The sequence below is a fragment of the Benincasa hispida genome, chromosome 10 (genome assembly GCF_027475165.1).
Source record: "Benincasa hispida cultivar pf3 chromosome 10, pf3_genome.v1.1, whole genome shotgun sequence".
Classification (NCBI taxonomy): Eukaryota; Viridiplantae; Streptophyta; class Magnoliopsida; order Cucurbitales; family Cucurbitaceae; genus Benincasa; species Benincasa hispida.
The window spans coordinates 59,766,694-59,838,069 of record NC_143487.1 but is presented as its reverse complement, the minus strand read 5'-3'; the positions used below and the strand labels follow the sequence as shown (position 1 = coordinate 59,838,069).

Here is a 71,376-nt window from a genome sequence, read left to right as displayed (position 1 = left end):
ATTTGAGTATCCTTTGCTCGTCGGTACATTTGCATTTTTATTATAGATTTAGAAGTGGTCCCTACATATCGGTACGGTTTCAGAACACAAGTAAACTATACATAACGTTATCAAATGCGCCCACTTTTCAAATTATCATTGATTTATTAAGTTTTTACTAAGGTAAAAGTGACCTTAATTTATTTTGGTCTTTGTGTTTTTAAAATATTAAGAAAAATATATTTTTAGTTTATGTTTGGATATTCCTGAAGTTCTAGACGTTACAATTTTAAACTTAAGGCTAGAATTTTATTTCAATTGCATCATTAGATTTCAAGATCTACACTTATTTAAAATAGTGACACTTAATTAATTATTAGAATTTTTTTTATACATTAACACGAAAGACTGAAATGAATATTTATGAAAACTCGAAATTAAAATGTAAATCTTGAAACATATTAACCAAATTGAAAAGACCCAAACTTTAAAGATAAAATTGTAACATTTTGGAACTTAGAGATCAAAAAATATTTTTCCTTACTTTGACGTTTATAGTTTCAACTTTAGTTCGTCTGGTCCATATTCTTCAAAATACAGAGTTTGGTATATGTAATTAAAAAAAAAGACTATTTTGGTCCCTCACTTTCGTTTTTATTTCATTTTTCCAAATGTCAAAAATGGTCATTTTAAAATCTACAATGATCAAAATAAACTAAAAGTTAGAAGTACGATGACTAAAATAAATCACCAAAGTTTAAGATAAAAGAGACGAAGATAAACATGATAAAAGTACATTATTAAAAAGTGGACCTTTTTAAATATAAAAAAAAATATCTAAAAATATTTATCCTGGTAAAAAATTTCAAAAGTATAAAATGGTTTTGTATTTTTTTTATACTATAAAATATAAATATTTTTGTAATTTTTCTATTTATAAGAATTTTTCTTAAAAAAATAATTAAATTATAAATTGTGTACCCTTTGAATTTATTTCAATTTTGTTGGGGCAATTTTCAATAGCCAAACGGTTTCAAGAATTCTAATACATTTAATCCTTTTAGTTGTTAGAAGTAAAACATCATTAAAGAAGCGTTAAGAGTTAGGTTTAAAGTAACTGCTTCTCGTAAATTGGATAAAAGTGAGAGAAGTTTAAATCAAAAGTGCACACAAACTGAGGTTGAAGATATAATTCATTACTAGTTGAAAAGCTACAACAACTAATTCTTTATGAATAAATTAAATTAAATTAAAAATAAATAAATAAATAATTACACTGCTAAAGATCAAGAGATTTGGAATTATATCGTAAGTTTCTAAAAAAATTTATGAAAATGTGTTACTTTTAAAAATATTTTTAAAAAATATTGTAGTTTTACAATAATTATATTCTCTCTTCTCTTCTCTTCCAATTTCTAATAATCTCCACTCATGATTCACATTTTTTTCACTTTCTTCTTTCTTAAACCAATAAGTTAATTCAAAAAATTCAAATTGAATCATTTCATTTATATATCTTTTCTTAGATAAAGATAATTTATATATCTTTAAACATAATGTGAACACAATTAAAAATTATAGTAAAATCTAAAATTAATCAAATGTTGTAAATAAAACAAACTTTATGGTTTGATGCAATTAGAAATAAAAGCTAATATATAATTCAATAATTACTAACTACTAAATTATAAAGCTCAAATTAGTAATATTATAATTTTACACTTAAGATTTGATTTTTGTTTCAATTTGGTCCCTAGACTAAATGATTTACATTTTTAATCACAATCGATTTAAAATAACTATGAGGTGAAATTTTAAATTGAATTTTAAAAGTGATGAAAAATAGTGAAACTTAATTAATTATAATTCGTTTATTTAATTTAAATTTATTAACATACATTAACACTAAAGATGAAAAAATGTAAAGAGTAAAATTGTAATATTGTGAAACCTCGATTGCAAGTTTCTTAGCACGTAGTGCCAATAGTCTCCTTTTTTGTCCTACCGAATAAAGATTGAAGCATCCATGAGTTGTATCTGTCCTTGGTCAGTACGATGAAACTGGTAGGATAAAACAAAGTATCATTATTTGTAATGATAAAACAAAGTATTTAATATGGTATTTTTTAAAAAAAAATTATTTAATAGTTTAAATGTGAAATTACCTACGATCTCCCTATATCTACCGTCAATTAAAAGGGGTAAGAGGGGAAATCAAACTAATGGTAACCCTATAATCAATCACTAAAATAGGATAAAATTCATCCAAATTAGATGTCAAATTTTATTAATTTATTATGTAGATAATTTAATATATAAAAACATTGAGTCTCTAATTTGTTCATCGGTTTATTTATGCAAAAAAAATATTAACACTAATTTCTACGATAGAGACTAAATTATTATAAAATTTAATATACAAGAAACTAAATTTGTTACATAGTAAAGTTTAGGACCTAAATCGTTACATTTATCTCTCTTTTTTCTTTCCCTTTCTCTTTCTATCATTTCTTAATCTTTTTCTTCTTCATTCCCTCATTTCTCTTCTTCATCTCTCTTTCATTTTTCATCAAGTCAATTTAATTAATTATAAAACTCAAATATTATAGGTCAATCGGCCTAAATGATAAAGTAAATGTTTAACGGATTTTGATAGAGTTTTGATGAAAAAAAGTCAAATAAAAACCTAATTTGAAACCAAATCCACCTAGATGATAAATTAAATTATTTAATATGAGAACTTTTTCAAAAAAATTATTTCATAATTTAAATGTGATATTACCTTATTAAACACAAAAGGGAAATTGTATAATTTTTTAGATACTTTATAAAAGGTTAGGAAACTATGTCAAATACGCTAAATTTTAAAAACGAAACAAAACAAAAATAAAAGCTACATCCCATGAGAGGAACCAAGGACTAAAAGAGAGACACTACAACTTTAAATTTAAGACCAAACCAACCAACCATTGGCCTATTTTAATTTTTAAAGGCAAACATTATATATAAAAAAATACTAGCGTGGAAGAGGTCAAAAAAAAAAAAAAAAAAGGGCTTAGTTGAGAGTTGAACTTTCGACCTACTTTGGTCGAGAGTCCAAATCTCGAGCTACCCATCTCAATTTTCTAAATGCCTGCCATACTATCATATTTTTCTAAATACTTCTAAAATTACTATATTTTTCTAATAATTTTTTCAAAGAACAATATTAAAATAAAAAATCCGCTAACGATCCATACAGCAGAGTTTTTTTTTTTAATTATTATTTTCAATACAGCAGACTTTCAATAATTGGCTAAAAATTAACAAATATATTAGACTTTGGAGAGAAATACAGTATACAAAAAATTGGGCGTACGCCAAATTGTTTGGAATTAGTACAAACTTAATTTATAAATAATTAAATGGGACTGTTGCAAATATAGCAATCAGACTTAACGTATTGATAGATATAGTATAATACAAAAATATTTATAAATATAACAAAATTTATATCAAACTCTCATAATCTATTAGTGATAAACTAATAAAGTCTATTAGTAATAGTCTATAGTGATAGAGACTATCACTAATAGAAGTCTATCAGCAATAGTGTCTATCACCAACAAATTTTGCCACATTTGTTATTATTTAAAAATGTTGTTATACATTTAATTATTAGCCCTCAAAGTGTTATTCGTTGCAATTACTCTAATAAAATTAGTTTTGGTTGAGGATTATCTTAGGGAATGATCAAAGCCTATAGGCGAGCCCAAAGCTAAAAAAAATTGGCAGGTTGCATGACAGATCGTGTGTCCCAAAAAGGGAAAAGTTAAACCCCTCTGGGATCCAAGTCGACCGCTCGAGCTCATGGAATTTCACCAAATGAGAAATAACAACTGACTCGAGCTTAGCACCAACGCTCTATAACCTTGAGGGCTACATTCATCTTGACACCCCAGCGTTACATGGAACTCTAAGCAGGTGTCAGAAGAAATGCCTTATAAATAGCCTCATTTTGACAATCCAAATAAAGAGATAAGTAAGTAAGTCCAAATGAGAAAACATTAACACTCTATGTGCTTAGTTAAACTAAATGCTCCATGTACCAATTAAGGCACCAGAGTGTACTCGGCTCGGCACCACACCGATGCTAGTAATTTCACGCAAGTCAACTCTAACGAAAAATCCAAACCAAAGGAATCGGCTAGCAATGCACTCAAGACTTGTGTGTGAGTTTTTTTGTGCCAATAATTTATTATTTTTAACTTATGTTTACAAGTTTAATTTAGGGTAGTGTCTCCTAAATTGAAGGGAATTGGCCAAACAACTCAGTGGGAATGATGATGAAGAATTTCAATGTTAGACTGTTGGTGGTAGAAGTTAGTGCATTAGTAATTGTTTTTATTTTTCTTATAAATACTCGTAATCTTTCCATTTCAATGAACAAATAACTCAATCGAAACCCTGGATCCTCTCTTGCAATATTCTTTTTTCTTATTTCTATCTTTCGTTGTCTTCATCTGTTAGTTTTTATTACATGGTACAAGAGTGTTTAGGTTCTTTGTTTTGTGTTTGAGTTTACATATTCGATAAAGATGAACAATGAAAACAATATTAATGTAGATAAATTTTATCTGTGATAATTATAACTATTAAAATCTATAGAAGCTTTTCCTAAAGATTTAAGGAAAACTTTGCATTTAGCATTTTTTTTAACTCATAATTACTCCATCAAAAATAGGCTGCAACATCCTTAAGCATGGCTAGACAGACCAATATGAGCTATTCCTTTTTAATGATAAATACAATTTTTAAGTGATAAATACTTACTCTTGTCCATGTGCACTTGGTTTATCTTTAGCACAATCACCTGACTTTGTATCGTGAAAATAAACATAAAAAAAAAAAAGTCTTAACTTTACGTGATAGTAATAATAAACTTGATTTGATAAGGAAAAAAAATATGAACGACAAAATATATAGAAGTTTTGCACAACAGTGTGATACTTTTCACACATCCTCTATTGCTAAGTCAACAAGTGGATAAGTATAACAAATTTAGAATTTGTGCGTGAAAAATGAACTTATTTTCCCTCAAGTTATAATGATATATTTCTAGAAGCATATAACCTAGGTTGTTTTACCAGTTTCGGAGCTGCTCTTAGGATGAATCCTTCATATATCATTAGGTTGCGCATGTAGGAGCATGCTTCATTAATTATTTTACTAGGATCGGTCTTGGCCTTGACCTGAGTCAACTCTTCCTTTTAAGCCTATTGTGTCTTTGGTTGCTATCTTTGACCCAAATTTTATTATTTTCTTGACAACGTTGCTTATCGATTTCAAATCGAGTAATGTTTACTTTCATATATTTAAGACATCATTGTATTTATTAAAAATACAACGCTATATGTATAAACTAAAGCTAATTTGTGAGAAATTCATGCATCTTTTCTATTTATGCACAATGTTTTTTTTTATAATGATATAATTGCCTTTAATTTTATATTTTAAACTTAAGCTAATCTTTAGCTAGAGAAAAAAATCTGAAAACCACCAACTTATTAGACATTAAAAAATTATTTGACAATTTTTAAAGAATGTACTCCATTATATTTCAACCTTTCTTATGTAAAATAAAATAAATCAAGAACAATTTCAACTACACATAGTAGGGTAGTAACAAATTAGTTGTAACGGCCGAAATTTTAGTCTTGGATTATAAATCCCCAATTATTTGGATTGAGGTTAATTTAAATATTTATGGAGAATTTATAAATTTTGGTTAAATTTGGAAGAGTCTCGGTCAAATAGGGTCTGAAAAGAATGGGATTTGGAATGATCAAAGTTAGGGTTTGGTAACTTGCACTTAAAAAATAAAAAACTAAAAAATAAATCATCAATTTATTTTTTCTTTAGGTGCGGCCCCCAGGAACCTGCTTTCCAGCCATCGTACGCCGCCGTCTCCACCGTAGGATGTCGACTACTGCACGCTACCAACCGCCACACCACTTGCCGTCGTGCCCTCTTCTGTTCGCCACCGTGTACCGTTGGGTTGTGGGTTTCATTCTCTATCTTGGAGTCATGTGAAAGCTATGCCGATCATCTCCGTCATCGGGTTCTCTTGAAAGTTAAACATGTTTTATTGAACTAGATAAGTTACAGATGAATTTAAGGATGTGGATTGATTAAGCATATTAATTTATGAGATGTTATAGATGAATTAATTTATGAGAGTTTAAAAAATTAAAAGATGAGTGTTAATTATGTTAACGAAAGAGTTAATTTAGTAGAGTTTCACATCAATTAAGTGTAGGATTTTAATTTATAAATAGGATGTCAAGTGTAGAGAAGAACACACAAAGAGAGTTCAATCAAAAGTGTGAACAAGTTTGAAGAGTCTTTCAATTAAAAGTATTTTTGTTTCCTCTCAAATAATCGTTTGTTGTTATTTATTTGTGAGTGTCCATCACACGCTTTCAATAGAGTGGTATCAGAGCTTGAATTTGAAAAACAATGATCATTTTGCAATGACAAATAATAATTTGGTTCCCTTCCAAGTGTCTCGACTTATGAAAGAAAATTATAGCAGTTGGTGTATTCATATGAAAGTTCTACTTAGTTCACAAGATGTATAGGACATTGTCAATAATGGTTATGAAGAACTAGAAAGTAGTGTGACTTTAAATCAAGCTCAACGAAAAGCTTTGCAAAATACAAGAAAGAAAGACCAAAAAGCTCTCACCATCATTCATCAAGCCATCGATGATCCAAATTTTGGGAAAATTTCTAGAGCAACTACTGCACATCAAGCATGAAAAATTTTGGAGAATACATATAAAGGAGTAGATCGAGTCAAGAAGGTTCACCTCAAAAAATTGTGAGGTGAGATTATGAATCACTACATATGAAGGAATCTGAATTGATTTCAGATTATACTTTAAGATTGCTAGCAGTAGTAAATGAAATGAAAAGAAATAGTGAGACGATAGATGATGAGCAAGTGGTAGAAAAGATATTTTGCTCATTGGATGAAAAATTCAATTTCATCATTGTAGCTATTGAAGAATCAAAGGATTTGAGTACAATGTCCATTGATCAACTTATGGGTTCCTTACAAGCCCATAAAGAGTAGCTTCTCAAGAAGAACAAACAAACAACATAGCAACTTTTTAGTCAAAGTTGTAGTTGGGAGATAAAGTAGATAGCCAAGAAAAAGGCAATCGAGGTCAAGGATGTGGTAACAACTGTGGACGTGGTGACTTCAGAGGTTGAGGTTAAGGAAATTATGGTCAAAGAAAATTTGATGAGAGTAATTCAAACTCTAATTCATCAAGAGGTCGTGGAAGACAAAATTATTCGAGGTCAAATGGATAAAGATCAAATAATGGACAAAGATATGATAAAAGACAGGTTGGATGTTATAACTGCCATAACTTTGGCCATTATTCCTGGGAATATAGGAATAAAGTAGAAGAAAATGCAAATTATCTGAGAAAGATGAAGAAAGCGGTGAGTCATCTTTGCTTCTAGCATGCAAAAGTGAAGAAACATGTGAAAATAATGCATGGTATCTTAATAGCAATTCAAGCAATCACATGTGTAGATGTAAGTCAATATTTGTGGAACTTGATGAATTTGTTGGTGGTAATATCATATTTGTGATGCCACAAAAATTCCTGTCAAAGGAAAATGTAAGATTTTGATCAACTTGAAGAATGGGAAGCATGAGAATCTCTGATGTTTATTATGTGCCTGATATGAAGAACAATATTTTGAGTTTGGGAAAAGTCTTATAGAAAGGCTATAATATTTTGGTGAAGAATTATAGTCTCTCGATAAGGGATAATCGTGATAATATGATTGCTAAAGTGCAAATGACGAAGAATAGAATATTTTTATTAAACATTCAAACTGATGTTACTAAATGTTTGAAGTCATTGTTTGAAAGATCCATCTTGGATTTGGCATTTGAGACTTGGGCATTTAAACTTTGATGGCTTAAGACTATTAGCAAGGAAGAACATGGTGAAAGGACTGCCATATGTCAAACATCCAGATCAATTTTGTGAAGGTTGTTTTAATGGCAAGCAAGCAAGGAAGAGTTTTTCACAAGAATCTTCTTCAAGAGCAAGGAGACCACTAGAGTTAGTTCACACTGATCTTTGTGGACGAATTAAACCAAGTTCTTTTGGTAAGAATAATTATTTCTTATTATTTATGATGATTTCAATCGAAAAACTTGGATTTATTTTGTCAAGGAGAAATCATAAGTATTTGGCATGTTCAAGAGATTTAAAGCTCTTGTTGAAAAAGAAAGTGGTTAGTACCTAAAAGCCTTGAAATCAGACAGGGGAGGAGAATTCACTTCAAATGAATTCAAAGATTTTTGCGCAGAACATGGAATTCATCGGCCTATGACAGTTCCATAGACTCCTTAACAAAATAGTGTTGTTGAGAGGAAGAATAGAACGATACTCAATATGGCTCGAAGCATGTTGAAAAGTAAGAAGATGCCAAAAGAATTTTGGGCACAAGCTGTTGAATGTGCTGTATACTGGTCCAATCATTCTCCTACTAAAAGTTTGTTGAACAAAATTCCTCAACAAGCATAGACAGGAAGAACACCATTCATTGCTCATTTGAGAGTATTTGGAAGTATCGCTTATGCATATATACCTTATCAAAAGCGTAGGAAGCTCGATGATAAAAGTGAGAAGCTTATTTTTGTTGGCTATGATACAAGCTCAAAAGGCTACAAACTTTATAATTTTGCAACAGAGAAGACAGTGGCAAGTAGAGATGTTGTGTTTGATGAGAAACAATGTGGAATTGGAATGATGAACCAAAATACTATAAGTTTTTACTTTTTTCTAATGATGATGATGAGTCTAGTGACATTACTTCTTCATCAACATCACCAATGTCGCCAATCACTCCACAACAAAGCACACACCTTCATCATCTACAAGTTTAAGTGAAGGACCTCGTGGCATGAGAAGCTTACGATACATATATGATGAGATGGAAGGGTTAAGTCAAAGTATTAATAATCTCACTCTTTTTTGTCTATTTGGTGACAGTGAGCCTTTGAATTTTGAAGAAGCTTTGCAAAATGAAAAATGGAAGACTGCCATGGATGAAGAGATAAAGGCCATAAAGAAGAATGATACATGGGAACTTTCTACTCTTCCAAGTGGAAAGAAAGCAATCGGTGTCAAATGAGTATTCGAGCAAAATGAAATGAAAAAGGGAGAAGTGGAGAAGCATAAGGCAAAATTAGTTGCAAAAAGCTACTCGCAAAGAAAAAGGTATGAACTATGATGATGTATTTGCTCCCGTTGCTCGCTTAGAAACCATAAGGTTGTTAATTGCAATTACTGCTCAAAGTAAATGGAATATCTTTTAATTGGATGTTAAATTAGCATTCTTGAATGAATATTTGGAAGAAGAAGTATACTTAGAACAACTTTTTGGCTATGTTGTGAAAGGACAAGACAATAAAGTCTTGAAATTAAAGAATGTGTTATATGAAATGAAACAAGCGCCTAGAATGTGGAATGGCATAATCAACAGATATTTCCTTGACAATGGATATTTGAGATGCCCTTATGAAAATTCTCAATATATTAAGACTAATGATCGTGGAGATATTTGTTGGTTTGTCTGCATGTGGATGACTTAATTTTTACCAGAAATTGTGCAAGTATGTTTGAAGATCTCAAAAAGGAAATGATCCAAAAATTTGAAATGATAGATATTAGAATAATGTCATATTATTTTGGCATTGAAGTGAAGCAGTCAGAGGAAGGTATTTTTATCACTTAAGAACGATATCCTAGAAAAATTCTAGAGAAGTTCAAGATTGATCTAATCTTGTCACAACTCCAATTGAAGTTGGGATAAAACTGTCCAAATATGAAGAGGAGATGTTGTCGATCCTTCATATTTCAAAAGCTTAATTGGAAGTTTGAGATATTTGACTTGCACACGACCAAATATTCTTTTTAGCGTTGGATTGGTGAGTCAATTTATGGAATCTCCTACAATTACTCATTCGAAAGTGGCAAAGAGAATTCTTCGTTGCCTCAAAGGTACGCTTAATTAATTACTTTATTCTCCACCTAAAGAATTCAAGCTTGAAGGTTATTGTGATAATGACTGGGCTGAAGATGTTAATGACCGAAAAAGTACAAGTGGATGTGTTCTTTGTTGGTAATACTGCATTTACTTGGAGTTCTAAGAAGCAACCTATTGTGACATTATCTACCTGTGAGGTAGAATATGTTGTTGCAGCCTCATGTATTCGTCATGTAATTTGGTTAAGGAATTTGCTGAAGACAATTGGAGTTTTGCAAGACGATGCAATTGTGATCCATGTAGATAATAAATGAACAATTACTCTAGCAAAGAATCTAGTGTTTCATGATCGTAGCAAGCACATTGATACAAGAATTCATTTTATCAGAGATTGCCTTTCAAGAAAGGAGGTTTAAGTTGAATATGTAAAGATTGAAGATCAAATTGCAGATATTTTCACAAAGCCACTCAAAGTTGATGTGTTTAATAAGTTAAGAACTTTGCTTGGTGTTTTCAGAAAACATGTTTAAGGAGGATGTTGAAAGTTAAACATGTTTTATTTAACTAGATAAGTTACAGATGAATTTAAGGATGTGGGTTAATTAAGAATATTAATTTATGAGAGGTTATAGATGAATTAATTTATGAGAGTTGAAAAAATTAAAAAAGAGTTAATTATGTATGTTAATGTAGGAATGTTAATTAAGTATGTTAATGTAAGAATTAATTTAGTAGAGTTTCACATAAATTAAGTGTAGGATTTTAATAGTTCCATGTATATTTAATTAGGGTATGAGTTATGTATTTAAATTTACCCATGACAATCCTATAAATAAGATTGACATTGGCATTGTTGATATATCCAAGTGTGTAGAGAAGAACACACAAAAAGAGTTCAATCAAAAGTGTGAACTAAGTTTGAAGAGTCTTTCAATTAAAAGTGTTTTTGTTTCCTCTCAAATAATCGTTTGTTGATTATTTATTTGTGATTGTCTATCACACGCTTCCAACAGGTTTTTCCATAACCGTTGCTAGTTTCTGATCACTCTTTACCAATCTCAATTGTTCCGACATCGCCGTTCGCACAGTCACCGCTAGGGGTTGTCTAAGGCACCAACCATCAACCATTAAAGTAAGTTTTGTAAAAATTGTGAGTTTTTCGTTATGTTTTAGACTTTTCTTGGTATGGTTGGCCTAAGACGAATTACTCATGGTATTTACAGGTTAGGATCAGAGATTATTGAAGGTTTCAACAAATGTCTAGCGGTTCAAAGATGTTTGTGTGACGTTTTGGTGAGGGATAAGATTGTTTGTCTCTTTAAATATTATTGTGGTTGCTGGGTTTTCGTTGGATTTACCTTTATATTTCACATTCTTATTTAAATTCGATTTAGGATCGGTGGAGCTTAGAAGTTTTGGATCAAGAGACATTTGTGTGAGTGTTTTAAGTTTCTAAAGTGAATTTGTTTCATTAGATTCGAGTTTTAATCATGGAGTTTCATAGTTTGTGGATGTTGGAGTTCAAGTTTAATATTGACATTTTTGGTAAAGTCTTGAAACGTGGTTTCTACAAGTAAGAATGGAGATTGCCTCATTAGTCTTGGTTTTGATTGGAGGTAAGGGGTTTTCTAACGATAAATTTAGAGTGGCTTGTTATGCTTTACTCGTAACTGAGTTCAACTTAGTGTCAATAAATTGATTTGTTGCCATATTGTAATTTGTGTGATATTTGTTTAAAGTGTGTTGTGCACATTGTTAGTCTGTGTGACGCAAATGTGCATGACACAAGCCTGAAGCAATGGGATTTGTAAACCAATCTGTGTGATATGTCTGTGTGACTTCGTGTCATATCTATTGAGCTGCAGTGTTATGTGTACCAATTTGTGTGATAAGTCTATGTGACTTCGTGCTATAATCCATGGACTGCATGGCGAGTCTCGTGATGCGAGTGCCCCAACACCTAAGTTTGTGCTTTGTTTTCTTGTGTGAGCACCATAAACATCTGTTCAACTGTGTGACGTGTTTGTATTTGGTGGACCATACACATATGTTCGACTATGTGATGCAATTGTTGTTCGTTGAATTCGTGATGCGAGCTTAGAAATGTATTGTATAAAGTAATTGGAAAATGTATAAATGTAAATGATGCATTGATGCGTTAGTGATGCGTTAGTAATGTGCAATAGGACGTATGACACTCTGTAGACGTTCAAGTTTTCTTGAATCAGATCCAAGTATAAATCCAACTCAGGTTCCTAGTAAGTCCAGGGTCGAACTCAGGGATTCAGATTAAAGCTAACGTAGACCTTGTGTTGTAGCTGTTGTAGAAACATCCTAAGTGAATACAGAAATGAGTTATTTACACTAAGCTGTTGTGTGTGTGCAAAAAGATATAAAAGGGTCAAGTAGAAAATAAGGGGTCGTGGAAAATGGAGTTTAATGCAGGGGATATGTGTCGATCTAAGTTAGATGTACACGAATAAGAATATGATGCAAATGAGATGACTTGTTTATCTCTGTTTATGCGTTAGACTTCTATTTGACACTTCTCAATGCGAATGTCATACAATACCCTATCTCTAGAATGTATGCGTTAGTCACAGGATGCAATAAAACACTAGTGCGTCTATCTCTAGATGTACCAAGCATTTCTAACTTAATGCTAACTTGCTTATTCTCTCGAATAATTCAAGCTAAAGCGGCTTTTACCAAGTGATTTAGTTGGCTTAAGCGTTTAGAATTGGATTTTGCATGAAGTTATAGATACATCTAACATAAAGCAAGAAATAAATAGTGGCGAAGTGAGATAGATCAAATATGTGAATTTATAAAGAAACTGATTGTCTTTACAAAACCAATACTCAATAAAATGAGATGATGAAAATGATAAGTCAGATGAAATGAATGGAGTCAATCCGTAGAGTACAATCTCTTGTCCTCTTTGGCTAAATTCTAATTTGTGTACAACCACTTGTAGAGGAAATGGAAGAAATTTCTCTCTCAAGCTCAGCTTTCTCCACTCCTTGATCGGTGGTGGTGGTGGTTATCTTCCATCTCGTGTTCTTCTCGTCACCACAACACAACTCTAAAGTCTCAAAATTTCAGAATTATACAATGAGTTAAGATCTCTTCATCTGGTGGGATTTCTTCTATTTATAGGCATTAGTCTTCTCCAACTTGATGATGGGGCAACATTAAATTTCATACCCTGGTCAGCCGCCTAACACTTAGATGCTTTTTAGACGCTGTCAGCTACAGATGCCCATGCTTACAAGCGGTGATTTGATACAAACAGCCTGAATCAATGAATCTTCCTTACGTTGAATCCCTCCGACACATGCCCATGCATTTGACATTACCTGCGACACTTAGAATCTTTGTTGAAATCCTACAATATCATGCGTTAGCGCCGCAGTATTTTAGCAATAAACATTCTTTTGTATGAGTTTGATAGTGTTTGAGTAATTCCATGTGTTTTCTCTAAAAATGATGAGATTTTATTATTAAAGACCCTAATTGTTCCAACTTTTGAGTCACAATAACTTGTATTTCTACAAGTTATCACACCCCCAAATTTGAACAATGCTTGTCCTCGAGCATTCCATAAATAATTCTTCGTTATCTCCATTGTCTTAAGTGTGCAGGGTTCACCTCTCATCATATTCACTTATAAGCTTGAGACTGAAGTTTAGAAAATGTAACGCAGGTTGATTCTTTTCTAAAAGGAAGAATGTTTTATTTCAGGTCCAGCAAGTCTTTTGTCAACAACTCCTTTCGTTTCTCAAAACATTCTCGTTTTTTTCTAAACCAGCAATGCGTTAGATGCTTTTCCTTTTAAAATAGTATGCCGGTAAAAAAAGTATGAATTCTGGGTTACCCATGCGTTGTTCCAGGTATCCCACTTTCATTTTGGCTTGTCCTCATGGGTGTCATGCGAGCATCCAACTACGGGTGAGAGCCCTTCACAACTAAACTCATATCTAGCATGTATGCGTTTCAAGATACAACTTCTTTAAACTAGATAACGGAGTTTTGGGACACATTGGTCTAGGAGACTTAATTTCGTTTTGGCTTGCCTCACCAGGTGTCATGCGAGCATCCAACTACAGCTAAGTGCCTGTTCCAATTTTTTTTTTTTTTTTTTTGCTCATGCCAATTTGAGGTTTCTTTTATAGAGTATTGATAGAGGAGTTTGCGTTTAACATCTTTCTATTTTGTTTCCTCTCTTTTTGATGAACTTACTCAATAAATGCGTCTTAACTTGGATTTCCCTCACCCCCCAAATTTTGGAGATTAGCTAAATCCTCATTGCTAAAAGAGAAACAAAATTTCGAAAAGGCTTTGAGAATTTCAAAAGGAGTTTTGATTTAGGGCTTGCATGCGTTAGAAAGAAAACATGTAGACTCTTTAGAAAAGTTCAGGTTTTGTTGATTTTCTTAACGCCTACACTGTATTTAGTTTCGTATTACTAATATCCTTGAGGTAAAACAACGCACAAGACAAGAAAAATAGCCAAAGAACAAAAAAGGTATGCTAAGGACAAACACAAAGATGAAAAATGATGGAAATTTCATTCATTTCATTGATAACTCAGTAATGGAATAAAACAAACACAATAAACAAATATAAAACATCAATAAATAAAACAAAGTAACCAACACCCCTAAATTTATTGTGTTGGCATGTCATCCCCGCGTTCTTCTGCAGTGTATTCATTCATGAAGCGCATAGGGTTCCTTAGGTGGGCAGGTAGCGATGGCAAGGCAAACATCCCAACCAGGACCTGGTTGATATATTGCGTTGTATAGACGAACTGCTCCTGCATTCTTCTTGTTTTCTACCGTATGTAGTCCCTTAGAACCCTATTTTGCTGTTAAAGTGTTTCAATGGACGCAACCAGTGGTCTGAGTTGATCGCTAATGAAAGTTTTCAACTCATCAAGATCAGTGCTTGGTTGCGGCGGTGCTGGTTCTTCAGCTCTTTCAACTGGGTCTTCAGAATTTCCTGCGTTGCTTATCCCTAACCCAGTTGGTTCAAAAATAATGTGAGGAGGGATAAAAGTTGGAATTGAAAATGGTAAGGAGAGAGGAAGGGGACTAGGGATTTCTTGATCTAGGTTGGTATTATCGTGCTGCATTAGATCAAGAATATCTTCTTACGGGGCCAAAGGTGAGTTTGGAAAAGGGATGTTTAATTCTAGCCGTGCTTCTTCATCATTAAATGCATGCTCCGCTTCGTAATCTTGTTCATTTTCTGAAGCATCATCGCTATGTTCAATTATCCGAACGCGTCTTCTTTTGGGGACGCGTTGGGAGGATCGAGGTCTTGCTGCCGCATTTTTACGAGGTAGGGCAGGCTGGTGTGGCGAACCACAAAGTAGACGCTTGATTAACTTGATGTCCATCAGACCATCGATCTCCTCATAATCATCTTCCAAAGGGATGCCCCACGTTCACACAGCGCACAAATCAGCCAAGGAAATTAAAGTTGTCCTCATGGTTTTGCTTTGATGGCTTTTATCTGGTCCATGATTATCCTCCCTATGTCTAGAGGAATGCGCTACATGATGCAATAAGTCGCCAGGACGCGTTCTCTCGAGAATGTTTCATCATGTGTTGTAGGCATGATACTTTTCTTAATCAAGTATAACCACAAGTTTGCATCCAGTTTCAGATTCCTGGAAGCTAAGGTCATTACTCCACTTCTTGATGTTTGCCATGTGCTTCCAGGTTTGGCCACCACTCTTAACGCATCTTCTAACTGACTTGGCATTGGATGTTCCAAGATGTAATTTCCTTCTGCGTCCGGGTTGTTTTCAATATTGAACACTTCATTGATTTTGTTGGCTGAGAAGCACACCAAGACGTCATCAACAAGTGTCGTATTTCTCTCCTTATCAAACTCACTGCTATAGAATTAGCGGACAAGATTGGGCCAAATCTTCATGTGCCCAACGCATAGCTGACTCTAGCCCATTGCGTTCATAGTTTCGGTTATATATGGAGGCAATGAGTTACGTTCGGAGAAGAAGCCCTTCTCGGTAAGGATGTCACTGAATTGGCACTTCCTCCCTTTGGTCTTTCTAGGTAATGCGGCAGTCACCTTGCGTTTTCCCACCTTATGCACTTTGGCTTCCCGTGCAAGTGCCCTTAATTCATTTTCCAATTCCTTTTAGAGGGTAGACTTCTTTCGCCCCTATCGTGCAGGCTTGTACCTCTCCAATTCCTTTTCCAACACTCTTGACTCTGAGCAGCTCTCATGTATCGCACCTGTTAGCTTTAGGGCTTCAATCAAACCAAATATTTTGATGATAACAAACTCAGATTTTTTGTACTAACATTTTCAGTGTTTCACACTATCTTGTAGAGCTCGGAAAGACGATTCCAACGCAATTTGAATTGCTCAAATCGAAGTTCAAACGAGAAAGGTATAAGCAAAAGAAGATTGGAGCGAAAATCCAATGTGGCAGTGACATGTGGCATCCGATGTGGCGGCTGACGTGGCACACAAACAGTCAATGTTGATGATGTGGCGGATTACATGACGCTCCAACTGGTCACTTTTTGCTGACATGGCGATGACGTGGCACATGATGTGGCAGTGACGTGGCGACCGTGGACGAATGAGATAATGACAAGTGGCGGTCACCCAACTTCACGCGCATGAGCCGTACGTTCCTGCGATTTCTTCCCAGAATGTGGCGTGTGACGCTCAATCTCCTCCCCTGTGCGCATGGTGCTCATATCATCCAGCTATTTTTTATTTTCATTTTTATTCTCTTATTTTCCTTTAATTTCCTAATCAAATTTTCTCCAAATTCTCACCAAATTTCAGCCGTTTCAAATTTGATTTCCTAAATTTTCATCCTTCAAATCCTTTTTATTCTCCAAATCTCAATAATTCCAATCTTTCAAAATTCCTTTTCAAATCCTTTCCTTTTCTATTTTTATTCAATCTCCACCCTTCATTTGCAATCATATCCAATGGCCAAAATTTATCCCCCTCGCCTATAAATTCGACTTGATTTTACTCTTCATCGACACACCAAAAGCTATCAAGTCTTAAGCTCTCAATTCTCTCTACTCTCAAATTCGTCCTCTTTGCTCCTAAATTGGCCTAGAGTTTTTTTTGTGAGTTTTTTTTCTGAGTGCTCAACTTGTGTATTTAGCCTTCAAGAGGTAATATTGTGAGGTTTTCTTTTAATTTTTAGGAATTATATTAAGGTGTGAGTACACCTTGGGTTGTGAGAAAAAGAGTTTAATCCTGAACCAGTAAAAAGGATCTTGGGTTTCTCTTTAGCCTAGGAAAAAGAGGGTCATGTATCGGTTTGGTCCTCACCTGCAAGAGGATCACTTAATGAAATACCCAAGAAGGAGTCTTGGAGAGTGGAGTAGGCAATTTGTCGAACCACTATAATTCCCGATGTTTTCTTTTCCTCTCTCTCTTTTATTTCTTGTTTTCCAATTTTTTACTTCTTATCTTAGTTAATTTTTTTAATCTTCCCAAATTGCATGATTTAATTTTTAGTGTGTTATTTAAATTTATCCTTGATTAAATTGTCTTTAAATTTGAAGTTATCATAGCTTGCATGATTTAAGTTTTGTTTTGCATAAATTTTCTTTAATCAAATTAGTGGGTTAACTTATTGAGCATTGTTTGAAGATAAAATTATTTTAAATAAAAAAAAAATTGGTAGTCAACCCTATTCACCCCCCTCTAGTGTTGCCTTTAGATCCTACAGCACCCTTAGGACCAGATGTAAACTGCTCTTCCTCATCCTCCAAAATTAACTTTCTTTTTCTCATCACTCTCTTTCCTTTTGATGGCCCTTCATCCGCATCAGATTGGCGAGGTTGCTATTCGTCCAGGCCAACTTCCCTTTCTCTTTCTTCGTCTTCCAATTCAGCTTCAAGCATCATCGCATAACGCTCCGCTTCATCAATTTCAAGTGATGCATCAATTGGGTTGGGACGCATCACTTGTTCCTCTTCGATTTTTCCTTGATTCAAGCTTGCCAAAATTGCTCCAAAAACTCCTTGCTCGTCTTTTCGAGCTAACTTCGCACTATTTTTCTCTGACGCAGGATTATCAGAGGTGGGTTTAGGGGGGTGATTGGTGGGGTGCCAGATGGGGTATGCGACGACCCGGGGATAAGATGATGATAGGAGAGGGCAGTTGGATGGATTAGTTGGCTTCTTCCGCTTCAATGGGGAAGATTGTGGCTAAGGGTTGGATGGTAGAGGGGTATGTGGCCGCACGGCAGGTGATGGTGCAGTGTAGAGATGGGCTGGAATGGGGTCATTCGTTGCACCCACCAGTCTGATATTCGGAATAAACGGTGGTGGAGCGAGCTGTTTGTAGGGCTTTTTGGCAACTGTGGAGGTAGAAGGGCACTGCCGCCTTGGTTTGTGGGGGGTTTTGGGCTTAGGTTTTGTGGTGGTTTCGTGGGGCTTCGACTGAGATGGTCGCTGGGAGATGGAGGAAGATCTGTCGTGTGAAGGCTTGGTCGGAAGGTTTAACGAGGGGATGAGGGGGGCGACATTGAAGTGGAAGAAGAGGAAAAGGAGCTTATTGGCAAGCCACCTCTGTAGCTCTATGATTGGTTTTGGCTGTCAAAAGCTGAAGACATTGTTGTTGAAGGGCTGACCGAGGTATCGGCTATGTTCGAAGGGATGACGAAGGTTCGGAAACAAGGACTTTGCAAGGTAGGGTTGAAAGAGATGAAAGAAGAGAGAATTTCGAGAGGGAGCCTTTTATAGACCTATTAGAGAGGGCGAGGTGACGTCAGGCGGCACCTGACATCGTTATTAATTACGCAGATGAAAGGACGTGCCTAGGGTCTCTAGGCAATCGAGTGCTTTTCATTTCTTAGGCGCGTCTTTTTGGTTTGGGCCATGCGTTGGCTTAAGTCCAATGCATTAGTCTTATTCCCATCCTAAGCTTCTTTCGGTTGTACACATTTTTTTTATTAATTAATTTTCTTAAATAAGAAAAGCAATAACAATCATCAATCAGCTTAAAACGTAATGTAAAGACAAACAAACAATCAGAGTAAACACAAATGCAGACATAAAATACAGAATGCAAAAAAAAAAAAAAAAAGGTAAAAGAAGCATCCCTAGAGTATGTGTCGATTTGAACGCAGGGAGGCTTCGACGCAAGCCTCAGTTGGCTTCACGTAATACGAGGGATGACTTTTGTCGTTCTACACCATCTTCAAAGTAGGGCTTCACTCTTTGCCCATTTACCTTGAATGTATTTGTGCCATCTTCTCGCGTCAACTCTACTGCTCTGTGAGGAAAGATTGTTTTTATGATGAATGGTCCTGACAATCTTGACTTTAATTTTCCTAGGAACAAATGCGATCGTGAATTGAATAATAAAACTTTTTCCTCAACAACAAACTCTTTCTTACTGATGTGTTAGTCGTGCCAACGTTTGGTTTTCTCCCTGTAGAGTTTGTTGTTCTCGTATGTGTTCAACCGCTATTCCTCAAGCTCATTGAGCTGAAGCTTGCGTTGATCACCCGCGGCTTCCAAGTTTAAATTCAACTTCTTTACTGCCCAGAAAGCTTTGTACTTCAACTCCAGGGGTAAGTGACAGGTTTTTCAGAATACCAAGAAGTATAGAGGCATACCTATGGAGTATTGTAGGTAGTTCTATAGGCCCAAAGTGCTTTGTCCAGCCTCTGCACCCAATCTTTCCATGATGCGTTGATGAATTTTTCCAATATTGATTTTATTTCCCGATTAGATACCTCAGCTTGACCATTGGTTTGCGGGTGGTATGCGGTAGCAATCTTGTGCTTGACATTGTATTTGCAAGAAATTTTGAAATGATGCGTTTAATGAAATGCGTACCTTTGTCACTCATCAGTGCTCTTGGTGTTCCAAATCTTGTGAAAATGTTCCTGGTGAGAAATTTAGAAACAGTCGCTGCATCATTTTTGTCACAGGCCACAACTTCCACCCATTTTGATATGTAATTTACTACCAGCAGGATATATTGTTGACCGCATGACAGGGGAAAAGGTCCCATAAAATCGATGCCCCATATGTTAAATAATTCGACTTCAAGAATATTGTTTAGAGGCATTACATCCCTTGATGATATATTTCCTATGCATTGGCAAGGGTCACACTTGAAAGCATACTCCCTTGCATCCTTGAAGAGGTTAGGCCAGATATATCCACTTTGAAGAACCTTTGCAGCGGTTCTTTGCCCTCGAAAATGCCCTCTATAAGAAGAGTCATGATACTCAACCAGGATGCGTTGTGTCTCTCCCTCTGAAATGCACCGACACATGATGGACTTGAGGCCTTGTTTGTAAAGAAACGGTTCATCCCAAAATAGAATTTTCTATCGTGAACCAGTCGTTTCTTTTGTTGAGAATTGAAGTGTCCAGGGAATTGTTTGGTAGTTAAGTAGTTAACTATGTCTGCTTACCAAGGTTCCCTGTCTTCAACTTTGAATAAGCTTTCATCAAGAAATGCATCTCTGATTTCATCTTCTTGGTCTTGTATCTCCTGATTCTCTAATCTAGATAGGTGATCAGCCACCTGATTTTCAGTTCCCTTTCTGTCCTTAATATCAATGTCGAATTCTTGTAACAGCAGCACCCATCTGATTAATCTTGGTTTTGTGTCCTTCTTACTCATCAGGAACTTAATGGCTGAGTGGTTTGTAAAGATGGTTGCTGACGTAAATAAATAAGATCGAAATTTTTTTATTCTGAACACTATAGCCAACATTTCTTTCTCCGTAGTTGTGTAATGTTCCTAAGAATCGTTCAGAGTCTTCGACGCATAAAAGATGGGGTGTATCAAATTCCCTTTTTTCTGCCCTAACATGGTTCCCACAGTAACGTTACTTGCATTGCACATCAGAATAAAATGTTGCGTCTAGTCTGGTGCTATTAATGTCGGAGCTGTAGACAATGAATACTTCAGTGTTTCAAATGCGTTACGGCAGTCGTCATTGAATTCGTAGGGCCGGTTCGCTTCTAATAATGGGCTTAGCGGTCACCCAATTTGAGAAAATCCTTTTACGAACCTTCGATAGAAGCCTGCATGTCCTAGAAAACTTTGTAGAGCTTTTACATTTGATGGCGGAGGAAGTTTAGCTATTACATCTACTTTGGCATCATCAACTTCCAATCCTGCTTTAGATACCTTGTGGCCCAAAACAATAACTTTAGTCACCATAAAGTGACATTTTTCCCAATTTAACACAAGATTTGTTTCTTGCATCGAGCGAAGACGGCCTCCAGGTTGTCTAAGCACAATTGAAAATTGCCATCAAAACTTTAACGGTCTTTTCCAAAAAGTCAGAGAAAATTGCCATCATGCATCTTTGGAATGTTCCAGGTGCGTTGCATAGTCCAAAGGGCATGTGTCTGAACGTGAACATTCCAAAGGGGCAAGTAAATGTAGTCTTTTTCTGATCTTCTGGGTCGATTAAAATTTGGTTATAGCCAGAGTATCCATCTAGAAAACAATAAAATTCTTTTCCAGCCAATCGATCAAGCATCTGGTCAATGAAGGGAAGTGGGAAGTGGTCCTTCTTGGTTGTTGCATTGAGTTTCCTATAGTCCATGCAGATGTACCAATCCGTGACAGTCCTTGAAGGGATGAGCTCGTTGCTACTATTGACTATCACTGTTGTTCCTCCCTTTTTAGGGACGCATTGAACTAGGCTTACCCAGCTGTTATCAGATATAGGGTAGATTACTCCTGTGTCCAACCACTTTATGATTTCTTTCTTGACTACTTCCTTCATTATGTGATTTAGCCTTCGTTGAGGCTCAATTGATCCAATCTTCCCTGCTTCTAGCCTAATTTTGTGCATGCAGTAAGATGGGTTGATGCCACGGATGTCAGCCAGTGTCCATCCTATTGCCCGCATGTGTTTTTGCAACATCTGCAAAAGAGAATATTCGTTAGGCTCGGAAAAATTTGCTGAAATAATTACAGGTAAGGTGTTGTTTGATCCAAGAAAAGCATATTTAAGGTGGTTAGGTAAAGGTTTTAGTTCTAGTTCTAGTGGTTCTTCCAATGATGGACGCGTTGGCTTTGTTTGTCGCTCACTCAGACTTGGCGGCTCGAGTTTCTTCACGTTGTCTTCCAACGCAAGGACCTCATAAACTTGGGCCGCTTCTTCTTCAGGCAACTCTATTTTGTTAAGTTGACATTTTTCATTATCTGGGAACTTTAATGCGTTTAACACATTAAATTTCACTTCTTGATTGTCTACGTGCATGGTCAATTCTCTCTTGGGTCATCCAAGAATGATTGGTACATCCCTGTCTGCTTCATAATCATGGATGATGAAGTCCGTTGGGAATATGAATTTGTCAACTTTCACTAGAACATCCTCAATCTTTCCTTTAGGATATGTGATCGTCTTATCAGCGAGTTGAAGCATTACATAAGTGGGCTGAGCTTCACCAATTCCCAATTTCTTGAAAATTGATAGTGGCAAGAGGTTAATGCTTGCTCCCAGATCACACAATGCATGTCCTACGACCAGCCCTCTGATTGAGCACGAGACTGTGAAGCTTCCCGGGTTCTTCTATTTCTTGGGTAATTTGTTGCTGACTAACGCATTGCAACGTTAGAACAATTGCTTCTGTCTCGCTGATTCTCCTATTCTTTGTAAGAATATCCTTCAAGAATCTGATGTACTTCGACATTTGTTCTAAAACTTCTACAAGTGGAATATTAATGTGCAGTTGCCTCAGAAGTTCATGAAAACGCTTAAATTGCTGCTCATCATTCTTCTTCATCAATCGTCTAGGAAATGGTGCGTTCAGCTGAACCGCGGGTTATCTCGCATTAGACGTGCTTGGCTTCGAATGGATTATGGATTCAGGCGTCCGTTCTTGATCTTCCAATGCGTCAGGCGTGTGTTTAGCTCTTTTGAAGGATTGCTGGTTCTTAGGTTCAAGGTTCTTTCTACAAGAGGTTTGCCAGCTCGCAATGTCACCGCATGACATTGCTCTTTTCTATTGTTATTTCCTGGGGGTTCCGTATTGCTGGGCAAGACTCCTGGCTACCGATTCTTCAACTCACTAGCAATCTACCCCACATGTATCTCCAGATTTCTTATGGATGACGCTTGGCTTTTTAGCAATGTGTCGTTTCTGAGTGACATATTCCTTTAAGAGGTTTTCAAGTGCAGACGTTGAACTCGACGCATGACTTCCTCTATTAAAGGATTGTTAGTGCGGCTGTTGTGACGGCAGGAATCTAGGCAACGGTCCTTGCTTTTACTGCCGATTTACCCCTGGTTGGTGTTGCTCCTATTGTTGACTTGCCCAAGAGAAATTTGGATGGTTCCTCCATCCAGGATTATATAGGTTATTTTTAATAAAGCATACCGATTGCAGATTGTTTGGGTAATCAGTGTAGGAACGAGGGTCTCCACAGCCCACACATCTGACCATGGGTTGTACGAATGTTTCCACCTGATTTACCTTTTGTGAGTGTGATGCGTTCCCGAGTGACATATTCTGCAAAAGGTTTGTCATGGTAGCCACTTGTGCAGAGAGCATGGCTATTGCGTTAGAATCAATAGAGTTCACATTTTGAGATCGTCTCATCTTATCTGTTCTTGCATTGCAAGTGTCATCTACCCATAACATATTATGCTTGACTATGCGGTCTAGTATTTCCTTAGCTTCATTATAAGATTTGTCCATGATACAGCCAGCTGCAGCTGCGTCAGCTACCACTTGAGATGCTCTATTTAATCTGCCATAAAAGGTTTCCATCTGGATGGTTAACGATAATCCGTGATTGGGCCAATTCTTGACTAATCCTTTAAAGCGCTCCCATGCAGCACTCAAGGTTTCGAATTCTTCTTGCTCAAAGTTCATTATCTCTCTCTGCCTCCTTGCGTTTGTGGTGGGTGGCAAATATTTCTACATGAATTTCTCCACCAACTTTTCCTAGGTCGTGATCTCCCTAGGCTCCAAAGAACTCACCCATTGCTTTGCGTCGTCACGCGAAGAATATGGGAATAAAGATAGCTTGATAGCTTCTAGAGTGATCCCAGGAATCACAAACGAGTTGCATGTCTCTAGAAAACGTTTCATGTGGGCGTGAGGGTCTTCTTCCCGAGCACCCCCAAATTGTCCAGTTGTTTGAAGCATTTGTAGCATCACAGATTTCATCTCAAATCTTGTCCCATATGGCATTGGATATATGATCCTTAGTAAGAAATCATACAACACAGAAGATACATACTCCCGCATGGGACGCATACTACTGTTTGCCATTATGATAGGATTTTGCACAGTGTGGGCTAGCTGTTGAGCTAAGTTATGATTCACTTGTAAAAATACAAGTTATTGTGACTCAAAAGTTGGAACAATTAGGGTCTTTAATGATAAAATCTCATCATTTTTAGAGAAAATGCATGGAATTACTCGAACACTATCAAACTCATACAAAAGAATGTTTATTGCTAAAATACTGCGGCACTAACTGATAATTTGTAAAAATAAAAATTATCATTGCTCTTAAGTTAGAATAATTAGGGTTTTTAATGATAAAATCTCCTCATTTTTCATAGAAACGCATGAATTTACTTAAACAATAGCAATTTCACGTAAAAGAAGTTTATCACTAAAAATCGCGGTGCTAACGCACTATTTTGCAAGATTTCAACGCAAGAACTGACAATAACGCATTAGACAAGTGCCGCAGGAAACGTGCTAACGTATGAGCCATGCGTCGGAGGGAATTCAACACATAGAAGATTCGTTACTCCGGGCTGATTGTGTCACATCACCACTTGCAAGCATGGGCACCTGCAATAGGCGGCGTCTGAAAAGCTTCCAGAGGTCAGGCAGCCAACCAGGACATGGAATTTAATACTGACCAGGGCATGGATTTAAATGCAGCCCATCCTCCAAGTGGAGGAGACCAGCGCCTATAAATACTTGAAGACCCTCCAAAATTAAGAGTTCAGACAATTAGAAGCTCCATACTCTCTGTAAATTTTTAGACTTAGTTTTAGTTTGTACAAGTTGTGCCGAGGTGTAAGATGATCGAAGGAACTGAGAACCACCACCACTGCCGGCTAGGGAGTGGAGAAAGTTATTCTTGAGAAAGATACTCTGTTCTTGGCTCTTTAAAGTGATTGTACACAACAAGATTGAGCCAAAGAACTACAAGAGATTGTATTCTTTAGCTTCACTCAGTCTCTCTCTTAATATCATTTTCATTTCATTTTGATTGAATATAGTTCTTTGTAAAGACTCATTAATCCTTTAAAAAATTCATATATTTGATAATCACTTTTGCTATTGTTTGTCTTCTATTTATGTTGAAAGCATTAGTACTTCATGCATAATTCTGTTCCAACGCCTAAACCAACTTGACAACTTGGTGAAAGCTTCTTTACTTAGTTGTTCGAAAGAATAGCTAAGCCACATTAAGTAGAACGCCTAGTATAGCTAGAGATAGACTTACTGGTGTTTCTTGCAATCTAGGTTCGACGCATGCACCCTAGAGATAGGCTTGTATGTTATTCACATTGAAAAGTGTTGAATGATGTCTAACGCATGAACAGAAAGATAAGCAACCCATCCCATTTCATCCACACTACATCAGTTGTATGCAATTATCTTTAACCGGCGCATCCACCTACTTAAATTCCATTTTCACATGAACCTTCATTTTTCACTCAGCTCTTTTGTATTGTCTTACATAGGCATAGCATGTTAGTGTAAATAATACATCTTTCACATTTATTTAGGAAAAACCTCCTACTGCAAGTACAACGCATAATCTGTGTTAGTAAAAACTGAATCCCTGTGATTGACCCTGGACTTGCTAGAAACCTAGATTGGATTTATACTTGGGTTTAATCTAGGAAAACTTGAACGTTATTATAAGGAGCTGTGTGTCTTCTGTGCATAATACTAACGCCCCAACGCATTGCATTCATTTAAATTCATCAAGGCAGAACACAACACTTAGACTTTATTCTTCCAATCAGTTTTACTCTATAAATTCCTAGTGCATCTCACGATAGCAAGCGAACAAGTTTTTGGCGCCGTTGCCTAGGATTTCAGTAACAAGAACTAACCAGAAATTCCGTTTGTATTTGTTGTAGGGACACTTCAATTAAGGGAAGTATTACAAGCTATGCTTAGGCTTATGAATGTGTATGAACAGGGAGAACACTCTTGAGTTCAGATACGACCCCGTGATTGAACGGACCTTCCAGCATAGGAATCGATCCAACCGTCGTCGAAGGTTGAGGCAACAGTTACTCAGACTGCAAGAAAGGGAAAGAGCAATGGCGGAAGAACAACAAAATCAACAACTGGCTCACACTGCACAGAACCCAATCCTGATGGCAAACAACAGCACGCATCCTATGAGAGAATTCGCATCCCCTGTGCTATATGATTTCTCTCCAAGAATCATATATCTGATGCCTGATGGAACCAGGTTTCAAATGAAATCTGTTATGCTCCAAATGCTCCAGACTGCTGGGCAATTTGGGGGTAGCCGTGGCTAAGATCCTCATGCCCATATGAAGTGTTTCCTGGAAACATGCAATTCCTTTGTGATTCCTAGAATCACACCAGAGGCAATCAAGCTCTCCTTGTTTCCCTATTCTTTGCGAGACGACGCAAAGCAATGGGTAAGTTCATTAGAGCCTGGGGAAATCACCACATGGGAAAAGTTGGTGGAAAAGTTTATGCAGAAATACTTCTCACCTACCACCAATGCGAGGAGGCGTCGGGAAATCATGAACTTTGAACAGGAAGACACTGAGACTTTGAGCATTGCATAGGAGTGTTTCAAGGGCTTGGTCAAGAACTGTCCAAACCACAGACTACCTTTGACTATTCAGATGGACACGTTTTATGGCGAACTAAACAGGGTGTCATAGATGGCAGTAGATGCAGTAGCAACCGGAGGACTGATGGACAAATCCTATACTGAAGCTAAAGAAATATTAGATCGTATTGCCAAACATAACATGAGTGGGTAGATGACACATACGATGGAAGAAATGACAGAAGAAGAAGATCTCAGAACATTAACTCCGTTGATGCCAACGCGATAGCCACGCTCTTGGCTACCATGACCAGCCTTCTACATAACATAATGCTAGGTAACGCACCAAACCAGTAGAAGGTGAATCAAGTGGAGGCGTTAGGGCAACCCATGGTAACCTGTGTGGGATGTGGAGATTTTCATTCATATGCTGAGTGTCCTCAGAACCCTCAGTCAGTATGTTTCATCAAGAATAACCCATTTTCTAATACTTATAACCCTAGATGGAGAAACCATCCGAATTTTTCTTAGACAGGAGGAAATCAGCAAGAGCACAACCCAGGCGCGAGCCATAAGCAAAGGAATGGACCGCTACTTGTCTTTCAACAAACGCATCAACAACCCTTCAATAGAGGTGGCCACGCATCAAGTTTTGGAACTCCGCTGGAAAACCTATTGAAGGAGTACATAGCCCAAAACGATGCAATGCTGAAGAGCCAGGTGTCATCAATCAGAAACCTGGAACTCCAGGTAGGGTAGATTGCAAGCGAGATGAAAAGCAGGTAGCCAGGCGTTCTACCCAGCAATACAGAGATACTTGGGAATAATAACGGGAAAGAGCAATGTCACGCAGTGACGTTATGGAGTGGAAGAGCCCTTACAGAAAGAAAGATGAATCCAAGAAGCAATAGTCCTTCGAAAGAACACATTACATGTACAACGAATCAGGAAGAGAGAATGCCAGAAAATACCAGCCTTTCGAAAACTGGCACGTCTAACGTGGGAAAGTAGGAGGTGCCTCTGAACGCACCATTCCCTAGGCGTCTGATGAGGAAGAATGATGAACATCAGTTCAAGCGCTTTCTCAAGCTTCTAAAGCAGCTGCACATCAACATTCCACTCATAGAAGCTTTGAAGCAGATGCCAACATACGTGAAGTTTGTGAAGGACATTTTGACGAAAAAGAGAAAATTCAGTGAGAAAGAAGTAATAGCATTAACGCAGGAATGCAACGCGTTAGTAAGCAACAAGCTACCACAGAAGCAGAAGGACCCAGGGAGCTTCACAGTTCATTGTTCAATTGGAGGATTAGATGTGGGTCATGCGTTGTGCGACCTAGAAGCAAGCATCAATCTCATGCCCCTTTCAGTTTTTAAGAAATTGAGGATTGACGAGGCATAACCTACTTCTGTCACCCTTCAACTCGCTGACAGGACAATTAAGTACCCGAAAGGAAAGATTAAAGATATTTTGGTGAAGGTTGACAATCTCATATTCCCAGCAGACTTCATTATTCTGGATTATGAAGCAGATAGGGAGGTTCCAATCATCCTTGGACACCCTTTATTGGCTACTGGGAAAGTTCTGATTGATGTGCATAAAGGTGAGCTAACCATGCGCGTGGATAATGAAGAGGTGAAATTTAATGTGCTCAACGCATTAAAATTCCCAGACAGTGATGATTGTCAGCTAAACAATATTGAATTGACTGAAGAAGAGACTCGAGTATGTGAAGTTCTCGCGCAAGAGGGAACCCTGAAGGAATCCGAGCTGCTAAGTCTAAGTGAGCGGCAGACAAAACCAACCCACCTGAACTCGAATTAAACAGTTACCCGAACATTTGAAATACGTTTTTCTTGGAACTAATAATACATTGCCTGTTATCATTTCCACTAATCTCACAAAGCCTAATGAAGATTCACTTTTGCAGATGTTGAAGAAACATACACGCGTAATAGGGTGGACGCTTGCAGATATTCGTGGAATAAGTCCATCCTATTGTATGCACAAAATTAGGCTGGAGGAAGGGAAGACGGGGTCAATCGAGCCTTAAAGAAGGCTTAACCCCATTATGAAAGAAGTGGTAAAAAAGGAGATTCTGAAATGGCTGGACGCGGGAGTTATTTATCCGATATCCGACAGCAGTTGGGTTAGTCCAGTTCAATGCGTTCCCAAGAAAGGTGGAACGACCGTGATAGAACAGCAACAATGAACTCATTCCTTCAAGAACTTTCACAGGCTGGCAAATTTGTATGGATTCTTGGAAACTCAACGCAGCAACTAAAAAGGACCACTTTCCTCTTCCCTTCATTGATCAGATGCTTGATAGACTTGCAGGTAAAGAGTTTTATTGTTTTCTCGATGATTATTCTGGTTACAACCAGATTTTAATAGATCCAGAAGATCAAGAGAAGACCACGTTCACTTGTCCCTTTGGCACTTTCGCATTCAGACGCATGCCCTTTGGGCTATGCAACACACCAACGACATTTCAACGCTGTATGATGGCCATTTTCTCTGACATTCTGGAGAAGACCGTGGAAGTCTTCATGGACGACTTTTCAGTCTTTGGAGACTCATTCCAGTCATGTCTGGATAACTTAGAAGTCGTTCTCGCTAGGTGCGAGGAAATAAACTTAGTACTGAATTAGGAAAAATGTCACTTCATGGTGACAGAAGGAATTATTTTGGGGCATAAAGTATCCAAGGCTGGCTTGGAAGTGGATAGAGCTTGGATTGATGTAATAGCAAAACTTCCACCACCACCAAATGTCAAAACGTTAAGAAATTTTCTAGGACATGTCGGCTTCTATAAACGGTTCGTCAGAAGTTTTTCTCAGATTGCGTTACCTCTGAGCGCATTATTGGAGGCGAACCGACCCTATGTTTTTAACGAAGACTGCACTGACGCGTTCAAAACCTTGAAGTATGCGTTGACAACAGCCCATCTGGACGCATCATTTCATTCTTATGTGTGACGCAAGTAATGTCGCATTGGGAACTATGTTAGGGCAGAAGAGGGGAAACTTGATACATCCCATCTCTTACGCATCCAAAACATTAAACGACTCTCAGGAACACTATACAACTACTGAGAAAGAGATGTTGGCTGTAGTATTTGGTATTGAAAATTTTCGTTCTTACTTAATTAGTGCATCAGCCACTATATATACCGACCGCTCAGCCATCAAGTTTCTAATGAGCAAGAAGGACGCAAAGCCGAGACTGATAAGATGGGTTCTACTTCTACAGGAATTTAACATTGACATCCAAGATAGAAAGGGAATAGAAAATCAGGTGGCTGACGACCTATCCAGGCTTGAAAATCAAGAAATGCAAGTCCAGAAAAACGACATAAAGGACGCATTCCCCGATGAGAGCTTGTTTAGAATTGAAGGCAGGGAACCTTGGTATGCTGATATAGTTAATTACTTGACCACCAAGCAGTTCCCTAAAAACTTTAATTCCCAGCTGAAGAAACGGCTAGTCCATGACAGTAAGTTTTTTTCTGGGACGAACCGTTTCTATACAGACAAGGCCCTACTCTATACTACGTCGATGTGTCCCAGAGGAGAAGACACAACGCATCTTGGCCGAGTGTCATAATTCTCCTTATGGTGGGCATTTTGGTGGGCAAAGGACCACGATGAAAGTTCTTCAATGCGGTTACTTTTGGCCCACCATTTTTAAGGACGCATGAGAGTTTGTTCAAAATTGTGACCTCTGCCAATGCACAGGGAATATTTCTTCAAAGGACGCAATGTCCTTGAATAATATTCTTGAAGTGGAGTTGTTTGACGTTTAGGACATAGATTTTATGGGCCCATTCCCTCTGTCTTGTGGTCAGCAATATATCCTGTTGGCTGTAGACTATGTATCTAAGTGGGTAGAGGCAGTAGCCTGTGCCAGAAATGACACGTCTACTATATCTAAATTTCTTATCAGGAATATTTTCACACACTATGGAACGCCGAGAGCTCTAATAAGCGATGAAGGTACGCATTTTATCAATTGCATCGTTTCAAAATTACTTGCAAAATATAATGTCAGGCAGAAGATTGCTACCGCCTACCACCCTCAGACAAACGGTTAGGCAGAAATTTCAAATCGAGAAATCAAATCAATTCTGGAAAAAGTCGTCAGCACAACGTGGAAAGATTGGGCGCAGAGGCTGGATGAAGCACTCTGGGCCTACAGGACTACATACAAAACGCCTATAGGTATGTCTCCTTACTCACTTGTATTTGGTAAAGCATGTCATCTTCCTGTAGAGTTGGGGCATAAGGCATTTTGGATAGTAAAGAAGTTGATCATGAATCCGGATGCGACGGGCGTTCAACACAAGCTTCAGCTCAACGAGCTCGAAGAATGGCAAATGAACGCATATGAAAACAACAAGATCTACAAGGAAAAGATAAAGCGTTGGCACGACTAACGCATCAGCAAGAAGGTACTTGTTGTTGATAAAAAAGTTTTATTGTTCAACTCACTCTTGCGTCTGTTTCCAAGGAAATTGAAATCTAGATGGTCCGGGCCCTTCATAATTAAAATGATCTTTCCCTACGGTACTGTGGAACTAACGCGAGAAGATGGCACTGATGTGTTAAAAGTAAACGGCCAATGGGTTAAGCCGTACTTTAAAGACGAAGTGGAATGCCAAAAGTCGTCTCTTGCGCTACGCGAGACAAGTTGAAGCTCGCGTCGAGGCATCTCTGCGATTGTAACGCCACATCCTCCAGGGATGCCTCTCAACCTTATTATTTTGCATTCTGTATTTTAAGTTATGTTTGAATTTTTTAGTTTAGTTATTTGAAAGTTTTAAGTTGATTGTTTTGCCTTTACAAAATTAGAAAAGTGTATAATTAAAACTAAAACATTGGACACGTTAGACACAAGTCTAACGCAGGGGGCAGTTAAGGGACGCGTCTCGAAAACACAAAACACTCGAGTGTTTTGGCTAAACAAGGCGACCCTTCCACTTTGCATTAATTGCAGACGTTAGGCGCTGCCTGACGTCGGCCGCGATCATCCTCTCCCCCTACAAAAACCTCACTTGAACCAAACCGTTTCTTCTTCTCCTTCACTGCGCCTACGAACCTCCATTTCTTTAGAAACCACTAGAACCTCAGATTCACCAAACCTTCATTTTCCTTTCTCGTTCAGCATCTCTGGTGAACAATGTCGTCCGGCTCAAATTCTCAGAACCAAAGCTACAGCCTAGGCAATGATTTGCCGGTAAGTTCCTTCTCCTCCTCTTCATTTTCAAGTTCACCACCACTTATCCCTAGGAAATCAACCTCCGTCCCTACCCAATCGAAAGCCTCTTACGATGACGCTACCTCTACTCAGCGTCTGGCCGTCCCTACACCTTCTTCCACCTCCATGAAAGCTTTGGCCAAAAGCTCCAAGAAACCTGTAAACCCTTTCGGCCAAAACTTCTCTGCCTAGGGCTAAAACCCCACAAAAACCCAAGTCTGCCCCTAAACCAAGGGTAAAGACACCAGCCAAGACCAGGACGCGCCCGTCATCTATAGCCACATCCAAACCTTATAAAAAGCCTGCCCCACCACCATTTATCCCAAACATAACCTTGGTGGGTGCAACGCATGAACCTCTTCCTACATATACCCATACCGCACCATCTCCAGCGGTGCATCCACCTCCCCTTCTATCCATTGAACTCTTAGCCATAATTTACCCAGTGGAATCAGACACGTCTAACTAGCCATCACCTTCACCCATCCTAATATCCTCTCCAGGGACGCCTCACACCCCTGTTGGCACCTCGCCATTCACTCCACCCATCCCAGCCTCTGACAATCCTGTGTCAAAGCATAACCTTGAAGACTTGGCAGAGTTAGCAAGACGTGATGAAGAAGAAGTATTTGGAGTTATTCTAGCATCGCTCAACCAAAAGCAAGAAGCAACTCAAGTGATGCGTTCAGATCCACCAAACGCATCACTCGAGTTGGATGAAACATAAAGATATGCAGCGATGCTAAAGAAGAGATGGAAAATGAAGAAAGGGAAGAGAATGAAAAAAGAGAAGAAGAAAGTAGAGAAAGGAGAGTTGGCCCTGATGCGTCGTAGCCACGCCCATCTGACACGGATGAAGGGCTTATAAAATCAAATAGAGTATCAAGGAAGAGAACGTTGATACTGGAGGAAGAAGAAGAAGAAGAAGTTGCACCCAGACCTGAGGGTGCAACGCGTAAAAAAGGGCACAACGCATTGGAAAATAAATTGGAAGAATATGCGCCCGCGAGACAAGGGTGAAGGAAAACCAATCTCCAAAAGGAGTTGGAGAATGAGTTAAGAGAGTTGGCTAAAGAGGCAAGAGAACATGGCAGGGAAACGCAAGGTAACGGAGGCGTTACCTATGAGAACCATGGGAAGGAAGCGTCAGTTTAATGACATATTAGTAGAAAAAGGCTTCTTCCCTGAATGCCACCCATTGCTAGTCTATATCATAGAAACCATCAACGCACTAGGGTGGAATCAATTCTACGTTGGGCACGATCGCATCTGGCCCAACCTTGTCTGCCGTTCTACAACAGCGAATCGACATGGAAAAGAACATTGCCTTCGTGGAAGGGGTGTTAGTGTACTTCTCGGCAGACAAGATAAATGAAGTGTTCAACTTGAATAGTAATCCTCGCAGAAGGAAACCACATATTAGAGCAACCAACGCCTGGTCAATTGGAAGATGCGTTGAAGATAGTGGCTAAACCTGGAAGTAAATGGCAGACATCAAGGAATGGATCAAAGATGCTTGCTTCCAGGAATCTGAACCCAGACGCTAACATGTGGTATTATTTAATCAAACGCAGCATCATGCCTACAACGCATGATGAAACATTATCCAGAGAACACGTCCTGGCCACTTACTGCATAATACAATGCATCCCGTTGGATATTGGGAGGATTATACGAAACCCGATCAAGACCATCAAGAGCAAGTCTCGAGGGCAACTATATATTTCTGGCTGATTTGCGCGTTATGCGAACACGGGGGCATCCCTCTGGGGGATGATTATGAAGAAGTCGATGGTCTGATAGACATCAAGGCAGTAAGGCATATTCTTCGAGGATCACAGCATCAACCAACCTTACCTACCAAAGAAGTGGCACGTAGACCTCAACCAACAAAATGCACCCCCAAGAAAAGACGCGTCATGGTAGTTGAACACAGCGATGAAGCTTTAGAGAATGAAGAATGTGAAGCTGAGCCAGAAGCTTTGGCTGAAGAAGCACAACCTGCACTTGAATTTTTCCTTGACTCACCAATAGCCCAGCTAAAAGGGAGTCCTGAGTAGATTCATCAAGAACCCATATTCATAGATCAGGACCTTCCTCACTCCATTCCTTCGCCCCAATAAAGTCCAATCCAAAATTTTGTGCCACCTTCAGTGATCTTTGAGCCAACTTGGTTAGGGTCCAGTAACGCAGTAGCATTTGAGACTTAGTTGGACGAGAAGAACCAGTACCCCAACACAGCATAGACTTGGAGGAGTGGTTTTTCCTAAATAAATGTGAAAGATGTATTATTTACACTAACATGCTATGCTTATGCAAGACAATACAAAAGAGTTGAGTGGAAAATGAAGGTTCATGTGAAAATGGAATTTAAGTAGGTGGACGCGTCGGTTAAAGATAATTGCATACAACTGATGTAGTGTGGATGAAATAGGATGGGTTGCTTATCTTTCTGTTCGTGCGTTAGACATCATTCAACACTTCTCAATGCGAAAAACATACAAGCCTATCTCTAGGGTGCATGCGTCTAACCTAGAATGCAAGAAACACTAGTAAGTCTATCTCTAGCTGTACTAGGTGTTCTACTTAATGTGGTTTAGCTATTCTTTCGAACAACTAAGTAAAGAAGCTTTCACCAAGTTGTCAAGTTGGTTTAGGCGTTGAAACAGAATTATGCATGAAGTACTAATGCTTTCAACATAAACAGAAGATGAACAATAGAAAAAGTGATGATCAAATATATGAATTTTTTAAAGGATCAATGAGTCTTTACAAAGAACTATATTCAATCAAAATGAAATGAAAATGATAATAAGAGAGAGACTGAGTCAAGCCAAAGAATACAATCTCTTGTAGTTCTTTGGCTCGATCTTGTTGTATACAATCACTTTAAAGAGCTGAGGACAGAGTATCTTTCTCAAGAATAACTTTCTCCACTCCCTGGTCGGCAATGGTGGTGGTTCTCAGCTCCTTCGATCATCTTACACCTCGGCACAGCTTGTACAAACTAAAACTAAGTCTAAAAATTTACAGAGAGTATGGAGCTTCTAATTGTCTGGAACTCTTAATTCTTGACGGTCTTCAAGTATTTATAGGCGCTGGTCTCGTCCACTTGGAGGATGGGCTGCATTTAAATCCATGCCCTGGTCAGCATTAAATTCCATGTCCTGGTTGGCCGCCTGACCTCTGAAAGCTTTTCAGACGCCGCCTGTTGCAGGTGCCCATGCTTGCAAGTGGTGATGTGACACAATCAGCCCGAAGTAACGAATCTTCTATGTGTTGAATTCCCTCTGACGCATGGCTCATGCGTTAGCGCGTTTCCTGCGGCACTTGTCTAATGCGTTATTGTCAGTTTTTGAATTGAAATCCTGCAAAGTAGTGCGTTAACGCCGCGATTTTTAGTGATAAACTTCTTTTACATGAAATTTCTATTGTTTAAGTAAATCCATGCGTTTCTATGAAAAATGTGGAGATTTTATCATTAAAAACCCTAATTGTTCTAATTTAAGAGCAAGGATAATTTTTATTTTTACAAGTTATCAACCACCCTCAAATTTGAACAATGCTTGTCCTCAAGCATTCTAAAATAATTCTTCGCTATCTCCTCTGCCTTAAATGTGCAAATTTCACCTCTCATCATATTCGTCTCAAAGCTGAAATAAGAGTTGGGAAAATATAACTTAGATTGACGCTTTTCTTAAAAGGACTAATATTTAGTTTCCGATGCGGCAGGCTTCTCATCGCAACTCCTTTCATTTCTCAAAACATTTCAATCTTTTCTCAACCAGCAATGCGTTAGATGCTATTTCTTTTGAAAAACAAATGTTGGATAAAAAGTGATTGTGTACTTGTTTACCCATGCATTTCTCTAGGTATCCCACTTTCGTTTTGGCTTGCCCCCATGGGTGTCATACGAGCATCCAAGTACGGGTGAGAACCCTTTACAACTAAACTCATATCTAATAATCATTCCTTTTTCAAAGTATAATGTTTTTTTTTTAGACTAGATAGAGGAGTTTTATGGGACGCGTTGGTCTAGGATACTTAACTTCATTTTGGCTTACCCCCACGGGTGTTATGCGGGCATCCAACTACGGCTAAGTGCCTGTTCTAATTAAGCTCATGTCATTTGAAATTTCTTTCTTTTGAAGTAATGACAGAGGAGCTGCATTCAAAATTCTTCTTATTTTGTTTCCCTTTTTCTTTATGATGTATACATTGATGCGTCTACGCTCGGATTTCCTTCATCCCTAAATTTGGAGATGAGTTATATCCTCATTGCTAAAAGAGAAACAAAGTTTTAAAAAGCTTTGAGAAATTGAAAGGAGTTTAAGACTTCAAGCTTGCATGCGTTAGAAAGTAAACTTAATCTTTTTAAGATAAGTTCAAGCCTTGTCTATTTTCCCAACGCATATCTTATGCTTATGAGTTCATATAGTTGATATCATTGAGGTTAAGTTAAGCACAAGACTTAGAAAATAATCAAAGAACAAAAATAAAGTATACTAAGGACAAACGCATAATCTATGTTAGTAAAAACTGAATCCCTGTGATCGACCCTAGACTTGCCAGGAACCTAGATTGGATTTATACTTGGGTTTAACCAAGGAAAACTTGAACGTTATTATAAGGAGCTGTGTGTCTTCTGTGCATAATACTAACGCCCCAATGCGTTGCATTCATTTAAACGCATCAAGGCAGAATACAGCACTTAGACTTTATTCTTCCAATCTGTTTTACTCTATACACTCCTAAAGCATCTCACGATAGCAAGTGAACACTAACACATGATATTGCAGGATTTCAACAAAGATTCTAAGTGTCGCAGGCAAGAAAGATTCATTGATTAGGTTGTTCGTGTCAAATCACCACTTACAAGCATGGGCATCTGCAGCTGGCGGCGTCTGAAAAGCATCTGAGTGTCAGGCGGCTGACTAGGGTATGAAATTTAATGCTGCCCAATCATCAAGTTGGAGAAGACCAACGCCTATAAATAGAAGAAATCCCACCAGATGAAGAGATCTGAGCTCATTGTATAATTCTAAAATTTGAGACTTTAGAGCTGTGTTGTGGACGAAAAGAACACGAGAGGGAAGAGAACCACCACCACCGCCGATCAAGGAGTGGGGAAAGCTGGGCTCGAGAGAGAATTTTCTTCCATTTCTTCTACAAGTGGTTGTACACGAATTAGAATTAAGCTAAAGAGGACAAGAGATTGTACTTTGCGGCTTGACTCCTTCATTTCATCTGACTTATCATTTTCATCATCTCATTTCTTAGTTATTTTTGACATTTGACAAGAGATTGTACTCCACAGCTTGACTCTACAGATTCAGCATGGCGCCAAAAACTTGTTCGTCCGCCATTTGTTGTTGTCTAGTTTGCTGTTTGAGTAGTTGTTGCCTTAACCTGTGGCGACAATTAGATCACTTTCTTCGTTGGAAGGTCCTTTCAACTTGAGGTCGTATACGAGTTCAGGAGTGCTTTCCCTGCTCATAAACGTTTACAAGCTTCGGCTTAGCTCGTAATACTCCCTCAACTGTAGTTTTCCTATAAAAGATACAAACAAAATTTCTAGTTAGTTTTGTTGTTGAATCCCTGACAACGGCGCTAAAAACTTGTTCGTTGAATTTGTGATGTGAGCTTAGGAGTGTATTGTATAAAGTAATTGGAAAAATGTGTAAATGTGAATGATGCGTTGATGCGTTTGTGATGCGTTAGTGATGTGCAATAGGATGCATGACACTCTGTAGGCATTCAAGTTTTCTTGAATCAAATCCAAGTATAAATCTAACTCAGGTTCCTAGTAAGTCCAGGGTCAAACTCAGGGATTCAGATTAAAGCTAACACAGACCTCGCGTTGTAGCTGTTATAGAAATATCCTAAGTGAATACAGAAATGAGTTATTTACACTAAGCTGTTGTGTGTGTGCAAGAGGATACAAAAGGGACAAGTAGAAAATAAGGGGTTGTGTGAAAATGGAGTTTAATGTAGGGGATATGCATCGATCTAAGTTAGATGTACATAAATAAGAATATGATGCAAATGAGATGACTTTCTTATCTCCATTTATGCGTTAGACTTCTATTCGGCACTTCTCAATGCGAATGTCATACAATACCCTATCTCTAGGATGTATGCGTTAGTCATAGGATGCAATAAAACACTAGTGCGTCTATCTCTAGATGTACCAAGCGTTTCTAACTTAATGCTGGCTTGCTTATTCTCTCGAATAATTCAAGCTAAAGCGGATTTTACCAAGTGATTTAGTTGGCTTAAGCATTTAGAATTGGATTTTAGATGCATCTAACATAAAGTAAGAAATAAACAGTGGCGAAGTGAGATAGATCAAATATGTAAATTTATAAAGAAACTGATCGACTTTACAAAACCAATACTCAATCAAATGAGATGATGAAAATGATAAGTCAGATGAAATGAAAGATGTCAAGCCGCAGAGTACAATCTTGTGTCCACTTTGAATTTAGATTTAAATATTAAAAAAATCAATCAAAAAACAAAATCCACCAAATTCATGGATCAAGCACCGCGGGCGTAAGTTGCAACAAAAAAAAAAACACGAAATCCATCGACTCTACGGATGATGCACCCACCGTTGGCCTCAACAAAAACCGTTGAAACTTATAGCCGGCAACACCTGCAATGTCGAGAACGTCCGACTGCACTTCTGCCGGCGAGACCAGCAACGCTTTGTTCGCAACTTCATGTCGTAGTTCTCGTATGCTGCCGGTGTGAACGGATTCCATGCGCAACAAGGGTTTTAGCCCCCTCTTTTTCTAATTAATTTATTTAAATCTTTTAATAATCTTTAATTATTTAACCAAAACCAAAATTGAATCAAAATCTCACTAGAAAACAAACTTAAACCAACAATTTAACAAAAAAAATTCACTCTCTGATACCCTTGTTAGCATAAATATTTAAAATAGATTTAACTTTGGGATCATGTCAAATTGTAAAGAATAATAACATATCAGATTTCATTGAGAAACTAATGATAACTTCAAGATGATGATAGATGACTAGTCATCCTCAACTAAAACTCCGAATGCCCTTGGGATCTCTCCCGATGGGATTCAAGAAAGATTGAGTGATTATTGTTTTGGTATATTGGGATATAGCCCTAACTCTCTTTATATACTAGTTCAATTGGAGTTACAATTAGACCCTAATTAACTAGAATAAGCTTTTACCCAAAGTCCACACTCAATTAATTAGGAATCTAAGGCCTTAATTAATTAGATCAAATAATAGGGTCTAATCTAATAAAATAACCCAATATAATAAATTATTAATCCACCTAGCCCAAACTTTAATTAAATATATTATTATTTAAATATGTCTAACACCATATACAACCTAGCTAAATATAATATCAAACCCATATAGGGATAAAAGCTTAGTATGAATCTCTTCAAAGCAGAAGAAGGAGAAGAAGAACAGAATAACAGAAGAGAAGAAGAGAAGAAAAAAGGGTGGGGGTGTTGGGGGAAGGAAAGCTTAATATGAAAAAAGTGCAAAATCTGTTATCGATTTTTTCATAAAAAATCTGACCTCACCTTAAGTTACAATTAAATTAAAAAAGTGCCTATCTCATAACAAAATTTCACTCAAATAGCACTAAACAAATTTTCAAAAATAATCTAAAACTCAATAAATTATAAATCATCCAATCATCTAAATTTTGAAAGAGATAACTAGAAAAAAAGAAAAAAATCGAATCAACAAATTCGTGAAGAAAAAAAAACAAAAAGAAGATAATTTTGAAAAAAGTTCTCTTTTTTAAAGGAAAAAAAAGACGAAATATTATGAAATTTATGATCTCATTTGCGACATCAGTAATACGACCATAAAGAGTCAATTAATTTGTAGGAACCAATATTGATTTCATTCCACGATATGTGTTTTAAATTCTTACAAAAAAAATACTAAGCTCCGGCCCATTATTCTCCTCTGGACTCAACATATAAAAAGTCTCTGAATCCCTGGACCCCACCACTCGTTCAAAGTGGGCCCTCATGTATGCCAGCTCACCATCGGGGCCCTCCACGTCAGAGTTTCCCGGCAAGACTCCGGCACCCATTGACACCGGTCGGAGAAGCTCCATGACTTTGAGATCTTCATCGGAGGCTTCCCTTTTAACACCATACCCAGTTTTTTTACCATTACAAAACATGGTCCATAACGGCTCGTCCATGAGCTTCGTCTTGTCGGCCTTATCGGCTCGCTTCTCGCACTCGAGAGCGATCCTAACCATCCCTGAGCTCATCTCCTTTTGCAACACGTTTGTTTGCATGGCTAACTCAATCACAATGCTAGGAAAACTTCTTGGAGTCTCTTGCATTGATAGACTCACGCGCCCTTTTCTGTACCCGAAGAGCGTTCCAGTCACACTTCTCCCCGACGGTGTTCGGAGCGTGTCTGATAGCCCTGACGGGAGCGATGGGATTTTGCATGCTGGTGTTATGATTGGGAAGGATCGAAATACTGACCGAAAGACTCGAAAGACCTTGGTTTTGTTTTTCTTTCGTTTGGATGGGGGAACAAGAGAAGAGGAAGACGAGGACGAAGATGATTGTGGTGGTGGCGGTGGAGGTGGCGGTGGAGTTGAAGATTCTGGTGGTGGATCTGGGGAACTCGTGGCGGCGGCGGCGACGACAAGGGCGGTGGGGGTGGATTTTGGGTCTCCCATCAACCGACGGTAATGAAGCAATAATGATGGAAGCAGGAGAGGGTGTGAGAGAGAGAGGGTGGGAATGGCCGTTATAGTTAGTTATTGGCATGTGTTTTAGAAAAGGTCTAGCCTCCTTAACTATTGGTAAGGTCAAATTCTTGCTTTCTCTACAAAAAATAGAAAATTTCTTCCACTTTTTTCTCTATTTTATGTTATATGTGTAACGAAGATTGATTTTGTTTTCATTTATTTGAGTGTAATTTGGTCATTTGAGTTGGATGTAACTAATTGATTAAAATAAGTATCTATATTTATAAATTTTGCTATTTATATATTTACAAACACTCAATTGGCTATCGGAGATAAACTTTCTCTTTCTGTTTTTCATCTTTAATTATTTATTAATTCTATTTATTATTCTAAAAGTTCATTCAAATAATGTGATAATGCTTCAATTTCATATGGATAAATTTGTTACATTTGCACTCTTTCACAAACATACTCTATTACCCTCATTTCAATACGAAAACTAATTGAAATTAACAGTAATCAACCTTTATAAATTTGCCAATTAAATTTGTAAAAAAAATAAAAAAATAACAACAATCGTGATAATGATAATAGTAATAATAACTCTTCATCATATCTATAAAAAATGGTAAATTTATTGAATTAATTATTTATAATTTTTATTTGTGAGAATTATCCAATTTTAAAAAAATTCAAGTATGATGTTTGAAAAATAAAGTATTTATCGTCACATGCCATACTATTTTGAGTGAATTTAAGTAAAAACGGGTTGTCAAACATATGCGAAAACATGATTTGTACAAAAAGAAGTAGGTAAATGTCGAAGAAATCCATCACCTTTCCTCTAGAAAAAGCTTTTAAGTTGTGCATTTTCGTTTACTCTTGTAGTTGTTACACCGTTCTATTCCAACTCTATTAAAATTCCTTCACTCGAAAGGAGGACTTATTGTCCTTGAAAGAGGTTTAGCAAATAGAAAAGGCAGCTAGCTTTTAGTTTTCTATTTAGAATCTTTACATTATGTTCTAAAGTTAAAGTTGTAATTCCATTTTTTCTTTATCACTCAAGTGTATGAACATGCACATGCTTTTCTTGTTTAATAAAATCACAATAAACCTAATTTTTAAGGTTAAATAACTTATTTAAGAGGGAGTTTTCGATATTCACCTCTAACTTGAGGGGATATTGGCTATTGGGATATTTGTTGTATTAGTTATAATATATGTATTTGTTCAAGTTTGTTTGCTTTTAGGGATATTCATGGGTTGGGTTGGGTTAGTTTGAAACTCTATTTAGACCAACTCAATTGTTCAGATTATAAATTTCTCCAATTCAAATAACCTTTATTAAATAATAACTCAATCTAACCCACCAACCTAACCATGAAACATTTGGGTTGGGTTCGCTTGGGTTATCCAAATCATTCTTTAATTTTTTTTTCTAAAAATAAGTAAAATATTAATATGTATTATTTAGTTATTTTCATATATTGAATTAATGTTAACAACTTAATTTCAGTTTAGATTATATAAGTTTTCTTTCAAAAGTGCTAAAAAATTATTTTTAGGATTTGTTGGAGAATAAACTAAAAAAATATATGAAATTAAATAAAATTAAAATTAATGTTGTATCTATAATTGTATCATAAGTAAAAAAAACATATATATTTTCTTCTAATTATTAAACTCGGGTTGGTTTAGGTTATTTTAGATAAATCCATGAACCCATTCGACCCATAAAATTTTCATTTATTTCAATCCGATTGGAGTTAGATTGATCAAGTTTTCAGGTAATCGGATTTTTTGAACACCTATATTAGTTGTTATTCAAGTTTGTTACTCATGCAAATTTCTTATTTATATATGTTATTGACGTGTTATTATTTTCTTTTATATACTTTGTTATGCATCTAGTTTCTAGCATGTTGTGAGGCTTAAAGCCCTCAAAGTGTCTTTCCTTTTCAGATTTTATATTATTCTTTCCATTTTTGGTGGCTGATTTTTTATTCTTGTTGTTTATGTCCCTTGCCTTATGTGATCAAATGTATATTTTTTGTTCTTGTTTGTGTGGGTTACCTTGGTGAGTCACATTGTGTTATTTTTCGAAAAGAAGTCTGTGACACCATAGAAAACTTGATCTTTGTCCGTCTGCAAGTCTGCTGGTGTGATCTTATGGTGGTGATAGTTTGTTGAAGATATTCGATTCGGAAAGACTCTCACGTCACTCCTTATAGTATAAGGGTTGTAGTTGAAGATTTTTTCAATCGTTGAATGAAAAGAAAAATAAACAAAATATTGATCATTAATCCAAAACCCAAATAGTCAGATGACTCTTCTGGTTTTTTGCGTATATGAGTTTGTTCAATACATCAATGTTGGGAACACTTCGTCGGGAGATTAATGAGCAATTCGAAATAATGAACTCTTGATGCTGGTAGCCACCCTGTTAGGAGTTTAACTAACTCCTAACACCATATGTACAACGCCGAAGTTAGTTAAATTCCTAATGGGGTGGCTACCAGTGTCGGTAGTAAGTCTCCTGACAAGAATTCCCGACTATACTCCCAATGATGTCAACGACAACAGGAGATCATCTCCTGACGTGTTTTTGGCTATTTTCTGACTATGCTAGGCATCAGGAGAGTACTTTTTTTTTTGTAGTGCGCACAAAGATATCAAATTTAGGGGAATCTAAATCTAACAGTTCTGTTGAGAAGTGTCAAGTTTAAGGGGAGCTTAAACAGTTCGTTCGAAGAAAGCTATTAGTGTATCAAGATAGCTTGTCCATCAAATAAGTAGTAATCACTCGTCTATTCTAGTGGAACCTTTTCATTTAGGCACAAGTACCTTCCAGACGTAGTTGTGGTTACATAGAATTGGGTTACCGAAACTCTCTATGTTCATTGTCTCTAATCTCTTTCTTTCGTTAATCTTGTTTTAACACACGTTTATAGCTTTATGTTCAACTTGTGATCAATAGAAGCGATAAGAGTCTCTCTTTTTCAATATAGATAAACTTTACTTCAATATTCAATTTGGAGTTTTGCTCCTCGATATGAAATATGATTGTGTTTTCAATTTTGCACGTGTAGCAAGTAGACGAAGACATCCACCTAGAAAGGTGCAAGTTAAAGTTCTTGAGCTTCAAAGATTGTTGAAGGACTGAGTTTGATTCAACTTAGATACATATTGTTCTTGCATTGTGGAATATGGTTTCCGTTATTCATCGGGGGGCCAAACAATACATGTAAAAATAAAACATCTCCAACGGTTCATTTAACCCACCCCAAATGGGATGGAGAATTCTCAATTATATGCTGAATGAGAGAGGGTAAGTCGGGAGAAATTTCTCCATGTTGTTTGACACAGGGACAATGACATGGATTATATTTTTCGACCCATCCTAGTCCACTCTAATTTGTTCATCATTACACTCCCCTGGATCACATTACCCCAAACCCATATCCCATAACTTCATAATCAACCATTCCAAAAGTTTTTCACACCAGAAAATTTCTTTATCATTTTGTCAAAATTTTCATCCAGCCTGCGTTTCCCATTCCACATCTATAAATTTTTGTTCATTCAACTTTGTTTACTATCATACTACTATTTGAATTTATCAATGGAGTAATTTGTATGTTTTTAAAATCTTATTCGGTTGTGAATTAATTAAAAACGGCTCAGAATAGTAAATTACAAAATATAGAAAACTTCCTGTCTCCATCATCGCAAAATTAAATGAAAAATTTCACGAAGATGAAGATCGAAATAGGAGACGGGGATAAACCCATCTCAGTCCTACTGCGTGGACATCTCTATCTCCAATCCAACATATTACGGAAAAAGACAAGATTACTTATGCATAGGAAAGCGAGTTTCAAAAAATTGGGCAAACAAGTTTCTATTTGGTAGCTTACCCGTGTTTGGTTTGAAAGCCCCAGGGCATTTCTAGTATGGATGTGATTCAACCTTTGTCCTTCTATTCTTATAACACAAAATATATACACACGTACACGGACACATACATATTTATATAATTATTTTTTAATTAAATAATAATTAGAGTAAACATGGTAATATTTTATTAAAACTAAAACCAAACTGGCTCTTTTTCAAAAAAAAAAAAAAAAAAAAAAAAAAAAAATCTAAAATGGCTTAAATTATCAGTTTAGTACAAACTTTAAAGCTTGTGTTGTAATATTCCAAAAAGAAAAAAGAGCATATGTGATTAAAGATATTTTTTTTCTTACAAAAATGTACTCTAAGTTGTGTTTGATTTAATTTTTCCAACATTTAATTTTAAAAAAAAATATTTAAAAAAAATTAAAATATTTGACAACTATTCAAAATAGATTTTGAAACTGTATTTTAAATCATTTTTATCAAAAGAATTTACACAAAAATGACATTTTTGGAAAATCCAATCCAAACAAACATTTAATAAATTTAGAGAAATTCAAAATTATTAAAAATATTTTTAAATATTAGAAAATATCATAGTTTATCAATGATAAATATTGATGAACATCTATCAATAGTATATGATAGTAGTTGTGTCAATTAATATTATCACAAATAGACGGTAACATTTTACTATATTTATAAGTATTTTTTTATTCAATTTTCGAAAACTCAAATTATTTATATATATCTTTTGGAAAAATACATATTCCATTTCAGCTACCTATTTAAAATTACAAAATCAATTTGAAACTTTCTACCCGGTGCCACGTGATAATCACATGTCACATCACCCAACAGATACGGAAGATTGCTCGGCTGGCCAGACTCCCTTCTCCCTCACTTCACCTCTTCTATTTTCGACACTGAGCTCAATTCTGCGACAATGGCGATCTCAACCTCAGTATTCCCTTTTCATCTAACTCCCAAGCTTCGGAATCCCCCATTGCCTCTCTACGCCACTACTACGTTCCTATCCACCAGGAGATTTCAGCACTCGTCATCTTCTTCCTCTACCCACACTCTGAAAGTTTCCACCATTTTCGATACAGTCACTGTGGGGGAGGATTTTCCGGTCCACTATGGCGAGTGGTTTCCGGATTCCGATCCTGACATTCGGCGGAGAGCAGGTGTTCTTCTACATCCTACGTCGTTTCGAGGACCTTATGGCATTGGTGATCTTGGTGATGAGGCGTTTAGATTTATTGATTGGCTTCATGAAGCGGGATTCTCTGTTTGGCAGGTTTGATTCTTCATACCAATCGTCTCTTGGTTTCCTTGGGAGGTTTTGGAGCTCTATTTTCTGTTTCGTTGTTGTAGACTCGCGGTTGATTATTAGATAAGTTCTGGAGCTCTTGAAGCAATTTTTGTAATGCTTAAATACTGAAAATTTTGAATTTTTGAAGCAATGATTCATGGATATAGTTATGCGTTTCTCCTTGAGTGATTTTCCCTGTTTCCCTTCAAGAATTTCACATCTGATTGAATTCCCCATTAATTCTGTTGACCAACTAGGTGTAAGAAAAATAACTTATGGCTTGCATGTCTTTCTTGCCTTAGTTGCGGGGAGTCGTGAGAAAAATGGAAATGGTTGTTAAAAAGCTGACACTTACTGGGTTCCATAGCCTTAGTAAAAAAAAAATTGTAGTGTTGTACTTAAAATTCTAATACAACGAGCATGAATTTTAAGACTGGTGAGGGGGAAAATGGAAAGAAAATTTTATTTATATATATTTATTTGTTTACAGTATAGAAAAAAGATGTGGAAATTTTGGAATTTGATTTTTTTTTTTTTTTTTTAACCGACGCGACTATGCAGGTTCTTCCTCTTGTCCCTCCAGGAAGGAAGGCCAACGAAGAGGGATCACCCTACTCAGGCCAGGTGATGACTTCTCGAGTCAAGCAATGTTTTTATTCTCTTTCTTCCCTTCTGCCCTCCTCTATCTCCTGTTTCTTTTATCCTTCCAATGTTTAAGGTGGGGGATGGGACGGTGTGATGGATAAGGAGAGTTTAGCTCAATGTAGATATAGAGAATAAACATTCAAAAAGAAATTTACTTGGTCCCTATTGCTATGAATATATTTTTTTTGAAATGGAAATAGAACTTTTCATTGATATAATGAAAAGAGCAAAATTCAAAATATAAGAGATATGAACCAAATAAACCACTAAGGATCAGGAGATGCACCCGGATATCTCAACTAGGTTGATACATCCATGACAGCCTCATCATATCCAATACAAAACGAGATTTCAGAGATTACAGTAGATCTAAAATACTTGATTATATAGAAAAAACAAAAGCATTCCAATTGAGACAAATATCCTGAATAGAATAATCTTCAAAGCGCTTGGACTGCGAACTCCAAGAAGAAGCTAAAAGACGAACTGAACCCCATCTGTCTGACCAAGGACGTTCAAACCAAATCTCAAAAACCAAAACTTTAAATGCATTTGACCATAAAATCTGAGCTGTAGAAGATAGAAAAGGACCAACCAAAAGATGCGAAATATTATCCTTTACATTGTTCCCAAAAATCCACAGCAAACCGAAGTTAGAAAATAAGTTCTGAATATCAAATAACATAAGCAAAGTAGGTTTGGCCATTTGGGAACAGGTTGATGCATTTTGTTGTTCATATCGCAATTATGTATTGGCTTGAGTTAGGCATTCATTACCAAGCATAATGAGAGGAAGGTGCAGCAAGACTCGGTATTACCCCTGTATTGAATTCTTATTGAAATTACCATTTTATTTTGCCCCATCTTATCCACTATTTTGAAATGTTTAATTTATTGAAGATAAAGTTTAGATCACATGTAGTATTATCTGAATTTAAAAAATGAATGCAGCAGAGACTCTCTTCATTATTTAGAATTATATTGCCCTCGAGACTGTTATTTCCCTCACTAGAATTAGCAATAGAACCACCGGCCATGACTGTGTTTGAAGTACAACAAATGTGGGATGAGAATTCAAAGGAAAGGTGTAGATAACTTATCTGTTGAGCACTCATGTTGGCTGTATTTGAAATTACTTTTATAGGTCATGTTGGAGTTTCCTCCACAAATTGTAAAGCAGAAATAGGGGTAGATGCAATCAAGTGGTGGGTTTATTTGGTGGATCAAGCATAAAACCTGCCAACAGAAAGGTCCTTTACTCCCAAATTGGGAGATGAACGTGAATAATTGTGATTAGGGATAAGTGGTGGTTTTCAGGTGGTCTACGCTAGTTTATATTTTCCAGATCCTGTTAACGATTGTTCACACTCCAAGGACATTAGTCATCATGAAAGTAGCATGGTTGTGTCTTTCATCCCTCATTAAGCTGACTTTCTGTGCTTGTGATGTTTTCTGGACCTCTGCAATCACACAAGTATTTATTTTTATGAGACTCTTGGCATGTCTGGTTGTAATAGATCTCGTTAGTCATTGATGGAGGTGGTGAGGAAATACAAACGAAAAATAGATCCTTTGGCTGACTTTTAGCTCTTTTGATATAGTGGCTACGAGGCTATCTGAATGTGTGTTCTAGAGTGAAGCCAGTTTTTAGTAATGGCTTTACTCAACATGTTTTATGACTTGCCATTTCAGGTTAAGGGATAAATCCTATGATGTGCAACTTCTTTTTTTCCCTTCTATTTCGTAGAATATTTGACTCGAGAAAAGGAGGGGAATTTTTAGAGGGGTTAGCCCTTGGAGGAAGGATGATTTATGGCTAGGTTTCTTTCCACTTTTTGACTGGAATGTATACATAAGATCGTCCCTCTGTTTATTATCTCTTCCTAGTAATGGAAGCCTATTTTGTAATCTTGGGTTTTTTAGTTTGTACCAGCTTCCTAGGCTCTCTTTTTTTTGTGGGTTTCTATTTTTTGAAGGAAAATATTACTATAAAGTCTTTTTTTGTCCATTTGTATTCTTCCATTTGTCTTAGTGGAAGCTTGGTTTTACATTAAAAAAATGTTTATTTACACAATCAATTTCAACAGTTTTATTGATCTGTTTACTCTTACCTGATGTACATTGTTTTTGCTGTTCTATAACTTTCAGGATGCAAATTGTGGAAACACTCTCTTGATCTCTCTTGATGAGCTTGTCAAGGATGGTTTGCTCACAAAAGACGAGTTGCCAAAACCAGTGTAAGAATTTTACTTTTTGGCAGATTGAGATTAATTGATTGCATCCCCTTTATAATCTCTCATGAAAGGACCTATGAAGTAATTCTGTCCCTGAATGGATACTAGCAGCGACCATGACCATGTAAACTTCTCTGTTGTTGCTGATATAAAGGATCCCTTGATTGCAAAGGTTAGTAATTAATCTTTCCACTCTCCAGACTCATGAGTAGTTACTATTGGCTGATTGTAATCTGTTGTACCTGATTTGTTGTATCTGCTGTAACGTAATCTTTTATTTCCTCTTTGTTACCTATCATTCTGGGCTGTTTAGAGTTTGTTATCAAGATGACAGTATCTATAAATACTGATCTTTTGTACTGCTAATATGTAAGAATTATATCACTCTTCTAACTCTTAGTAGGAGATTTCAGTTGCATGACAAAATTCAAGTGTTGCTTCTATGAGCAGTGACTTGAAAATGAATATCAAAGTGGAATCTGTCTCCTAAGCTTCATCCATTTTCTAAAGTCATCCTTATTAGTTTTCAATAGAAACTTGATAAGGATGTACCAATTTGTTTCATCATTGGAGGAAGCAGTGCTATTAATGGAAAATGGAAAGTAAAACACATCGTGCGTTAGACTCAGAGGGGCAATCTTATGTTTACATTCCAGTGTATATTGCTTTGTGATCAATACAGATTTACAAGCACACTGATAACTTCAAATTTTGTCTTATTTTTAATATATTAATATAACCTGAGTATTTCTTTAATTATTTTCTTTGGTTCTGTCTTAGGCTGCAGAAAGGTTAATTCAAAGTGATGGTGAACTTAAAAGACAGCTTGAAGAATTTTGTAGAGATCCTGATATATCAAGTGAGTTTTAATATAATCCAACTGATGTCATGGTTCACCTATAATATTTTGCACAACTTCGAGTTTGTATTAATATTTAGATTTTGTTGATTGTTAAAAATTATACATGACACTATCTAAGCTACCTAATTCATCCATTCTACCTTGCCCCAAAAAAAAGAAAAAGTTAGCGAACGTTTGCCAGATAATAAATCACCTTCACTTGAATTTTTTCTAAGATCTGTCAATTTAATTCAAGCCCTCAACTACTTCAAGAAAAGGTGTTCAAATAGACTGCTAACCTCCTCAATGGCTGGATCTGGTCAGCTGTAGAGTTGGTATCTGCTACCAAAATTCAGTTATGCTGAGATGCCAAATTTATTTCAGCATGAAACCTTTTGTGAACCTGCTTGCTAATACATAATTAATTGTAAAGTTTTTCCTCCTTTAGTATAGGAACACAAAACACAGATACTTCAAAAGTCTCTTCGCCACTGTTGGATTTAGAAGACGAAAAGGGAAAAAAGAATTCAGAGATGGGCTCCCAAAATGGTTCTAGTGGGTATTGATACTTCAGAAATTATCCCCTAATTTTCATTTACTGAATAATGCCTCAAATACACTTGTGTAAGATTGACTATTCAATAAAGTCTGCTGGTTAATTAATTAATAATCTAACTTAATAGTTTAGAACAATTCTTATTTTTTATCAAAGAAAAGTTTTTTAAAAAAAAAAGTTAGAACAGCTCTTCTTACTTCCTTTCACTCTTTCTCTCTCATTCTTGTCGTTCAATTTTGCAGGCTGGCTTGAAGATGCAGCTTATTTTGCTGCTATTGATAACCGACTAAATTGTTTCAGTTGGTATGAATGGCCAGAACCCTTAAAGAATCGTCATCTTTCAGCTTTAGAAGATGTGTACCAAAGGGAAAGAGATTTTGTAAGATTTGAGTGACTTCTTTAGTTTGACTTTTGTGCTTATAGTCTCTGTAGTCTGTTGCCTAATTGTTCACATGTACTTTTGGTTTTGCAGATAAATATATTCATTGCTCAACAGTTTTTATTCCAGAGACAATGGCGAAGAGTTCGCAGCTATGCAAATACGAAGGGTATTACTATAATGGGGGACATGCCTATATATGTTGGCTATCAGAGTGCAGATGTTTGGGCTAATAAGAAGCAATTTTTGCTGGTATATATTGTGTCTGGATGAGTAGATACAGATAAAAATCTACTATGGAATGTTCCCATTATGCTGACCGCTAAATGCTAATGCTAATCATAAGTTCTTCTGGCAGAACAAGAAAGGTTTTCCCGTGTTAGTGAGTGGTGTGCCTCCAGATGCATTTAGTGAAACTGGTCAACTATGGGGAAGGTGTGTCGTGCACTTTTCTCATTCAAATGGTTGATTGTACATTCTGTTCTCTGATGAAATTAGTTTTTCATTTTTCCCGTAGTTCTTACGGATGGTCATATTCCTTGTCTAGTTTCATAGAATTAATTTTTCTAGACTAGATTTTAAAGGAAGTTCATTTGGAAGTAGATATTGTTTAGGAAATTGGTTCCAATTAAGGAAAACAAAAGAGAAAAATAGAAAATATAATCATGGGAAGCAATCATGAACATAGCTCAGTGGTTTAGGTATCTCACTTCTTCTAAGAGGCCATGAGTTTAAATCCCACGTCAAAAAAAAAAAAAAAAATAATAATAATAATAAAATAAAATAATAAATCCATTGTGATTTTTCATTATATCATTATAAATGTTATCTAATACTTCTCAAAATGATTCCAGTATTTGCGTTAATTCTTGTTTGTTAATTTTATTTGGAGTAAACCTGCCAAGAAATAGCTTTCTAATAACTTGATGTCTGCTTGGAACTTGAAAGTCCTCTATATGATTGGAAAGCCATGGAGAAAGATGGTTTTTCTTGGTGGATACGGCGCATTAAGCGTGCACAGAATCTATATGATGAATTCCGGATTGATCATTTTAGGGGATTTGCTGGTTTCTGGGCAGTTCCTTCTGGTAGGCTTTTGTGAAATAAATTTTTCAGGTTACATAACATGTTTCTTTGTTTAGTTCATTGTGCTAATATGTTGCAAATGTACAGAGGCACAAATTGCTACAGTTGGACGGTGGAAGGTCAGACTCATAATTTGGCAGGTTTTTTCTAGATTGTACTTTGATATCATAGTATCTTCTTCGATAGTATCTTTTATGACTGTAGGCAGGGCCTGGAAAATCTTTATTTGATGCCATATCCAGAGCGGTTGGGAAGATCAACATATTTGCAGAAGATTTGGTATGTGTTGATTATTTCTTTTGTTGTGAAATTCTCTATTGTATTTATTGTATTATATTTGTTGTATTTTATTCTTTCCTTATTTGTAATGGGGTGTTTCTTCTATTTAAGAAACCCTTTCCTCCTAAGAGAAATAAGAGAAAATAATATTTTTCAACTTGGTATCAGAGATGCAAAGTTTTTGAAAAAAAAAAAAACTTACCTTTTGTTGCTGCCACCACTGCCAATTGATCTCCATTCATTTGCCGCCGCCGTCGGTCCTTTGAAGCTCTGCTGGACATCGCTCTCTGTCGCCGATCAATCACATCTCCACCCGACGTCACATCTCAGTCGAGCGTTTTGTATCCCAACCGCTCATTTGGTCGCGATTTTTGGGTTTGACGCTCGTTTGCAGGTTGTCATCGCCATCCCTCCTTTCCACTGCTCAGTGCTGCCCATCGTCGTCGTCCGTCTGTGTCTCATCAAGTTACTGGTTTGTTTAGCCCCAGTTTGGTGTTTTTTTTCTTCAGATCTTCTGGTTTTATTTTTGGATCTTTGTTTCTTTAGCAATATGTCGGACATTAAGGCACCTATGACTAAAGTTTTCAACAATCCTATCTATTCAATCGGTCCCACTATCCAAATAACCACCATTCGACTTAATGGGATAATTTTCTTCGTTGGTCCCAAAGTGTTCAGATGTATATTCGTGGACAAGGGAAGATTGGTTACATCATGGGAGAAAAAACCGCCTCTAGCCCAGATGACCATTCATTCACCGGGTGGGACTCTGAAAATTCCATGGTTATGACTTGGCTTGCCAATTCCATGGTTGAAGACATCAGCTGAAAACTACATGTGTTACTCTATGCCAAGGGATTATGGGATAACTCAGATGTATTCTAATTTGGGCAACCAGTCACAAGGATTTGAGTTGAACCTGTGGGTGATATATGAAGAGGAACTAACTTAGTTACACAATACTTTCACTCCCTAAAAAGGATTTGGTAAGACTTTGACCTCTTTGATACGTATGAGTGGAAGTCTACAGAGGACCAAAAGCATTATAGGAAAATTGTTGAAGAGGGTCGTATTTACAAATTCCCTGCCTGCCTCAATAGTGAGTTTGGTGAAGTTAGAGGTAGAATACTTGGAAAAACTACTCTTCCAGCTATTAATGATGTTTTTTCTGAAGTTTGCATGGAAGAAAGTCGCAGGAATGTTATGATTTGCAAAAGAAACTATTGATTCAGTTGAATTCTTTGCGTTGGTGATTGAAAATACTGCAATGAAGTCTTTTGATCAATCCAACAAGCCACATGGAAAGCCTCATGTCTGGTGTGACTATTGCAATAAACCTCGACATACACGTGAAACTTATTGGAAACTTCATGGAAAACCTGCAAATTGGAAAAGTTCTAAGCAAGGTGAAAGAGATTCCCATCAGACATCTCTAATGCTAATATTGTTGACTCCAGCCCGTTTAATAAAGAGCAAATTGATCAATTTCTGAAGCTGCTAAAGACCAATTCATCATCTGGTAATCCTAGTGTTTCCTTGGCACAATTAGGAACTTGTCCTCAAGCTTTATCTTGCATTAATTCATCTCCGTGGATTATAGATTTCGGAGCCTCTAATCATATGACTAGTTTCCTCTTGTTTATTTGAATCATATTCTCCTATGTATTGCAATGAAAAAATTTGCATCGCCGATGGTAGCTTCACCTCTATTGCAAGAAAATGAACCATTCCTTTGACTACAAAACTTACGTTACGTTATGTCCTTCATGTTCCAAAATTAGCTTGTAACTTGTTATCTGTTAGTAAAATCTCTAAGGATGCTAACTGTAGTGTTATCTTTTGTGAAATTCATTGTATCTTTCAGAATCAGAACTCAGGTGAACGATTGGACGTACTAGGATGATTGATGGGTCTCTATTACTTTGATGAAGTTTCAGCTAGTCATAAAAAAGTTCGAGACTTGAATAGTATCTGTTTTTTCCTTCTATTAAAGAAACTATAATGCTTTGGTATCGTAGACTAAGGCATCCAAATTTCTTCTACTTAAAGTATCTATTTTTCGATTTATTTAAAGGATTTGATTGTTCAATTTTTCCATGTGAAAGTTGCATTTTTGCCAAACATCATCGATCCACTAAACCTTACAAAGTTTCATCACCTTTTTTCCTTAATTCATACTGATGTTTGGGGTCTGTCTAAAGTCTTGACTCATAGTGATAAGTGTTGGTTTGTTACCTTTATAGATGATCACACTCGTTTAACTTGGTTTTATTTGTTAACAAAAAAGTTAGAGGTAAAAGAGGTTTTTGTTCGGTTTTACAATATGATTGAGACTCGATTTCAAACTAAAATTCAAATTCAAATTCTGATAACGACACTGAATATTTCAATGAACAATTAACCAATTTGTTGTAAGATAAGTATATTTTTCATCAAGCTACATGTCGTGACACGTCTTAGCAGAATGGCGTTGCTGAGCGAAAAAATAGACACTTGAAGTTGCTCGTGCCCTTATGTTTTCTATGAATGTTCCAAGATATTTGTGGGAGGATGCCATTCTTACAGCTGCATATCCGATCAATCGAATGTCGTCTAAGGTTTTGAATTTTAAACTCCTTTGAGTCACTTCAAAGATTCTTTTCCTAATAACCGACTGTTCTATGATTTACCAATTAAATTATTTGGCTGTATTGCTTATGTCCATACTCCCACCTTTTCTTGAACTAAACTTGATCTCTGAGACACTAAATGCATTTTTGTAGGCTATATCTCTTAAGAAGGCTTACAAATGTTTTGATCCTTTGACCAATAAGTATTTTGAGAGTATGGATGCATCTTTTTTGGAAAATCAACCAGTTTTTAGCCCAAATTCTCTTTAGGAGGAGACATCTAACCTTGAAGATAATATTTGGGACACTTCATCTCTCCCAAACATCAGTGGTCCTGAAATTATGAGTTCTAGGCCTTCTATGCCAAGTCTGGAGAGTTCTTCTTCAGGGAGAGAAACACTAAAAACTGACTCAACAAGTCGAAATCTTGAACTTCAGGTTTATACTAGACGAAACTTGACTAAAAAAGATTGAGATCAGACAGTTAACTTATCATAGTACCAATCTAATGCTCCAATGAATGATCCTGAAGATCCAGGTATTAGACACTCTACTCCTATTTCTCCCAGTTCTTCATCTCCTCATAATCCTCTACCTGATATCTCTAATCTTGATATTCCAATTGTCCATAAGAAAGGTACTCGTAAATGTACCGAATATTCCATTGCAAACTATCTTTCTTATCATAGGTTGTTTGACTGTCATGAAGCCTTTCCATCCAAAATAACCAACCTATTTGTTTCAAGGAATATACGGGAGGCCCTAAATGATTTGAATTGGAAATTAGCAGTGATGGAAGAGATTAATGCGCTGAAACAAAATTGCACATGGGACATAATTGAACTACCAAAAGATAAGAAAACAATGGGATGCAAATGGGCGTTCACTATAAAATGTAAAGCTGATGGTAGTATTGAAAGGTATAAGGCCGGATTGGTAGTCAAGGGGTTCTGTCAGACCTATGGAATTGATTATCAAGAAAAATTTGCTCCAGTAGCTAAAATTAGTTCTATCAGAATTCTTTATTTGTTGCAGTTAATTTTGATTGGCCTATTTATCAACTTGATGTTAAGAATGCCTTTCTCAATGGGGATTTTGAAGAAGAGGTATTTATGGATTTGTCACTTGGTTTTGAGTTGGATCTTGGGGTTCACCTGGTTTTGAGTTGGATCTTGGGGTTAACAAAGTGTGCAAGTTAAAGAAATCATTATATGGCCTTAAACAATCTCCTAGAGCATAGTTTGAACGTTTTGGAAAGGCAGTCAATAGCTATGGATTCAGCCAAAGCCAAGCTGATCATATTATATTCTATAAACGTATTGGAAGTGGCAAGGTGGTTGTTTTGATAGTGTATGTTGATGATATTATACTTACAGGTAATGATGAGATAGGAGTGAATATCTTGAAGAAAAAACTTGCTAATGATTTCTAAATCAAGGACTTAAAAACCTTAAAATATTTCCTAGGTATAGAGTTTGCTAGGTCTAAAAGTAGCATTTTCGTCAATCAAAGGAAGTATATTCTTTACCTACTGAATGAGACAGGTTTACTTGGTTGCAAGATAGCAAAAATTCCCATTGAGCAAAATTTAAAATTGGTAGCCTCAATTGAAAAAGAGGTAAAAGAAAAAGAAAAGTACTAGAGACTTGTGGAGAGACTCGTATACCTCTCTCACACACGTCCTGACATCGCTTTTGCAGTTAGTATGGTAAGTCAGTTCATGCATGCTCCTGGGTCAGTTCACTTTGAAGCAATTTATAGAATCTTGAGATATTTGAAAGGTACTCTAGGAAAATGTATACTATTTAAGAAGCATAATCCCCTACATGTTGAGGGTTACACTAATGCTGATTGGGCAGGCAGTATGATTAATAAAATATCCACTTCGGATTATTGCTCTTTTGTTGGAGGAAAGCTAGTTACTTGGGGAAGTAAAAACAAATTGTGGTTGCTAGAAGTAGCGTTGAAGCAGAATTTAGGGCGTTAAGCCATGGTATTTTTGCAGACATATGGATAAAAAGACTAGTAGAAGAATTGAAATTCTCTCTGACAATGCTCATACGCATTTATTGTGATAAAACAAGTCGACAATTTCCATTGTCCACAATCCAGTCCTTCATGATATGACGAAACATATTGAAGTTGATAAACACTTCATAAAGGAGAAGATTGATGCATGAATATATGCATTCCATTTCTTCTGACAACAGAGCAAATTGCAGATGTGTTAACTAAAGGTCTTCCAAAGTGTCAATTCAACAAGTTAATTGACAAATTGGCCATGAATGATATCTTCAAATCAGTTTGAGGGGAAGTGTTGATTATTTCCTTTGTTGTGAAATTCTCTATTGTATTTATTGTATTATATTTGCTGTCTTTTATTCTATCCTTATTTGTAATTGGGTATTTCTTCTATTTAAGAAACCTTTCTTCCGAAGAGAAGTAAGAGAAAATATAATTTTCAACTGAATGTTTTTATGGTTAAACAAGTAATGAAATCATAGGGACCTATTCAATGCTCATTACATTATGGATGTGATTTCTTGTATTGGTTCCAATATCGTTCTTGTTTAAAATTTTCAGACTTGCTACTTTGGGTTCGTAATTTATTTTTGAAGCCATAAGCTTAAGGTTAAAAACTTGCTACCAACGCATCATAACACCGTCTGTTGGGTGTCTAAAATGTCACTCATGAATTAAGTAATGTGCACTTGTATTTAGGAAAGTAAACGAGCATAGTTCCACTTTCTTTTGTATCATTTAGCTCTGCGGTTTCATCATTTCTTATCAGTCATGAGAAAGGAAATACTCATGGGCATATCTGTAGATTATTTGATTAGTGCTATCATTACCATTACCGCCCCCCTACAAGTTTCAATTGAGTCCGTTTTCTTTTAGTTTTAGCTACATTTTGCATTGATTTAACCATCTTATAACAGGGAGTTATTACTGAAGATGTGGTTCAACTCAGAAAATCTATAGGGGCACCTGGAATGGCTGTTCTCCAATTTGGTATTACTGTTATATATTGTCTCTGTTTTGAAGAGATTGTCTTGAAGTGTTTATTCTGGGTAATTGATATATTTTGTTCAAACAGGTTTTGGAAGTGATTCTGCTAATCCGCATTTGCCCCACAATCATGAATCTAACCAAGTTGTCTACACGGGAACTCATGATAATGACACAGTAATAATTTCCATCTTTGCTTGTATATCCTTGTTTGCAATATGTTGTAAAATCTGATGTTGGGGAATAGACATGCAACTTTGAATTAACGGTTTTATCTGATTTAAGTAAATAAAATTGGTCTCTCCTGGTGTCATTCTGTTAACCATTGAACTGTTTTAATGCAGATCCGTGGGTGGTGGGACAATTTGAATGAAGAAGAAAAGTCCAATGTTCGCAACACTTTCTCTGAACCTAACACATTCACACGTGCAAAAACTACAATAGTTTCTGAATATTGTTTCAAAGCTACTAATTTTTGTATTAGTTTGAACATACATGAAAACAGTAACATTAGTAACAATATGAATAAACAAAAATAAAGGTTTGAAGAAATCCGTAGGGAGGTCCACTGAAGGAAATGAAATTTCATATGAACTACACAGGCTATGCTCCCAAGGAAGGAGAAAATGGGGCCTCAAAGATGAGAAACATGGAAACTGAGTTTAAGCAGACGAGCTACAACATTGAAGGGGAGAAGATCAGGTACTATGATGGATACCTTGCATAACCAATTTGAAAAAAAAAAATGGAGGAAGACGAGGAGAATGTGTTGGTGACTAATCCAATCGGAGGACTAAAGCATTTTACAAGGATGAAAGGGAATATTCTTAGAAAAAGGGAAGACTGCCCCACCCCTTTGCAGCCACATTCCTGACACAAGAAGAGGACAAGAGGCTGAGACTCGAAAAGAATCCTTAGAGGGTGGTCTGGAAGAGTATGTGAAGAAATCTGGAGCGAAAAAAAAAGGGGAAGTGGATGACCAACAGTAGGAGAAAATGTTTGATGGGAACTATTCTATCTCGTTTCAGGAGTAAAGGATTCTCAAGTACTATAGTAAAAGACCTATAGTCGATGAGGTTTCAGGAAGTGACAGTGTGGATAGAAGGGAAGTTAATCATTATGAAGCTCGTGGGGGAGTTGGATAGGCAAGAGTTGGACGCTTAGGTGAATGTTAATCTATTGAAAACCTTGCTGATTCTCAATCTTAAGTGGGATGTTATCACCATGAATTTCATTGATGGCCTACCCAAATCTAAGCGTTATGACACTATTTCAGTTGTGGATTAGTTGGGTTAGTATGCTCACTTCATTCTCCTCCATCACCCTTTGAGTGTTAAGACTAGGCAGCATCTTTTTTCTTAAAGGAGTAATGTGTCTCCATGAGTTTCCCCTGTTCATCTTTGATCGGGTCAAAATATTCATTAGTCAGTTCTTGGACAAAGCTTTATTTATCATCCAGAGGATTCAATTCCAGCAAAGTAAGCCTACCACCCACAAACGGGCAATGAATCTGAGATTGTTATCTGGCTTGGAAGTGTACCTTTGATGCTTTTATTATGAAAAGCCAAAACAGAAAAGGACGAAGCACATCTGTCTTTCATTGTTCTTTTGGTCGGAAATTCTGGGATTCTCAGTTTCAAATGCTTTGATCATTCTTGGGTCTTTGATTGATTGTGGTTACAGATTTATGGTATGACTAAAATTCTACATATTAATGATAGAAAGACAACAATTTTCAGGATATGTTGTGAAAGAATTCAGAAATTTTCTGGAAAGGAAGTGTGTCTAATTTGGGAGAGAAGTGTTGAATAATCAAAATACTATTCATCTTCTTGGTGTGCACTTTCGGGTTTTTTACGTTGCTATACTTCCCATGTAATTAATATATTAGGGTTCTTGTTCTGTTCACTATAGAAAAATGAAATGAGTTGTGACATGTCTCGGTTGTTACAGGTACTGAAGTATCTTTCAGTTACTGAGAAAGATGATATCCCCTGGGCTCTCATCCGGGCAGCATTGTCTTCTGTGGCACAAACTGCCATAATACCTTTGCAAGATGTTCTTGGGTTAGGGAGTTCTGCAAGGATGAACATTCCAGCAACACAGGTAAGTTTATACATACCTTCATACTCAGGTATCCAATTAATCTTGTTAATTGTCATAAAGCTCAACATTAAGCATTTGAGTTGAATGCATTCCAGACATTTCCATGCCTGTTCTTTGACCATACAATAGTACTTAGATCTGCACAGAAAATGATATTTTCTAAAATTTATATGATTTACAATTAACTTCAATAGGTCATGAGTGCACACTGGTGCTTTCAGTAGTATCAGAAGATATTAACAACCCACAAAAACCCCCCATCTTTTGATTCTTTTATTTTATAATTTATACCATCTTTATCTGTGTAATGTAGGAAAAAAGGCCATGAATTCAATAGCAAACTTTATTTTGAAGAAAAATGTGAAGAAGTTTAGATTCTCTAAGAATGAAAATTGATATTTATGGATTTAATTGTTATGATGGTTCAGTGTGTAAGATATGTTTGTACTTGTCACACAGTTTGGAAACTGGAAATGGAGAATACCTAGTTCCGTAAGCTTTGAGAGTTTGGAGACAGAAGCAAGTAAATTGAAGGATATGATTTCATTGTATGGGCGGCTGTAAGTGAAATGCTGCCTTTGTAATCACAAATTGTTGTTTTACACCTTTAGTTTAATAAGATCCCCCACCAAAAATCTGGATGTGACTGATCCAACTCACATGAGAAGTTGCGACTTGACATTTCTTTAGTTATATACCATCTTGATTAACGGGTAAATGATCATTACGAGCGTGTCTATTCATATTGACAATCCACCTACTCTACATCTATAAGTCTTCTTTTATTATTATTATGATTATGATTATTATTGATAGGAAATAGGTAGAGATAGAGGTAGTGATGTCCACAGGCGAGGCGGGATTGAGGATGGCTTCCCCCATTCCCCATTTCATTCCCGTCCCCATCAAATTCTTCATAAAAAGTTCATGGGGATCAAGTTCCCTATTGGGATTTTTTCTCCATAAACAAAAAAAAAATCAATTAATATAAATCACTATTATGAAAAAGTATTAATTAAATGATTAACTTTTATATGATTAGTTCCACATGGACAATTATAATTTAAAGAGAAATTACTCGAACTTTTCGAGTTGAAGGAAATAATCTATCAAATTATTCATATGCATAATCTAAATTTGTTAGAATTCAAACATATCCTTTTTTTTACATTAATTTAAACATATTCATCATTTTGACCATTAAACAATAAATCTTGAAAGCTAAATATAATATTATTAATAATAATCATAAGTAACATAACATTACATTATTATAATAAAGATAAGAAAAATCCAAACGGGGTGGAGATGGGATGAAGATTGCATTCTCTACTCTCGTCTTCGACTCCATCCCCATTTAGCTTTTAGATCATTATTCTTTTTTTCATTCTCTTCCCCAGTCTCTATGGGAAAGTGAACATCTCTAAGCAGAGATTATCCCTTTCTACCAAAACAGTTAGAGGAAAACATTCTAACCCTTAATTGATAAGGACATGAGAACTTTCCACAATGTCCAACATTAATAATCATTAAAAGACTATAATTACACTTGAATTTAGTCGATAGTGTTTTAAAAAGTTAGGGTGCTTCTAACCTAACTTGAATATTTTGAAACTATGAAGGTTACATTTTGAAAATATATCAAGTTTCTCCAACAATCTCAAATGAAAGTTATATTTATTAAAGATATAATTACCATAATAACTGAATATCAATTGGACTTCTTATTAGGTTTTAATTAGGTTTTCATCGTTTTCAAAACTTCAATTAATCTCTATTGATTTAGGTCTAATTTCAATTTGACCCATATGGTTTAGTTCATATATCAATTACTAAAAGAAAAACAATCAAAAGTAAACTAAGATTTTATCTCCATTGATCATCATTTTAACATATATGAGATTATTATCATTATTTTTCTGTGTATATATAAAATAAAGAATGGTAATCGTCGCAGATAGAAAAAAAAAAGTTTGAATTAGCTAAGCAGCTTTCTCAATGGCTTCAAAGCATTCTATTACAGATGCTTTCTCTGACATTGCTTTGATGAGGGCTTCATGTATCAATTTGTTATTCTTCAGAAGGGAACCTGAAAATAAAACCTACAGCAAAGTGCGAAGTAGCTTCAGGATTCGATCACTAATACGCGATTTTCTTAAAACTTTTTAGGCTAGACATATGTTTTCGTCCCCAATATTGAGTATTTTTCTTCCAATTTAGTCATTTAAAAAGTTCCAATTAGTTCTTGTATTTTAACATTTTTATCAATTTAGTATCTTACCATATATGAATAATAATATAGAGAGTGGAATAGTGAGAGTAATGAGTTATGAAGTCTAAGGAGTTGTAAACTTTTGAGGCCTAGTATAAGAAGTTGATGAGATATAAAATTGATATTTTTTAATAGTGGGATCTACCAACTCCTTGGGTCAAATAAGGAGGAGTTCACAACTTCTACCTCCCAATTCCTACTTCATAACTCCTTGGGCCAAACACGCTCTTAAACAACTTAATAGAAAAAAATCTCTGACATGTTAGGGACTAAAACATATTTTTAGCAAACTTGTAATGCAGTACTTGGAAATGATCAGATGAATTTGCAAAAAAATGCTCGAGTTCCTAAACAAAAAGATTTTAAGAAACTATCCAGAGTGGTAATGGGCGAAAACTTACAGCCCATCTAGTCAGGTTCTGTTGCTGATCCTTGCCAAGTTTTGGTTTAGATCTATTGATAAACCTCTGATAGAACCAAATCAATGTAAATGTTAGATTGTTGAAGGGAGGGGGGTAAAGGAACTGTTTTCATGAATTAAATAGCAACATGAAACCTGCAGAGTGAAGAGATCAGCTGATTGGCCAACCACTTTGTCATATTTTAAACCTTCTGATGCAAGTCCAGCCATTGCCACCACTGCCAACCTGAAAGTTTAAAATAATAATAATAATAATAATGCTACACAACTTGCAATTCATGTAATCTAAAGCCGTGTTTGGAAACCATTTCGTTTTTTGAAATGGTTAGATGATATGATATTAAATTTACCTTCTTCCATCAACTTAAGCTTTTGGGTTAATCGGTGATTTAACATGGTACTAGAGAAGGTAGGTTTTGGATCAATCATTGATGTAACAAAAATAGTCTATAAACACTCGTTCCACCTCTAAATTTCTTGTTTTGTTATCTACCTTTTACCAATACTTTAAAAAACCAAGCAAAGTTTTGAAAATTAAAAAAAAAAAGTTTTTAAAAACTTATTTTATTATTTTTGGAGTCTGGCTAAGAATGCAACTTCTTTATTTAAGAAAGATTCAAATCAGTATAAGAAATTGAGCAAGTAGACTTAATTTTTAAAAATCAAATGGTTACCAAATGGGGACAACAAGCCTCTACTAGCATCAATATCACAGACTAGTTTTGATCTCATAGAGGAGAGTAGTTAGTTACCTGTCAAGTTCCTTATCATCAAGCTGGCCACTATATATCAATTTTTCTAATCTTTCATCAATGAGATTGACATGCTCCTTTCCAATGTCTAGTGAATAATCCAGAATAGGAAGTCCAAGCAAGTAAGCAACTAAAATTCAGAGTTCATTATTAGATCCAAGTGAACTAGGCACATTTCATGATAAGCTATTAGTTTTATTTTCATACAAAGACTTTACCCAAGAAATGTGCAGCTTCATGTCCAGCAATTCTTTCTTGATAATCAGGAAAAAATGATGAAAAGCCATCTATGGCAGCTTGAAGAAGTCTGAGAGAGAGGCAACCCACATACAAAATGTCACGGAAGAGAAGCTAACAATAGAAAAAATTTGAGAAAACCATACACCACAAACAAACTTATACCCAGGAGAAATGCTCCCAACTGCTAAAACAATTAGCGATATGCTGCCAATCAAGTATGGCACAAAGAAGCCCCAATCCTGTTATGAATCCAAAGTTTCAAAAAGTGTTCACCCTCACGAAAGATTAAGGATCTTTGAGTTAGTAAACAAACATAGAATTCATTAGTTAAAATGGTGGTTAAATGAGGACTAAGGCCCATTTAACAATCATTTAGTTTTTGAAAATTGAATCTATTTTCTAATAATTTGTTTACTATAGTTTTCATCTTTCCTAATTATATTTGATTTCTTAGTCAAATTTCCAAAAACAGAAATACGTTCCTAAAAACTATTTTTTTAGTTTTCAAAACCCCACTTGATTTCTAAATATACTTCTAAAAAGTAGATAACAAAACAAAAAAACCAATTTATAGAAGTAGTATTTATAAACTAAATTTTTAAAAACTAATAACTAAAAATGGGGCCTAAATATACTGTTGATGTTACCCCAGGAAGCTGCCCTGCAAGGACAAGGACTAAATTCGAAAAATAAGTTTTTCAAAACTACTTTTTTTTTTTTTTAGTTTTAAAAATTTAGCTTGGTTTTTAAAAGCACTCCTAAAAAGTAGATAACAAGAAACCAGTAGATGAAATTAGTATTTATTAGCTTAATTTTCAAAAGATCAAAAACTACTCTGTTTATGTTACCCCAGGAAGCTGCCCTGCAAGGACGCCCAAAAATCCAGTCGTTCCCACCACAGTGAAAAGGAAAGCTGCCTGTGTTGAAAGCACCAAATGCACATAAGTTTCAAGAAACCTGATAAATGCAAACAGGACAAACAGACTCATTTAGTGTAACGAAAAACAATAAAACAAAGAGAACAAAAGATGGAAACAAAAAAAAATGTTGCACAGAGCATCAAGAACTTCAATTGAGTTCTAAGTAGAAACATTATAAATATTTATAAGAAAATACGAAACTAACCACTACACTCACCTTAAAACTCTATCGCTAATCTTGAAATTCTCCTCCATCAAACCCACTAAGTCATTAGGACACTATTTTCCAATTTTGGAGAAACTATCCTAAATAAAAGCCATTAACTTCAATTAAAGAAAAAACTAATTTGATTAACTTGCAAATTAAGTTGGCACTAATTTCAACATGAAGCACTATAGTGATAAGACTCCAATCTGATATTATCTTTGGAGGCACCAACGATTTGTCATCTCAAAACCAAAAATTCTAATAGATAAACAAACAAAATGCAAGAATGTTAAAGAGGAGCTCACATCATTTCTGACACTAGGAATAGCAAGATTCTCCGCATTTTTAATTCCAAGCGTTGTCAGCTCTCGAAGAGTAGTCTGGTCAGTGTATATAGAATCATTGATATACATAAATAGGGAAGAAGAAGGGCAAAAAATTGGTAATGGATTGGAGTTTCTCAGAAGAAGAGGAACTTGAGACTTGAAAATGGAGACTGACCGTACGGCGGGAGACATACGGCTGAGAACTCCATTTCTTGGCCCAACCAAGTTCCCTCAACTGATCCAGTGCTTCCTTAACTGCGTTACTATCTTTCTGCATTTTAGAAAAGGAATTTGTGTAAGTAATCAAACGGCATAGAAATGAAATTAAGCGGAGGAATTGAACCTTGTCGATGGCGGATTGAAGAGCGGTGAGATCGACAGTGGAAGCAGCAGAGGAAGCTCTGATCCGCCATTGATGGGGGATGATGGAGGGTTTTGAACGGCGAAATTGAAAGGTTAGAGCAGCGGAATAGGTGGTGGCGACGTCCAGCATGCTTCGATTTTGGGGTTTCTGAGTTGCGTTTCGACGGCGGAGGATAAGGTATTTTGCCGCCACAATCAGAGGAGAGAAAAGTTACCAGTAATTTCATGACACGTGTCATTGTTATAGCGTCATGAAAATATATTCGAAAAATTTGATTGTTGAGAGTGGGATTTGAACCCACGCCCTTTCGGACCAGAACCTTAATCTGGCGCCTTAGACCAACTCGGCCATCTCAACTTGTTGTTCATTTTTTATCTAAAATAATATTTTTTTCTTTTCCTTTTTTCTTTGGAAAAAACGAAAATCAACTCTCACACTAGATTTTCAACTTTACTAATAATCTGACAAGTGATATAATATTTACTTTAAAGTTGAATAGGCATTTGTAATGTTAGTTTTGTAATTTTTTATTTCATTAAATGAGAGTGAGGAGATTGGACGCCATGTCCTTTTAGTTGAAACATTTATCTTAAGATTAAAATATCATTTCGATTTCTATATTTTGAAATTTGTACAATTTTAATCCTTGTAGTTTTAAGTGTCTAATCTTTAGTTCTTATATTTTCAATAAATCTTAAATTTAGTCACTCGAAGTTAATTAAATAATCATAATAATATTCATGCAAAGAAACACAATATGTGAATATATTTTCAAAATTTATAGTAAAAATGCAATAAAAAAAATAATGAAAATATCTATAATAAACTAGTAGAAATTTAAAATTTATTAAAAGTATATGAATTAGAATATTTGATAGTACAAAGATTAAAATTGAACAAACTTCAAAATATATAGACTAATACAATTTTTTTTGTTTATCTCAACTTTTTAGTAGTGGCTTCCCAATATATACCAATTGGTTAGATAATTTTAATTCTAGTTTAATTTGACAGCAGCGTGCATGGGTAGGGTTGACAAAATTTTCCGCGGATCCGCCTCGATTGGGGCGGGGACCCCACCTCAATCCCGACCCCGACCTCGATTTTATATAGTTATATTTTTAATATTTTATAAATATATATTTATAATATATAAAATAACTTATTTATATGTATGTTTATAATATATACTATAGGCTTATAATGTTGTGAGCCCAATATTGAATATATAAATTCTAAATTTAAGCCCAAAAGCCAAGCACAAAAGTCAAGCCCAAACTTAAAAAAATTAAAAAAAAATGGGGAATCTCCGCAGGGAATTAGTAAGGGAATCCCGCGGGAAACGGGGAATGGGGCCTCACGGGAACCCCATTTCCCCGACGGAGATGGGGGAATTTCCCCCACGGGGCTGGGGATGAGGGTCCCTCCCCCGGCCCACCCCGGCCCCATTGCCAGCCCTATACGTGGGGACTGGTGTAGCGTGTTTGGGGCCTTATTATGCCACTCCTTGAACTATAAATGGATAGAGGGATTAGGTATATTCATTATTTTATCAATTGTTAATTTTACCTATTGTAATATTTACCATTTATGAATATTGTGAAGACTCGATTGCGTAATCAAATAGGAGATCAATAGATGAATGAGTGTCTTATAGCATATATTGAGAAAGATTAATTAGATAAATTAGATATTAAAGTTATCATGGATTGATTTCAAAACATGAAAACTCGTAGAGGACGGTTATAATGTATCAAATCAGTAAACATATGAATCCATGAATATTTGTTTTACATTTCGTTATAATTTTTTCAATTACATTTATGTGTATAGTACCCCTATATAAAATTTTTGGATCCTCCAGTGCTATCAACTATGACTTAGATAAGAGAACTTTGAGGCTCTCTCTACAAAAATGTGTAAATAATTCACTCATTAGAGCAATTTTAAGTATATCCCTTCTTAGAAATGAAATAAATAAATCGACATAGAAAATTTTAGCTATGTCACTGCGTAAAAATAGAGTAAAGCTACATTACGTTAACTATGTCATAAAGTCATTTGAAAAGATTTTTAACCATTTTTTGTGTTTGGTAAAAATTAAAATAGATTTAAATTAAAAAGGTTAATCACTTTTAAAAACATGTTAATTTCACGTCTACGTTAAAAGCAATATTCTACTAGCTTTTAGATTCTTCTCAAATCTAGAATTTTTAATTTATATTGAGTTTTCAAATTTATAAGATTTATTTTATATATTTATCTACTTCTCATATAATCAAATATGTTTTCTATTTTTCATGAGTTAAATGCATCAATTTTTTTAAAAAGTATACCATATCGATTTTTAGAATAAAGCTATTTCCCTTAATATTTAAAAATTAATCTATAACAAACAAAATTTATCATATTAAACACTTATTTAAAATTTAAAATTACAAAAAATTTTTAAAAAAACTTGATTAGAAGTCTATTTTAGTTATTATATCTAAAATAAAACGTTTTTGTATTTATTTACCAAACACTCTAACCTACTTTTTTAAGTTTAAGCTGAAATTCAAACATAATTTTACTGCTTTTCACAATTGATTTTTCTAAAAGCACAGCTGTCAGCAATTATTTCAAAAGCTACAACAATCCCAAACGAAACCTAAATAAATCAGCACATACGTGTTAATAGTTGTTCCTTCTAACACAAAAATAGTTTTAAAATAAGTACATATACCTATAATAATATTGTCATTCATATTCATAAATATGAAATATGTTACATAGGAATGGTGTGATAGTCGATTTAGTTTTGTCAGTTTTGGGGTCAATCAAGAACAAAAATTGGTTTTATAAAGAAAAGATCCAAATCGATATCCAATAAAGAACAAAACCAATAGATTGGTTTTTATTTGGTTCCATGGTTCTCCATTTTTTGTTTTTTCTTTCACAAATTTTATTTTGTTTTTCTAGTTTTATTTTGAATTAGGTCTTTTTGCTAATTTTTAACTAAAATTGGGTCTTTTTTTTTCTTTTCTAGTAAATGGTATTTGGCGTGTATGGTCTATATATCAAGCCACATGGATGAGGAAGCTTCTTCTGTATTCTTATCATTTTTATTTTTGCTGAAGTCACACGCAAATAAAATAATCTTCTCAGTTCACTCTCTCGTTTAGTTCTCTTCATTAATTTCTCTTGTTCTTTTCTGATTTTCTGATGAAATTTTAATGTCTAAAGTGTAGATCTATAAAGCATGCAATGAGAGAATCATAAAGAGAAGGAGAAGAAGAACATAAGGTGTCGGTATTGACATTCAACATGCGGAAGCAATTAGAATCTTAAGCACTCCAATTCCATTAATTTTAGCAATCAAGAAAGCATACTCATATAAAGGAACTGAGGTTTCTGAGGTAAACCTTTGAAGAACTCTTCAATCTTTCAGTTCCAGCTTGAACCTTCGCTCCAAGAGTCTGTAGAACACCACTTGATCTTTCATACTATTCTTTAAGATCTTAGATTGGAAGATGGATTCTAAAATAAGAATGAATTGAGGAAGATTGAAGAAGATTTTTGGTGTTTAGTGAAGAACAAAAGAAGAACCTTCTTTTTTCTTCTCAAAATAGTTTGCATGAATTAAATTCCCAACAATTTCTCTCCGTCTTTGTAAAAAAACAACATGCAAATCAGATTGCATGTATGAATGACACTAAGCACCTTGAGATTAAATAAGATTGTAGGTGTTTCATGTTGAAAAAATCCACTTAAAGATTTTTTCCAATTAAAAATCGTATTTTTAAAAAATGAATTTGTTTTTCAAATTAATTGAAATCAAATCTTTCAAAATTAATTTAAGTAAAATTTAATTCAAATAATTAATTTTGAATAAAATTTAAATAGTTAATTAAACAATTTAATTAATCAATTAATTTAATATCAAATATTAAATTAATATAACACATATTCCAAATATGAATCCCTATTTATGTAATTAATATTTAAATCTTATTTAAATATAATTCTCCAATTTCGTTTAATTCAATAATTAAACGTGTAATTATACTGAATTATTGATTCCCTTAATTCGAATTTGAACGTTTCAAATTCACTCATCACGCTATTCTAAGGTTTAATCTGTTTGTAAGCTAGTAGGGGGACTTAATGGACCTACAGATCATGGGCTTCAACGATCTGAGATTAATTAGCTAAACTCTTTAAACCGAATTAATCAACATTCGTTAACTACCGAGTCACTCCATTAAAGGACAGTAGTTACACCCACCTCATCGTAGATATATTTATGTCTATTTGATTTAACTATGATCAGTAAGTCGACCCTTGATAAGTTGTTCGTAACAACAGCTGGGTCAAAAACTGTTTTACCCTAAGATTATATCTTGCTCCTTAAGTTCCACTGATCCTCTAATGAACAATTGGTTTGTGATCAAATCTCCAAACCGAGTCCCTCTCGGGCCAATGAGGGGGTGGGGCCCCTTGTTCAAGACCCGGAGTCAACACTTAAGAGATTAACATTTCTTCTATCCTCAAAAGTGGGTAGGAGTGAATTTCATCTACACCCTATGTCCCCAACTATCTACCCGGTCTTACCCCTGAAGTGGGAGACTTATTGAACCGACATTATTGACCTTCACCCATGCAAATCTAAGGATAATTCCGAATAAACAGAAGTTCATAGTTAGCTCAAGATTAAGGTCAAGTTACCTAGGTCATCGCTTTGAAATAGTCAGTCTTATATAGTAAACAACGTTGTAAAATAAGAGTGACTTATTTATCGGTCCGGTCTTATACAAACTCTTTGCATAGAACGTCTCACTCGCATGTCTCCACATGAACGATTTAGGATCACATCGTTTGTACTAAATACAAAGTGGGCCACATCCAATAGTGTCCCCAGAATAAGGTACCCAACCTTATCCATATATTATAGACCATTTTGGCTATTCACTCAAACTTGATCCACTCTGTCTCCACATAAAGTTTAAGTATTCATGTAATAACCATGGATCTTAGTTTATTGGATTTAGTCTTTACAAGATAAATTTACATATTCAATAATAGTTTTATTAAATAAACCTCAATAACTTCTTTGTTGCAAAATAGAATATGTTTAATTTTGCAAACTGCGAGTTTTAGGATATATAACTCAACATTAGGATGTATAGTGGTTCGGTGAGAGCACCTACATCCACTTCTAAAGCCATTCAGAAGAAGTTTATTCAATCTCTCTTCAAGATAAGTTGCTCACTTTCTCTTTATACAAGTTTATCTCACTGATTTTGCTTATTTGTTTTCTAAATGAGTTTTCCAAACAGATTTTAGGTAACAATAGAAAAAGGAAAACTAATTTTTTTTTTTAATTGTTACAGGTACATGAGTGAGCTAAATGATTGTAAAAACATTGTTCACAGGTTTGTAACAATCTCCACCTTGAATAATATTTTTGTTTTCCGAAGTTTCTTTCCTCTGGTATTTATTTTCTATTCGGATCTACTATTCTGAGTAGATCTAGGTAGTGCTCAAATTTAGCTTTTATTACTGATTTATTTAAGAAGTCTGCTGCATTGTCTTCTGTATTTACTTTTATCACAATTATTGAGCCTTTTTCAATTACATCGCTGACAAAGTGTAGTTTGACATCAATGTGTTTGGATCTGTCATGGAATTTTTGGTTCTTTGTTAGGTGAATTGCACTTTGATTATCACAAAGTAGCTCCACCTGTGTTTGATCATAGCCTAATTCAGTGGTTAGCCCCTGTAGCCATAAAGCTTCCTTGACAGCCTCTTAGGTTGCTATAAATTCTGCTTTGGTGGTTGAGAGGGCAACCACTGATTGTAAATTAGATTTTCAGCTGATTACATTGCCTCCAAATAGGAAGGTAAATCCTATGAGGGATCTTCTTCTGTCTAGGTCACCAGCAAAATCTGAGTCCACATAGCCTTTAAGAACTAGCTTAGTGGAGTAAGGGGATTTGTAAAGTAAACCTCTATTCATACTCCTAATTAGGTATCGAAAAACTCATTTGGTTGCTTCCCAATGAGCCTTCCCTAGATTGCTCATATACCAATTAATTAGGCTAGAGCAGT

At 35.8% G+C, this 71,376-nt stretch overlaps 3 protein-coding genes and 2 non-coding genes across 10 annotated transcripts; 2 read left to right on the top strand and 3 right to left on the bottom strand.

Moving 5' to 3' along the window:
• Positions 1 to 23,828: 23,828 nt before the first annotated feature.
• LOC120089553 (small nucleolar RNA R71) lies at positions 23,829 to 23,932 on the top strand. The gene has a single exon (XR_005485229.1). It is a non-coding gene; the product is annotated as a small nucleolar RNA R71 (small nucleolar RNA).
• Positions 23,933 to 40,023: 16,091 nt separating this feature from the next.
• On the bottom strand, positions 40,024 to 40,809 carry LOC120087661 (protein MIZU-KUSSEI 1). The gene has a single exon (XM_039044508.2). It carries the CDS (start codon positions 40,807 to 40,809, stop codon positions 40,024 to 40,026), a length of 786 nt encoding a protein of 261 aa, XP_038900436.1.
• A 4,700-nt stretch (positions 40,810 to 45,509) lies between these two features.
• Positions 45,510 to 60,535, top strand: DPE1 (disproportionating enzyme). Of its 6 annotated transcripts, none has more exons than XR_016523911.1 (17): positions 45,536 to 46,024; positions 46,601 to 46,663; positions 48,833 to 48,921; positions 49,030 to 49,090; positions 49,699 to 49,777; positions 50,558 to 50,694; positions 50,788 to 50,946; positions 51,053 to 51,129; positions 51,643 to 51,782; positions 51,868 to 51,899; positions 51,985 to 52,059; positions 57,608 to 57,680; positions 57,766 to 57,854; positions 58,022 to 58,066; positions 58,280 to 58,379; positions 59,631 to 59,783; positions 60,243 to 60,535. XR_016523911.1 is itself a non-coding variant. In XM_039045973.2 (16 exons), the coding sequence occupies exons 1-16, from the start codon at positions 45,668 to 45,670 to the stop codon at positions 60,345 to 60,347; spliced, it is 1,734 nt and encodes a 577-aa protein (XP_038901901.1). In that variant the 5' UTR covers positions 45,510 to 45,667; the 3' UTR covers positions 60,348 to 60,535. The 6 variants fall into 6 exon arrangements, 4 of the variants coding, with proteins under 4 accessions (XP_038901901.1, XP_090162086.1, XP_038901900.1 ...); XR_016523910.1 differs by having other exon boundaries at positions 45,550 to 46,024; positions 49,027 to 49,090; XM_039045973.2 differs by lacking the exon at positions 58,280 to 58,379 and having other exon boundaries at positions 45,510 to 46,024.
• A 1,102-nt stretch (positions 60,536 to 61,637) lies between these two features.
• LOC150033518 (uncharacterized) lies at positions 61,638 to 65,519 on the bottom strand. The gene is made up of 10 exons (XM_090305867.1): positions 65,266 to 65,519; positions 65,098 to 65,193; positions 64,902 to 64,976; positions 64,317 to 64,385; positions 63,631 to 63,707; positions 63,447 to 63,535; positions 63,229 to 63,358; positions 62,612 to 62,702; positions 62,457 to 62,522; positions 61,638 to 61,885 (listed from the first exon to the last, which is right to left on the bottom strand). The coding sequence occupies exons 1-10, from the start codon at positions 65,413 to 65,415 to the stop codon at positions 61,766 to 61,768; spliced, it is 963 nt and encodes a 320-aa protein (XP_090161993.1). The 5' UTR covers positions 65,416 to 65,519; the 3' UTR covers positions 61,638 to 61,765.
• Positions 65,520 to 65,562: 43 nt separating this feature from the next.
• TRNAL-AAG (transfer RNA leucine (anticodon AAG)) lies at positions 65,563 to 65,643 on the bottom strand. The gene has a single exon. It is a non-coding gene; the product is annotated as a tRNA-Leu (tRNA).
• Positions 65,644 to 71,376: the final 5,733 nt, after the last annotated feature.

Excerpts from the sequence above, each read along its gene's own strand:
- DPE1 (XM_039045972.2), top strand. The coding sequence starts at position 45,668 with ATGGCGATCTCAACCTCAGTATTCCCTTTTCATCTAACTCCCAAGCTT. Across the intron at positions 48,922-49,026 it reads GACGAGTTGCCAAAACCAGT|CAGCGACCATGACCATGTAA; the intron begins GTAAGAATTTTA and ends AATGGATACTAG. Across the intron at positions 59,784-60,242 it reads TGAACATTCCAGCAACACAG|TTTGGAAACTGGAAATGGAG; the intron begins GTAAGTTTATAC and ends CTTGTCACACAG.
- LOC120087661 (XM_039044508.2), bottom strand. The coding sequence starts at position 40,809 with ATGGGAGACCCAAAATCCACCCCCACCGCCCTTGTCGTCGCCGCCGCC.
- LOC150033518 (XM_090305867.1), bottom strand. The coding sequence starts at position 65,415 with ATGCTGGACGTCGCCACCACCTATTCCGCTGCTCTAACCTTTCAATTT. Across the intron at positions 65,194-65,265 it reads TTCAATCCGCCATCGACAAG|AAAGATAGTAACGCAGTTAA; the intron begins GTTCAATTCCTC and ends TCTAAAATGCAG. Across the intron at positions 62,523-62,611 it reads CTGATCTCTTCACTCTGCAG|AGGTTTATCAATAGATCTAA; the intron begins GTTTCATGTTGC and ends TGGTTCTATCAG.